This window comes from Adiantum capillus-veneris, chromosome 13, assembly GCF_014529385.1.
Source record: "Adiantum capillus-veneris isolate H3 chromosome 13, ASM1452938v2, whole genome shotgun sequence".
NCBI classification, from domain to species: domain Eukaryota; kingdom Viridiplantae; phylum Streptophyta; class Polypodiopsida; order Polypodiales; family Pteridaceae; genus Adiantum; species Adiantum capillus-veneris.
The window spans coordinates 132184664-132256752 of record NC_140943.1 but is presented as its reverse complement, the minus strand read 5'-3'; the positions used below and the strand labels follow the sequence as shown (position 1 = coordinate 132256752).

General features: G+C 41.1%; 1 protein-coding gene across 1 annotated transcript; it reads right to left on the bottom strand.

The window, feature by feature from the left end:
- Window positions 1-21787: 21787 nt before the first annotated feature.
- On the bottom strand, window positions 21788-29599 carry LOC147444890 (uncharacterized). Its single transcript, XM_086527960.1, has 4 exons — window positions 29374-29599; window positions 28012-28283; window positions 27459-27691; window positions 21788-22340 (listed from the first exon to the last, which is right to left on the bottom strand). Exons 1-4 carry the CDS (start codon window positions 29516-29518, stop codon window positions 22016-22018), a joined length of 975 nt encoding a protein of 324 aa, XP_086384086.1. The 5' UTR covers window positions 29519-29599; the 3' UTR covers window positions 21788-22015.
- Window positions 29600-72089: the final 42490 nt, after the last annotated feature.

Sequence of the window (72089 nt, the reverse complement as noted above, 5' to 3'; positions counted from 1 at the left end):
CTCTCTCTATGTCATTTTTCTGCGTAGTCACCCTCTCTCTGATTGTTTTTTCGCATACGAGTGCATGTATGGATCAACCAAATACATACAAAGTTTTCCCATGATTATTTCATCAAGTTGAACATGCTGATTTATGCACATGATGCGTTTATGATCATGTGCGTGCATAAAAAGCGCTTTTTGTTTCACGTCATAGAGACTGTAGGAACACTGTTTTGGTCATAAATCACAAACCGCTATGAATCAGCCCAAACCCTTTATGCCAGAGATAAAACACATCATTTACGACATTTTCTCTCTTAGGTGTCATGTGAAAAACACACACGAGCTAAGAGATATGGTCAAAAAACAGCTTGCTGCCCACTAGACAACCACAATTTTTGACTCTATGCTCCTTGGAGAACCACTATATAGATTCACCGGATGGGAAAACCCACTTAACCAATTGAAGATCTTGATGAATCTTGATGATAAATGAATTTAGGTATTCGTTATCACTTCGAGAATGTTAGTTATTAATCGCTCTATGACTGGTTTTACCTACACGTGTAGGGGTGCTACCCAGAGGGGATACCATATAACGTCGTGAGTTGACCAAGCTGTTTTTATATGTTTTATGGTTTGTTTTGGTGAGTTTCTTTCAATTATTAGATGGCCATAAACTTATGTGGGAGTATATAGTTAAACATTCCGAACTGCATAGGCAGATATGAATAAAATGGCTTTCTTTTGGGGTTACCGTTTGTTGTATGAGTACTATATGGGTGAAGTGATGTGATAGAGTGATAGTATATATTATGGAGCTGATATTGATGCATTGTTTTGAGGTAAAATACTTTCAATTACATGTTTTGCAGACTGCTGAAAATGCCAAAAATTTGTTTTTTACACCTATATGAAGTTATGGTTTATGGTCGACTTGAAGGTCGGAGCTGTTTTGCATCATGTTTATGGTGATGGAATGTTATCATAGACTGTATGGGAACTTATGGATTGATGTGGATGCATCATATGCATGGTCATGATTGCTTTCCACCTTCCTAGGTCAAAACTAGCTCTATGTGCTAGGGAGGTGAAGTGCAGATGTGATGCATCAAATTTACATGCTTGGATGTGGTCAAAATTGCATTTTTATAACATGGTTAGTTGCTGGTCGAACTCTTTTTATGCATGAAATAATCACTTCTTAAGGGTCACATGTGTGTAGACTCCTATTGATTGTAGGGGATGTATCAAACTCCAAGTATGGGAGTTGGTTCAATGTGATTATGATTCATGTTCAAGGGCTGAGATTCCCTTATGGATTATGGTTGATATTCTATGGTGTAAGCTGGTGTGGCTCATGGTTTTTTTTTTGGATTTGGTTATGCTACCAAAATTTTTACAGCCATGTTATGTTCTAAAGTGGTTATGCAAGGTTGGTTGTGCCTCACCCAAGTTGGGTGGAGTACTCACCCATGTGATGTGATTGGATTATGGTTTATAGTCCTGAAATTGGATCATGAAGTGATTTGGATGGTTTATGGAAGATGTGTAAGGGTAGAGACCCTGTACAGCCTAATTGCTTGGGAAAGATTGTTTGTGCATTTGGGAAGTGCTATTGTGATTGGGCTCATGTGTTATGTTTCTCATCGCAGCGTCGCTACAAGACTAGGATCACCTATATGGCTTAGCCTTAGACTAAAGTTTCGTTGACCTGGGGCTTTGCTGGATTGGGGGTGTTGCCTAGGTCTTCTTCTTTTTGTTAGGCTCATCTACACGGTTAGTGCATGTAATTAGGCTCATCTACACGGTTAGTGCGTCGGGGATTGAATGACCTACATGGCTAATACGTCGGAGATTTTGCCTTGGCTTTGTCTAAACACCTGGTGTAGGGTATTGAAGAGACAAGCGCCTAAACTGGTATGGTTGGTGTTGATACCCTACCACCTACTGGTACTTGGAATCCTTTCAGAGCTCGGGTTCATGGAGGGAGGTGAAGCGACCTCAGCCTATGTCTGGCTCAGGTAGGTTGGAGGTGTTCTAGCTCGCTCTTGGCGAAGTGAAATTCTCTCTATCCGTAGTAGAGCGAAAGTGGATGGGTGGACTGGTCGATCCCTACACAGGGTTCGGTGCTCTGCTAGTTGTTTTGTCATAAACTTTTTGATGTTATGGTATACCCAGATTTTGTCATTGCATTAATATATGGTTGCATGTTCCATTTAGATGGGCATTTAAAGATTCTCTATTGTCATCTTCTCTTGTCTCTGTGCACTCTATTTCACCCTCCACTATATTCTCTCTCTCTCTCTCTCTCTCTCTCTCTCTCTCTCTCTCTCTCTCTCTCTCTCTCTCTCTCTCTCTCTCTCTCTCGTCCCGCAACGCGGTGTACACATATATTCACCCTCCACAATGTTATATTTTTCTTGAGTACGCTTTCATTGATAACACCCATTCCGGGGTAGCACTAGTCGCTAGGTACCTCTGGATGCAGTCCGGCTCATGGCCTAAACTTCATGCTTGGTTGGGTGCTGAGAAATCCTCCTCTATACAAATGCTTCCGTAACTCTGATGTATATTGAAAATTGTGTAAAAAGTATAAATTGTATATTTTGTGCATAGACTCCTGAGGAAGGGTATCTCTCACCTGGTATCAGAGCCAATGCTTAAGGTTATGGGGATAGCTTAAAGCGTGATACTAGTCGGGTTAGTTATGCATCATGCACGCATTCATGCATGTTGTTTGAGAAAAGATATTGTATTCAGGATGCATCTATAAGTGACATTGGTTGGTGCTACTTGTTTGACTTGTCTTCTTAAGTGAAAGTGTTTAGTTTGATTTATGGTTGAAGTGTTCAAACAACGTCGTTGTAATTTCTTTGAATGTTTGTTTTTGTAGTAACAAATGGCTCCCAGAGTGATGTCTGAATGCTTTAGCCAGGGGAATGAGGTTTTGGCCATAGTGTTCAACAATATGGCAACACGATTGTCCAAGGATGAATGGAACTCTTTTACTTAGAACTCGGGACCAAAGTCTTTGCCATACCAGGAAGCACAACTTGTTGGAAGAGTATTGACCGTAGTTACCTTACCCGTCACCAAGAACCCTTCCGTCAATTCTTCATCTATATTGACGACAGTCCAAGAGATTGGTTTGCCAACCTCGGACTATTTCAAATCAGAATATGGTTAGCCCTAGAAGACATGTTCTATTACTTGGCGATGTGTTCCCAAATGTTAAGACTTGCCAAGTCGCTAAGGAGTTTGAAGCTTTTGCAGCTATCATAGGAAAAGAAAAGTTGGAAGATAACTACAAACCAGGTTGTCGCGTAGGAGGTCTGAGAGAATACCCTGTTATGAGAGTTAAAATAACATTTAGAGAATTAGCTCCAAGACATCCATAATATTGTAATAAAATCATAAAAAACAACTTTTTTTATGAATAAAAGAAGCGTAGACTTAGTTTTGGTTCACATGTGTACTAAGTTTTCTCTCTCTCATTGTCTTGTTTAGATGGATCTTCTTAATTGTCTAGATGAACTCTCAAGTGACTTTGCGCAAAGAATCTTTTTCAATTATGCGGTTGGATTCAGTCTCCATTGGAGAATTGAAGTGGTTCGAGTTACTAGAGATTACCTTGTACCCAACACTTACGTAGCATGGGAGTTATATGTTGAAGCTCAGCCTGAACATCGAACAAAAGTGCCTGATAGGTTTATGACCAACCCAGAGCTTTGGGTGAAGGAAAATATTCAAGAAGGCAATGTTCAAGTGCAAGAATATGCTCTTTACCTTAACTTATGCTCTCTTTTGGACATACCGACTCGTTAACTCATACTTAATAAGAAGGCATTTTTGTTAAACCAAAGATACGGTTTTTGTGAGAAGTTCATAATTAGAGCGTGGAAGAAGTCAAATGGCGGCAACCAATTCTATTATGTACCCCACGATTGGTTTAATAGAGTCTATGGACCTATCCTCAGATACAACCCTCACAATGTTACCATTACCTTTGATGACTACGAGAAACCAAGGTACATTGGTGACTTTGCCCGAGCACAACCAATAGCAGTAAACTCGAGTAGGTACTTCTATAGAAATGATGTAAACGAACGACATGCTCATGTAAACTATTATACTGAATTATCACCTAAGGATGTATCACGGGGGGGAGAATGGTACGAAAAGAAAGATGTGACTTTTACTGCACAAGTTGAAGTGCTAAAATTTAATACCCGAGATGTGAATAAATATAGGGGTAGAAACTCACTTGTAGGAACCAAGAATTGGTTCATTGGACCCTTTCATATTTCTGTATCTCCCTGGAAACCCTATGTATCTTTTGGTCTTCTGCGATTATCAAAAATTGATTCTTGATATAACACATATTGTTTTGAAGGTATAATAATTGAGTTTAAATCTTGGTTTTACCATTCTAACTAACTTGAGTGATGGGGTGTGTGTGTGTAGATGATTGACATCTTTCCTTGAAGGATATGGGCGGATAAACTCTCTCACCTTACTATGGAGGAGCATTTCCAAACTGGAGTGAAAGTACAAAGACTTGTCACTATCACGCATAACAGAGAAGAGAAGAAAAGGTTAATATCTACGGATTTCGTTGTACCAAATACCTTCAGAGCTTGGTATCATTATGCTACAAGGAACCCCACGTTTACACCATCTCAACATAAACTGTCATAATAATCAATATCTAATTCTCCTAAATGATTTTCTCATGTTAAACTGATCATTTAATATGGGGAAGTGCCAGGGGAGAGAAAGCTAGAATATTGTTTAAGCTAGCAGACCGGCCACAATAGGGATCCAAATGAGGGAAAATAGGGATCCAAAGGGGGTCCATGTGCAAAAGAGCCATGTGCAACAATGGGCTAAAAAGACCCTAAAGTTCAGCCCATTAAGACTTCCAAAATGCTAAGGTTCCAAAATTCAGAGGTTGTGTCCAAAGGTCAACCCTAGGGGAAATTGGATGCTTTGTGTGTGACCAAAAAGTCTTTTCAAATCCCTACATAGGAGGGGGCGAGCCTTGGGAGTAGGGGATGAGAGAGAAAGTCACACACACACACACAGGCTCCCTTTACACAAAGGGAATGAGGGACACATGTCAGCTCCCTAGGCCAGATGCCCATAAGGTGTACCCAATTCCTATTGGATGGCCTTGGAGGTGGACCAATGAGAATTAGGCTAGAGTAAATCTAGTTTAATTAATTTAAAAACACTTAATAAAAGAACTAATGAGAATTAAGTCCTATAGAAGACTATTGGAGAGTCTCCCAAGGGGTCCAATGAGCATTCAACAGCCCAATGGCTTGCCTGATTCCTATTGGCCAGGAGGCAAAGGGGTCCAATGAGAGTTTAGTTTAATTATTAAATTACCTAAAGCTCTCACAAAAGGGGAAAGGGGGACACATGTCAGAAGGCTATCACTTATGTTGCTTAATTGTGATAGGCTAGCCTTGGGGAGGTCCAATGGGAGGATAGCAAGAGCTATTAGCAAGAGGGCTCGGCCAAGAGAGAGAGGGGGCTGATTTTTGCAAGGCATTTATCACACACACACTCACACACAGTCTATGTGTGAAGGAAAGAAGACTATCTCTTCCCAAGTTTTAATGGAGATCTCATCACCTACTCCAAGCTTGTGAGATAGAAGCCTACATCGACATACTCTTGGCATGTGGATGCAAATCCAACCAAGAGCCAAGCTTCAATGAATGCTCATCTCCTCTACCAAGCTAATTACTAAGCTAAGCTATGCTAATATGAGTGATTATGTGAGGAGATGTACATCTTTCTCGTAAGATACTCCTTCCTCTGAATCTACTCTCATACCCTGCTAGCTCTCACCATCTTCGAAGGTGTGTGAGCTCTTGGGTCTGAGACTGGGGATAATTGATGTTGTGTTTGTTAAGTGTTTTGCTTAGTGCATGAAGCTTTCATCTTCATTGCACTAGCTAGTCTTGAAGGAACACAAAGAATTGTATTGTACAATGTCTCTCTTGATGGGAGAAACCATAATACAAAGCCTTTTGGAGGGGGGACTGGCTCCATGTAAATCCGGTCCTCAATTGTTGTCAATAGCTTAATTTCTCTCTCTTTTCAAAGTATTGTTGATGCTATCTAACTAGGTGTTATGCTTTTTGTTGCTCTCTCTCCACCCAAGCACTCTTGTAATTCTCATTAGGAATCTATTCTAATGAAATGCCCACTCTGTTCATGCTAATTTCCGCTACACACAAGTTACTAACTCACTACGTGATAAAGTAATGTATGAATCTCATGCTCCACCTTATGTGGGGCATAGAGGGATTCAATCTACCATAAAGGGAATTGAAACATATTTCTATTGGCCTACCATGAAAGTGAACATACAAAAGTATGTTTCTAAATGTGTGGTATGCCAAAAGACAAAATTTGATAGAGGGAAGCAACTTGGATTGCTTCAACCCTTGCCAATCCCTAATTCACCATGGGAGAGCATATCCATGGATTTTATCTTTGGATTGCCTAAGTCTATCTGGGGGAATACGGGAGTATGGACGATAGTAGACAGGTTCAGTAAACAAGCTCATTTTATACCTGTCAAAAAGACTATCCAAGCCCATCAAATGGCTTGCCAATGTCCATAGTGTCGGATAGAGATCCTAGAATGACGAGTAATTTTTGGAAGGGTCTCTTTGAGAATTTAGGAGCAAGGCTAAACTTCTCTTCGGCCTATCATCCACAAACGGATGGCCAAAGTGAAATAGCTAACCTAACCATTCTCGATCTACTAAAAGCCTATGTAACGGAAGTAGATCAAAGATCCCAATGGGAGAAGTACTTACACTTAGTGGAGTATGCTTACAATAACACTGTACATACTTCCACGGGAAAAGCACCTTTTGAAGTAATTGAGGGGAGATCAAAAAGTCCCTTGCTACTTAAGGTACATGGGAAGATCTTCGCTGCAGATGAGTATAGCCGAGACCTACAAGAATCTTTGCAAAAGATTAAGGATGCTATCTCTATCTCACAGCAAAGGCAAAAGGCTGCTGCTGACAAGCACAAAAGAGCCCAAGCCTTTAAAGAAAATAATTGGGTCTTATTAAAGTTTCCCAAGGCTCGATTAAGACACACTACGGGCAAGAATCCTACGGGCCACCAAAAGTACTATGCTAAACTAGCAAAAAGGTACTATGGTCCCTTCCAGATTCTTAGGCCAATCAATGAGATGGCCTATCAACTCAAGTTGCCCAATCATTCGCTCATACACAATGCTTTCCATGTGAGCCTATTAAAGCCTTACAAAGGAGAGCCACCTCAAGAACCAACTATTGAAGACCCACCGAAGATCGAGGACCAAGAGGAGGTGCTGCAACCCGAGTCCATTCTCTGACATGAAGACAAGGTACTAAGAGGCGGTGAGACTATCCGACGATATCTTATTAAGTTTAATAATTATCCTTTTGAAGATGCTAGATGGATGCAAGGCATACAATTAAAGGATAACCTAAACCTTGTCAATGCTTACAATGCTTCCCAAGAGTAAGCAAATGTTAAAAATGAGCAAAGTTTTTTGTCTTATAAGACTCTCTTTTTCTTTATTGTGCACAAAAATAAAGTAGTATGCATGCTTAGATCAAGTTTGCGGAGACGACGTCTCCCAAACACCAAGTAGAGCTTGTCACTCTACTATGGAAGAGTTATAGGACTAATGTGCAGACATGCTTGCGGCAGCCTTAGGCTCTCAAGCGCCAATTGGACTAGTCATCCATTGTGGAATGATGTCGTAGGGTAACATAGGGATCCTCTACCCGCTAAGAAAAGGACTCATGAATATGATTTATCTTCTCTACACCATAGTCGAGGACGACTATGATTTCAAGAGAGAGGTAATGTCATAATAATCAATATCGAATTCTCCTAAATGATTTGCTCATGTTAAACTGATCATTTAATATGGGGAAGTGCCAGGGGAGAAAAAGCTAGAATATTGTTTAAGCTAGCAGACCGGCCACAATAGGGATCCAAATGAGGGAAAATAGGGATCCAAAGGGGGGGCCATGTGCAAAAGAGCCATGCGCAACAATGGGCTAAAAAGACCCTAAAGTTCAGCCCATTAAGACTTCCAAAATGCTAAGGTTCCAAAATTCAGAGGTTGTGTCCAAAGGTCAACCCTAGGGGAAATTGGATGCTTTGTGTGTGACCAAAAAGTCTTTTCAAATCCCTACATAGGAGGGGGCGAGCCTTGGGAGTAGGGGATGAGAGAGAAAGTCACACACACACACACAGGCTCCCTTTACACAAAGGGAATGAGGGACACATGTCAGCTCCCTAGGCCAGATGCCCATAAGGTGTACCCAATTCCTATTGGATGGCCTTGGAGGTGGACCAATGAGAATTAGGCTAGAGTAAATCTAGTTTAATTAATTTAAAAACACTTAATAAAAGAACTAATGAGAATTAAGTCCTATAGAAGACTATTGGAGAGTCTCCCAAGGGGTCCAATGAGCATTCAACAGCCCAATGGCTTGCCTGATTCCTATTGGCCAGGAGGCAAAGGGGTCCAATCAGAGTTTAGTTTAATTATTAAATTACCTAAAGCTCTCACAAAAGGGGAAAGGGGGACACATGTCAGAAGGCTATCACTTATGTTGCTTAATTGTGATAGGCTAGCCTTGGGGAGGTCCAATGGGAGGATAGCAAGAGCTATTAGCAAGAGGGCTCGGCCAAGAGAGAGAGGGGGCTGATTTTTGCAAGGCATTTATCACACACACACTCACACACACAGTCTATGTGTGAAGGAAAGAAGACTATCTCTTCCCAAGTTTTAATGGAGATCTCATCACCTACTCCAAGCTTGTGAGATAGAAGCCTACATCGACATACTCTTGGCATGTGGATGCAAATCCAGCCAAGAGCCAAGCTTCAATGCATGCTCATCTCCTCTACCAAGCTAATTACTAAGCTAAGCTATGCTAATATGAGTGATTATGTGAGGAGATGTACATCTTTCTCGTAAGATACTCCTTCTTCCTCTCAATCTACTCTCATACCCTGCTAGCTCTCACCATCTTCGAAGGTGTGTGAGGTCTTGGGTCTGAGACCGGGGATAATTGATGTTGTGTTTGTTAAGTGTTTTGCTTAGTGCATGAAGCTTTCATCTTCATTGCACTAGCTAGTCTTGAAGGAACACAAAGAATTGTATTGTACAATGTCTCTCTTGATGGGAGAAACCATAATACAAAGCCTTTTGGAGGGGGGACTGGCTCCATGTAAATCCGGTCCTCAATTGTTGTCAATAGCTTAATTTCTCTCTCTTTTGAAAGTATTGTTGATGCTATCTAACTAGGTGTTATGCTTTTTGTTGCTCTCTCTCCACCCAAGCACTCTTGTAATTCTCATTAGGAATCTATTCTAATGAAATGCCCACTCTGTTCATGCTAATTTCCGCTACACACAAGTTACTAACTCACTACGTGATAAAGTAATGTATGAATCTCATGCTCCACCTTATGTGGGGCATAGAGGGATTCAATCTACCTTAAAGGGAATTGAAACATATTTCTATTGGCCTACCATGAAAGTGAACATACAAAAGTATGTTTCTAAATGTGTGGTATGCCAAAAGACAAAATTTGATAGAGGGAAGCAACTTGGATTGCTTCAACCCTTGCCAATCCCTAATTCACCATGGGAGAGCATATCCATGGATTTTATCTTTGGATTGCCTAAGTCTATCTGGGGGAATACGGGAGTATGGACGATAGTAGACAGTTTCAATAAACAAGCTCATTTTATACCTGTCAAAAAGACTATCCAAGCCCATCAGATGGCTTGCCAATGTCCATAGTGTCGGATAGAGATCCTAGAATGACGAGTAATTTCTGGAAGGGTCTCTTTGAGAATTTAGGAACAAGGCTAAACTTCTCTTCGGCCTATCATCCACAAACGGATGGCCAAAGTGAAATAGCTAACCTAACCATTCTCGATCTACTAAAAGCCTATGTAACGGAAGTAGATCAAAGATCCCAATGGGAGAAGTACTTACACTTAGTGGAGTATGCTTACAATAACACTGTACATACTTCCACGGGAAAAGCACCTTTTGAAGTAATTGAGGGGAGATCAAAAAGTCCCTTGCTACTTAAGGTACATGGGAAGATCTTCGCTGCAGATGAGTATAGCCGAGACCTACAAGAATCTTTGCAAAAGATTAAGGATGCTATCTCTATCTCACAGCAAAGGCAAAAGGCTGCTACTGACAAGCACAAAAGAGCCCAAGCCTTTAAAGAAAATAATTGGGTCTTATTAAGGTTTCCCAAGGCTCGATTAAGACACACTACGGGCAAGAATCCTACGGGCCACCAAAAGTACTATGCTAAACTAACAAAAAGGTACTATGGTCCCTTCCAGATTCTTAGGCCAATCAATGAGATGGCCTATCAACTCAAGTTGCCCAATCATTCGCTCATACACAATGCTTTCCATGTGAGCCTATTAAAGCCTTACAAAGGAGAGCCACCTCAAGAACCAACTATTGAAGACCCACCGAAGATCGAGGACCAAGAGGAGGTGCTGCAACCCGAGTCCATTCTCTGACATGAAGACAAGGTACTAAGAGGCGGTGAGACTATCCGACGATATCTTATTAAGTTTAATAATTATCCTTTTGAAGATGCTAGATGGATGCAAGGCATACAATTAAAGGATAACCTAAACCTTGTCAATGCTTACAATGCTTCCCAAGAGTAAGCAAATGTTAAAAATGAGCAAAGTTTTTTGTCTTATAAGACTCTCTTTTTCTTTATTGTGCACAAAAATAAAGTAGTATGCATGCTTAGATCAAGTTTGCGGAGACGACGTCTCCCAAACACCAAGTAGAGCTTGTCACTCTACTATGGAAGAGTTATAGGACTAATGTGCAGACATGCTTGCGGCAGCCTTAGGCTCTCAAGCGCCAATTGGACTAGTCATCCATTGTGGAATGATGTCGTAGGGTAACATAGGGATCCTCTACCCGCTAAGAAAAGGACTCATGAATATGATTTATCTTCTCTACACCATAGTCGAGGACGACTATGATTTCAAGAGAGAGGTAATGTCATAATAATCAATATCGAATTCTCCTAAATGATTTGCTCATGTTAAACTGATCATTTAATATGGGGAAGTGCCAGGGGAGAAAAAGCTAGAATATTGTTTAAGCTAGCAGACCGGCCACAATAGGGATCCAAATGAGGGAAAATAGGGATCCAAAGGGGGTCCATGTGCAAAAGAGCCATGTGCAACAATGGGCTAAAAAGACCCTAAAGTTCAGCCCATTAAGACTTCCAAAATGCTAAGGTTCCAAAATTCAGAGGTTGTGTCCAAAGGTCAACCCTAGGGGAAATTGGATGCTTTGTGTGTGACCAAAAAGTCTTTTCAAATCCCTACATAGGAGGGGGCGAGCCTTGGGAGTAGGGGATGAGAGAGAAAGTCACACACACACACACAGGCTCCCTTTACACAAAGGGAATGAGGGACACATGTCAGCTCCCTAGGCCAGATGCCCATAAGGTGTACCCAATTCCTATTGGATGGCCTTGGAGGTGGACCAATGAGAATTAGGCTAGAGTAAATCTAGTTTAATTAATTTAAAAACACTTAATAAAAGAACTAATGAGAATTAAGTCCTATAGAAGACTATTGGAGAGTCTCCCAAGGGGTCCAATGAGCATTCAACAGCCCAATGGCTTGCCTGATTCCTATTGGCCAGGAGGCAAAGGGGTCCAATGAGAGTTTAGTTTAATTATTAAATTACCTAAAGCTCTCACAAAAGGGGAAAGGGGGACACATGTCAGAAGGCTATCACTTATGTTGCTTAATTGTGATAGGCTAGCCTTGGGGAGGTCCAATGGGAGGATAGCAAGAGCTATTAGCAAGAGGGCTCGGCCAAGAGAGAGAGGGGGCTGATTTTTGCAAGGCATTTATCACACACACACTCACACACACACACATACTCACACACACAGTCTATGTGTGAAGGAAAGAAGACTATATCTTCCCAAGCTTTAATGGAGATCTCATCACCTACTCCAAGCTTGTGAGATAGAAGCCTACATCGACATACTCTTGGCATGTGGATGCAAATCCAACCAAGAGCCAAGCTTCAATGCATGCTCATCTCCTCTACCAAGCTAATTACTAAGCTAAGCTATGCTATTATGAGTGATTATGTGAGGAGATGTACATATTTCTCATAAGATACTCCTTCTTCCTCTCAATCTACTCTCATACCCTGCTAGCTCTCACCATCTTCGAAGGTGTGTGAGGTCTTGGGTCTGAGACCGGGGATAATTGATGTTGTGTTTGTTAAGTGTTTTGCTTAGTGCATGAAGCTTTCATCTTCATTGCACTAGCTAGTCTTGAAGGAACACAAAGAATTGTATTGTACAATGTCTCTCTTGATGGGAGAAACCATAATACAAAGCCTTTTGGAGGGGGGACCGGCTCCATGTAAATCCGGTCCTCAATTGTTGTCAATAGCTTAATTTCTCTCTCTTTTGAAAGTATTGCTGATGCTATCTAACTAGGTGTTATGCTTTTTGTTGCTCTCTCTCCACCCAAGCACTCTTGTAATTCTCATTAGGAATCTATTCTAATGAAATGCCCACTATGTTCATGCTAATTTCCGCTACACACAAGTTATTAGACCTTGGATGATATGGTACAGTAAGTTACCATGCCTCCTAGAGGAAATTCAGCTGCTGCTAACGCAAATGCAGCTATTGTTTCTCAACACACCATCATTGATAGAGACATCAATGCTATGATTTGCAACTCTCCCCTAAAGATTTTAGCAGGGAAGACAAAGATGTAGGCAAAGTTCTTGAAGATTGGATTGAGCGCATGGATGACTACTTTGACTTGGCTCATTCGTCTACAGTGAACAAAGCTATCATTGCTAAGTTCAAACTAGAGAAAACAGCCAAGCATTGGTGGAGAGACCATTGCACAAAAAACAATGTTGATCCTAATGGTGTAAATTGGGATTATCTTAAGACCCAGCTTAAGAAGAACTATCAAAACAAGGTCTATCATTCACATCGTATGAATGAGTTTCTTAAGAGGGACGAGAGATCTCGAATCATACTAGCAACATTTCTCAACCCTTGTCAAGTATGCTCCAGCAGGGATGACTCAAGAGGTGAAGGTAGCTCGATTCGTGTCAGGGTTACATAATCCTATGAAGACTAGACTCCATAGTCTTTGTCTTACCAATTTTGCAGATGTCCTTGATGCAGGAAAACCCATTGAAATAGAATTATCTACTATCGGAAAGAGGAAACCAGATTCTGTCCCTATTTGTGAAATCAAAAGACCCCATCCCGAGGAGGAACAAAGATCTAGAAATCCACATCAAATAAGAAAGAACTTATTACGTATGAAAGCTAGACAGGATCATTTGTGCTACACTTGTCTTGATCCTGGTCATCAATCCAAAGATTTTCCATTTAACAGTTCAAGCTTCACAGGATTGGTGAACACCACCAAAGGAACGAGAAAGGAGTGAGTCTCCCGCCACCTCGGCGGAGATGGCTCCACGAAGACAGCGGGCTAAACGCTCTCCATCACCACCAAAACAGAGAAGACCATCACACTCTTCTCCACACCATACTTCAAAGAGGGATGACAAAAAGCAAGACAAGAAAAAGGTGATAAAGAGGACACCCTCTTTTCCATCTTCTTCATCCCCTTCCTCTTATGAAAGTAATGGTGAAGACAAAGAAGATCAAGGCAAGCAAAAGGAGAGAAAGAGGTCACTCTCTTCTCCATCTTCCTCAAATTCTTCATCTTCTGAAGAAAGTGATGGTGCAACCTTTGAACCATCAAAAAGAAGAGGCCATAGGAAATCCTATGTCGCATGGAAGAGATCGTCCAAGCTCAAGAAGTTCAAGGAGGAAGAAAGAGCATCTCTTTACTTACCTATGATGACACCTTTAAAGCTACGAAAAACGTCTTGGCGTTTATCCAACAATTCGATGCGGCGTTTGGAGATGAGGGCTTCACGGAGTCCTCTAAGCTACACCATGTAGCTATGCACTTTCAAAAGTCCGCCAGACAATGGTGATCTAGCCTACGGGCCAACGGTGAAGCTTCACAAACATGGAAAGCTTTAAGAGATTCCATTATGAAGCAGTTTTTGGCCACCGATGCCAAAGACAAAGTACTCACCAAATGGCGAAGCTTGAAGCTCTCTCCTTACGAATCCATTCACAAATATGTAGACAAGTTTTGGGACCTACAACTCAAAGCCACTGTCTTCAAAAAGTTGGATTTTGGAGAGCAAAAGCAACAATTTTGTGCGGGGTATGTCAACTCCCAAAGGTCACGCACCATATCGGCAGCTATACACCATACTATGGTGGCTTCTCGAATCAATTTCCAAACAGGGGCTAAGAGAAATTCTAAGCCCACGGAAAACAAGGGTTCCAATGAGCCTAAGGGGAAGGAGAATGTCCAAAAGTCTCCTAAGGGCAACTCCAACAAAGCTAAAGAGAAGGGAGTTTACAAAGGCAAAAAAAAATCTCTCCTGAAGAGCTTGAGCGTCATCGTAAGGATAACCGTTGTTTCAAGTGCGGCGAGCAAGGGCATGCATACCACGCTTGTCCCCAAAAGAACACCCTCCATGAGCCTCCTACAGCTACCTTGGTCGAAATCTAAGAGGAGGAATCTCACCACAAAGGATCTCCTCTATGCCATGCTTGGGGAAAGGTAAGAGAACATGATGCTTTTATTCTCTTTGACCCTAGTTCTACTCAAAATTTCATATCCACAGAGTTGGCCACCAAGCTAGGCATACAAGCTTACGAGATGGGAGATGTCCTTCCCGCAGATGGTGCTTTCAAGGGGCAAGAAGCTTCAATCACTCCCTTAATCGGGAAATTGAGGCTCCATGTCCAAAGCTATGTGGACAAAGAGAACTTCTTTATCTCTCCTCTCAAGCACGAGGATGTAATCCTAGGGGCACCATGGTTTAATTGCATGGCTGCCAATGTTAAATTCTCTGAAAGAAAAATCTACTTTAGGTTCAGGGAAAAAGATATGTATATAGATGCCAAGCAAATTGGTAACACCATACTCATTGTACATACACAAGCTTTCAATAAGTCAATAAAGAGCTCTATTTCCGTGTACATGATTTTTGTTAAAGATTCTCAAAATGAACCTAATGTTTTAGCAAAAGAAAATAAACACACTCATAAGGAATTAGAGTTATCCAATTTTCTCAAGGGGTTTCAAGATGTCTTTATTGACGACATCCCTTGTGAGCTACCTCTTAAACGAGGCAATGATGACCATGCAATCAAACTTCTTCCAGGAAGTTCACCGCCCACTCCTCCTTATAGAGTTTCTCAAGCTCAACAAGAGGAGATAATGCGGCAAGTGCATGAGTTAGTCGAGAAGGGCATGGTTAGGCCTAGCTCATATCCATTTTGTTCTCCTATGCTACCAGTGCAAAAGAAAGATGGCACATATCGTATGTGTGTCGACTATAGAGCACTAAATAGGATCACTATCAAGAATAGGTTTCCCATTGCATGGGTAGAAGACCTATTACAAGCTACAAGGGTCCACCTACTTCAATAGCATTGACCTAAAAAGTGGCTATCATCAAATAAGGATAGTTGATCAAGACATTGTAAAGACCGCATTTCGCACCACATTTGGTCTTTACAAATATATTGTCATGCCACGTGGCTTGACCAATGCAGCAACCACATTCAACCGCTTGATGGAGAATCTATTCAGGCCTCACCGAACCTTTATGGGAGTGTTCTTTGATGATATCATCATCTACTCTAATTCATTAGATGAACACAAGAAACACCTCCAAGTAATATTTCAAGTTCTAAGAGAGAATAAACTTTATGTTACTCGAAACAAAAGTGAATTTTTCTTACAAGAGATTCACTAGTTAGGTCACATTATCTCTCAAGATGGCATCCAAATGGACCCATTAAAATTAGAGGTAATAAAAGGATGGCCTAAACCAAGGAATCTTCATGAACTAAGAAGCTTTATAGATATGTGTGCATACTATAGACGCTTCATAGAAAAGTTCTCACTAATATAGCAGGACCATTACATGACCTAACAAAAAAAATTGTTATGGTCTGCCAAGAAGAACAATGCTTTTGAAAAGCTTAAAGAAAAGCTTATCTCTCAACCTGTGCTTACACTATCGGATCTCTCAAAGCCATTTGAGGTCCAATGTGATGCTTGTGGTGATTGCCTTGGAGCTATTTTGCTCCAAGAAGGGCACGCTATAGGCTATGAAATTCGAAGGCTTGACCCTATTGACCAAGCTCTAGGCATATATGAAAAGGAACTCCTAGCAGTTCTACATGCCTTAGACTCATGGAAACACTATTTATTGGGGACTCCTTTCATTCTGCAAAAACGGATCACCAAAGTCTTAAGTACTTCATGACGCAAACCAAGCTCTCCGACAAACAAATGAGGTGGTAAAATTTCCTTTCGCAATTTCATGTTCATATTGCTCACATTGCTGGCAAGCATAATCAACTAGCCGATGCACTCTCAAGACGGCTGAGAGTGCATGTGGTTTCCATAGAAACTCACAATGATCTTCTTCTATGGTAGATAAGTATGCTATTGATCCCGATTTTAGAGATGTGATTTCAGCCCTTGCACTAGGGAAGAAAGAGGAACCATTTACTTTACAAGATGGTTATCTTCTCTATGGCAGTAGACTATGCATTACTAACTCACTCCGTGAGAAAGTAATGTATGAATCTCATGCTCCTCCTTATGCGGAGCATAGAGGGATTCAGTCTACCCTAAAGGGGATTGAAACATATTTCTATTGGCCTACCATGAGAGCAAACATAAAAGAGTATGTTTCTAAATGTGTGGTATGCCAAAAGACGAAGTTTGATAGAGGGAAGCAACCTAGATTGCTTCAACCTTTGCCAATCCCTAATTCACCGTGGGAGAGCATATCCATGGATTTTATCTTTGGATTGCCTAAGTCTATCCCTGGAAATACGAGAATATGGACGATAGTAGACAGGTTCAGTAAACAAGCTCATTTTATACATGTCAAAAAGACTATCAAAGCCCATCAAATGGCAACCCTCTTCATAACACAAATCTTCAAGTACCATGGCTTACCAATGTCCATAGTGTCGGATAGAGATCCTAGAATAACTAGTAATGTTTGGAAGGATCTCATTGAGAATTTAGGAGCAAGGCTAAATTTCTCTTCGCCTATCATCCGCAAACGGATGGCCAAAGTCAAATAGCTACCCTAACAATTCTCGATCTACTAAAAGCCTATGTAACGGAAGTAGATCAAAGATCCCAATGAGAGAAGTATTTACCCTTATTGGAGTATGCCTACAATAACACTGTACATACTTCCATGGGAAAAGAGCCTTTTGAGGTAATTGAGGGAAGATAAAAAAGTCCCCTGCTACTTAAGGTACACGGGAAGATCTTCACTACAGATGAGTATAGCCGAGACCTACAAGAATATTTCCCAAAGATTAATGATGATATCTCTATCTCAAAGAAAAGGCAAAAGGTTGCTGCTGACAAGCACATAAGAGCCCAAGCCTTTAAGGAAAATGATTGGGTCTTATTAAAATTTCCCAAGGCTTGATTAAGACACACGCCGGGCAAGAATCCTACGGGCCACCAAAAGTACTATGCTAAACTAGCAAAAAGGTACTATGGTCCCTTCCAAATTCTTAGGCCAATCAATGAGATGGCCTATCAACTCAAGTTGCCCAGTCACTGGGTCATACACAATGCTCTTCATGTGAGCCTATTAAAGCCTTACAAAGGAGAGCCACCTCAAGAACCTACTATTGAAGACCCACCGGAGATCGAGGAACAAGAAGAGGTACTGCAGCTTGAGTCCATTCTCCGACATGAAGACAAGGTACTAAGAGGCGGTAAGACTATCCGCCGACGATATCTTATTAAGTTTAAAAATTATCCTTTTGAAGATGCTAGAGGGATTAAAGGAATACAATTAAAGGATAACCTAAACCTTGTCAATGCTTACAATGCTTCCCAAGAGTAAGCAAATGTACAAATGTTAAAAATGAACAAAGTTTTTGTCTTATAAGTCTCTCTTTTTCTTTATTGTGCACAAAAATAAAGTAGTATGCATGCTTAGATCAAGTTTGCGGAGACGACGTCTCCCAAACACCAAGTAGAGCTTGTCACTCTACTATGGAAGAGTTATAGGACTAATGTGCAGACATGCTTGCGGCAGCCTTAGGCTCTCAAGCGCCAATTGGACTAGTCATCCATTGTGGAATGATGTCGTAGGGTAACATAGGGATCCTCTACCCGCTAAGAAAAGGACTCATGAATATGATTTATCTTCTCTACACCATAGTCGAGGACGACTATGATTTCAAGAGAGAGGTAATGTCATAATAATCAATATCGAATTCTCCTAAATGATTTGCTCATGTTAAACTGATCATTTAATATGGGGAAGTGCCAGGGGAGAAAAAGCTAGAATATTGTTTAAGCTAGCAGACCGGCCACAATAGGGATCCAAATGAGGGAAAATAGGGATCCAAAGGGGGGGCCATGTGCAAAAGAGCCATGCGCAACAATGGGCTAAAAAGACCCTAAAGTTCAGCCCATTAAGACTTCCAAAATGCTAAGGTTCCAAAATTCAGAGGTTGTGTCCAAAGGTCAACCCTAGGGGAAATTGGATGCTTTGTGTGTGACCAAAAAGTCTTTTCAAATCCCTACATAGGAGGGGGCGAGCCTTGGGAGTAGGGGATGAGAGAGAAAGTAGAGCTTGTCACTCTACTATGGAAGAATGATAGGACTAATGTGAAGACATGCTTGCGGCAGCTTAGGCTCTCAAGTGCCAAATGGACTAGTCATCCATTCTAGAACGATGTCGTAGGGTAACATAGGGATCCTCTAGCCGCTAGCAAAAGGACTAATGAATATGGCTTATCTTCTCTACCCCATAGTCGAGGACGACTATGATTTCAAGAGAGAGGTAATGTCATAATAACTAATATCTAATTCTCCTAAATGATTTTCTCATGTTAAACTCATCATTTAATATGGGGAAGTGCCAGGGGAGAAAAGTTAGAATATTGGTTAAGGTGGCAGACCGGCCACAATAGGGATCCAAAGGAGGGAAAATAGAGATCCAAAGGGGGGGCCATCTGCAAAAGAGCTATGTGAAACAATGGGCTCCAAAGACCTTAGGGTTCAGCCCATTAAGAGTTTCAAAATGCTAAGGTTCCAAAATTCAAAGGTTGTGTCGAAAGGTCAAAAGCCTAGGGAAATTGGATGCTTTATGTATGACCCAAAAGTCTTCTCAAGGCCTACAAAGGAGGGGGCGAGCCCAAGAAGTAGGGGATGAGAGAGAAACTCACACATACACACACAAGCTTCCTTTGTACACAAGGAGAAAGAGGGACACATGTCAGCTTCCTAGGCCAGATGCCCACAAGGTGTACTCAAATCCTATTGGATGGCCATGGAGGTGAACCAATGAGAATTAGGCTAGAGTAAATGTAGTTTAATTAATTTAAAAACACTTAATAAAAGAACCAATAGGAATTAAGCTCTCTAGAAGACTATTGGACAGTCTCCCAAGGGGTCCAATGAGCATTCAACAACCCAATGGCTTGCCTAATTCCTATTGGCCAAGAGGCAAAGGGGTCCAATGAGAGTTTATTTGAATTAATTAATTACCTAAAGCTCTTACAAAAGGGAAAAGGGGGACACATGTCAGAAGGCTATCATTTATGTTGCTTAATTTCCATTGGCTTAGCCTGAGGAGGTCCAATAGGGTTGTAGCATGAGCAATTAGCAAGGGGGGTCGACCGAGAGAGGGGGGGCTGATTTTCTCAAGGCATTATTCTCTTACACACTCACACAATCTCATGTGTGGAGCAAGAAGATTCTCTCTCTCTTCTCAAGCTTTAATGGAAAGCTTACCACCTACTCCAAGCTTGTGAGAAGGGAGGCCTACACCAATAACTCTTGGCTTTGTGATGCAAATCCAACCAAGATACAAGCTTCAATGCATGCTCATCTCCTCTACCATGCTAATTACTAAGCTAAGCTATGCTAATATGAGTGATTATGTGAGGAGATGTACATCTTTCTCGTAAGACGACTACTTCTTCCTCTCAATCTACTCTCATACCCCGCTAGCTCTCACCATCTTCGAAGGTGTGTGAGGTCTTGGGTCTGAGACCGTGAGGGAATTGATGTCGTGTTTTATAAGTGTTTTGCTTAGTGCTTGAAGCTTCCATCTTTATTGCGCTAGCCAATATTGAAGGAACACAAAGAATTGTATTGTAAAACGTCTCTCTTCATAGGAGAAACCATAATACAAAGCCTTTTGGAGGGGGGACTAGCTCCATGTAAATCCGGTCCTCAACTGTTGTTCATAGCTTATTTCTCTCTCTTTTGAAGTATTGTTCATGCTATCTAACTAGGTGTTATGTTGTTTGTTGCTCTTTCCACCCAAGCACTCTTGTTATTCTCATTAGGAATCTATTCTAATGAAATGCTCACTATGTTTATGTTATTTTCCGCTACACACAAGTTACTAGACCATTAAATGTTACACAATGTGTCTCTATATAGGCATATACAAAGAGATAGCATTTTGACACATGAGCATAAGATGTGGATGTGTATACACAAACACAAGTGGATAATCTTTACACATGGGTTGTAAGACGTTATTCATATGGGTTATTGACACATGACTTTTCTAAGTGGAAGAGATTGTTCACAAAAGAGATGCAATAAAAGCCCACGTCTGAACAATGGAAAGGTGGAGTTAACATTGTGGAGGATTAAGCAATGTGTCATTGTACACTTAGAACTGTGCCACTTGTATAACTATTGAAGCAATCTCCTAGTTTTATGCTAAGCACATGTAGTGCTATATATAAATGATTGTAAGCTTTCTCATTTGTTAGAGAATCTTTACCTAATTCAAGTTTAGTTTTGATCATCTCTCTCTCTCTCATTGTCTTGAATAAAGTGACTAATTATGAAGTTTAAGTGTTGTTTTAGTTCACCTTAGTATGTAAGTTGTCATTGAGTTGCAAACCAAATTCCAACACGTTGACCACCCAATACCCTTTGATTTTCTTCTACAAAAACTTTTGACACACATTTGAATCATAAAAATGAGTTCCCATGATAAAATTCATATAAGTGGAGCTTCAAGTAATGCACTCATTGCGTGCACTGCATACTAGCACTTATGATGGGCAATTGTATAGACATGTTGTCCATGTGGACCAAAAGGATAACGTAAGCACAAAACACAAAAAATAAAAAGCCTTTCAAAACATCTTAAGTGTATAAGTGAAGGGTGAGTTTAGAAAATGAAAAGACCTATGAAGGTGGAAAGTCAAAAGACTTTTTGTGTCCATATAAAGAGGTGATCTACTCCATGTTGGTCCATTTGTGTTTTCTCTCCTTTATTTTTCCTTTAGTGTTTTCTTCTCTTTAAAGTGTCCTTGCACTATGTATGTAGCTAATGAATATTTTTCTTTTGAAACCATTAGGAATACCTTATATCGTGTGCTTTAATAGTTTATTACCAATCAATAATAAAATCTTTTAAAGTAATAAATGACATTTTGAATTCTGGTTTGGCCGAAAAGGATAGTCATCACTAAGACCATGCCCTTTGGATAGTCAAAAAAGCATGTGATAAATACGAGCTCTTTGATTTTTAAGCTACACTGTAGAGGCAACCAAATACATGCATTAGAGGAGTAAGTGAGCAATCACAAATGAGAAATCTATAAATTGAGATACCTATCCACAAAAAAAATAAAGTGGATGAACTAGCTTACCTTTACATGATTTAGCTTATAGACCATTTATTTGGTTAGCAATAACAACAATATAGTAATAACAAATGGTGTGAAGGATTTTTGTTTTGAAGAATTCACCTCATATACACAATGATTGTGTGGAGGATTTCTATTTTGAAGAATTCACCTCAGAGTCTAGATTTGTTATGACTTCTTCTTGCAAAGAGTGCAGTCATTGTCGATCTATGCGTGCAATCATTGAAGTAAAACCCTGAAAAATGGCCTTGGCCTAGCAACTTGTGGAGTCTCACAAAATGAAGCTTCCTTTCCATTATTTCTTGCAGGAGTAGAGGTATAGCTGTATCTTGGTCTCCTTGCCAGATGTGAATCATGCCCTGGTAAGAGTGTTTGATTAGTTCCTTGGCTTCAAAGCCCCAGGGAGTTGTAAGAAGTTGAAAATCTTTTGCAAGGCCATAACCATTTGTCCAACCCCCTACGGACATTGATCGATCTCTGCATATTTCAAGCATATGAAGGAAAATCCCCGAAAAAAAACCTTAATCAAACATATTCAAGTAGCATGAAAAGGATGTCAAAGTATGCAACTGTAAACACCAAGCTCAAACTCCATTTTGTATGCAAATGATCTACAATGTGAGGCTAAAATTGCTTTTGGTGGTACTTTGATGGCATAGTTTCAATTGGAGGACATGTGTGAATGGTAAGGGTGATGCGAGTACTAAAGTCAGCAGATGCAAGCCTCAACACTAAATAACACCTATATTTAAGAGGGGGAGGCAATGGGATCAAAGGCGGAGAAGCTCACACACGAAACCAGAGGAGATCGCAGCCGTAACAGTCAAATAAAAAACTAAACCTAGACGGGCACTAAACTTGGACAACATGGGAAATGCATATCACCTCACAATATAAGGCCATAAAAACGACTAGGCATACATGATGCATGCATGGGTGAGGTGGTTAGCCTATGCGACCCTCAACCTGGACTACAAGGCCACCGGTTCAAAACCCAACAACGTGCTTCGTTTTTCCCGCTGGCCGAGTTTACTGCGCCTCGTTTTTTGTGCGGCCGTGTTGAGTGCGCCTTGAGATCCTGCCCCTCAACCCGGATCGTCGATCCCATTACTCCACCCCGCATTTAATATGGGTGTCACTTAGTGCCAAGGAGATGCAAGCTCTTACATCTTACATTAGTATTGCTAATCCAAAAAAGAAGTATAAAATAATTAAATAAACTAGAGTGCTTCGTTAGCCGCATTTGTATTGAATCGAAGTGAAGGTTGTCACCTTAAGGTAATAGGATTTGTGGAAAACAAAGCACAATCTCTCTCTCTCTCTCTCTCTCTTCTCTTCAGCACATCCAATAATTATTGCACTCCAGGTAACAACATTTATCACTGGCAACCGTTGCAATAGCATGTGAGCATCCTCTAGACTCCTGCAACTTGGGTACATATTTATAAATGTGGTACATATATGGAAATCACATTCATGCCCTTTGTCGGTTACGTGTTCATGAATCGACTCCATGTTTTAAAGCAACAAGGTTGGTACAAGCCTTGGTCAGAGAAATGAATGTAACCCTATCTGACACTATTCCTCTCTGCACCATCCCTTCAAATAGTTGAAGAGCCTCCTCACCTTGTCTATTATGTGCATAACCGGAAATCAAGGCACTCCATGACACATGATCTTTGTAAGGCAGTCTATGAAATATTGCACGAGCCATCTCCATGTTGCCACACTTGCCGTACATGTTTCCAAGAGCTGTTGAGCAGCAATCCATGCAATGAGCACACTGAGAAAGACAATTGTGCTTTCTCAACCGCAACACATGTGGCATATACATCGACCAAGGCAGTGCCAAGCAGGACATCTTTCTTCAACAGCCCTGCTCTTGTTGCACGCATCCCGCAATCAATGCATTCCTAGAGGTGACATTGCGAACAAGAAGCTCCTCAAGCACTTTTTGTGCTTTCTCAAGCGCACCACAATAGGCAGTGCCAAGCACGACATCCTCTTTCAATAGCCTCTAACTAACAATATAATGGAGAATATTTGTGCCCATATCGGCATCTTGTGTAGAGCCACATGCCTTCAAGATACATTCGTAAGTAATTGCATCTAGAGAGAGCCCCTCGCTTCGCTTCAACAATACCTTTTTGGCCGTGCTCTTGTTGCACACATCTCTCAAGAGGCGACATTTCCGGCCAGGAAGCTGCTCAAGTTCTTTTTGTGCTTTCTTAAGCACTTCACATTTGGCTTACATATCAACCAAGGCAGTGCCAAGCATGGCATCCTTTTTCAACAATCTCTGACTAACAATTTAATTGCGAATTTTTGTGCTCATATCAGTATCTTGTGTAGAGTCACGTGCCTTCAAGATACATACGTCGGTGATTGCATGTGGAAAGAGGCCCTCGTTTTGCATATATATCGACCAAGACAATGCAAAGCACGCTGCACAAGGAAAATCTTCGTATTAGTGTATTCCAAGAGTCCACACTCCAAAACGAAGCTCCTCGAGCTCTTGCATAGAGCAAGATGCCTTCAAGATGTAAGCATATCCTTCAAGAAGAAAGTATAGGTGACCAAATCTGGAGAGATACACTTGCTTTGCGTCTGCTGAAAGCATCCTAGAGCATGACATGCTTCCCCAAGAGCCCCGGACGAGGTATGGCCTCATTTATTCTCTCAACCATGTCAACGGCTTGTAGAAGGTCACATTCAAACTGAATTTGGAGAGATGCATTGCTGAAAACAACCTAGAGCTTTCTGTCGTGCGTATCCTGCAATGAGTGTATTCCAAGAGATGACATTCCGGCCGAAAAGCTCCTCAACCACTTTTTGTGCTTTCTCAAGCGCACCACATTTGGAAGGCAACACCAAGCACAACATCTTTTTTCAACAGCCGCTGACCAACAATACAATTGTGAATTTTTGTGCCCATATCAGCTTCTTGCGTACGTGATTGCATCTGGATAGAGGCTGCTGAAAACAAAATAGAGCTTTTTGGCCTTGCCCTTGTGGAGAAAATCATGAAATCAGTGCATTCCAAGAGTCCACACTCAGGACACGAATCTCCTCGAGCACTTGTGTAGAGCCACATGCCTTCAAGATAAAAGTATAAGTGACTGAATTGGAGCGATATACTTGCTTTGCATCCGCTGAAAACAACCTAGAGAATTTTGGCCATGCTCCTGTTGTACACATCCCGCAATCAGAGCATTCCAAGATGCCACATTCTGGACAGAAAGTTGCTCAACCACTTTTTGTGCTTTTTGAAGCACACCAACCACATTAGGCAGTGCCAAGCATGACATTCTTTTTCAACAGCCTCTGAGTAACAATACAATGGTGAATCTTTGTGCCTATATCAGTGCCATCTTGCACAGAAAGCAACATGTCTTCAAGATACATGTGTAGCTAATTGCATCTGGAGCGAGTCCCTCGCTTCGCTTCAACAAGAGATTTTTGGCCCTGCCCTTGTTGCATGCATCCCGCAATCAGTGCATTCCAAGAGGCGACATTCTGACGAAGAAGCTGCTCAAGCACTTTTTTGTGCTTTCTCATGCAGCTCACATTTGGCATACATATCGACCAAGGCAGTGCCAAGCACGACATCCTTTTGCAACAGCTTCTAACAAACAATATAATGGTGGAACTTTGTGCCCATATCAGCATCTTGCGTAGAGCCACATACCTTCAAGATGCATGCATAACTAATTGCATCCGGGGAGAGCTCCTCGTTTTTTTTCAACGAGAACTTTCTAGCCCTACTCTTGTTGCGCACATCCCGCAATCAGTGCATTTCAAGAGGCAACATTCCGTCCAAAAAGTTGCTCAAGCACTCTTTGTGCTTTCTCAAGCGCACCAGATTTGGCATCAACCAGTGCCAAGCAGAACATCATTTTTCAACAGCCTGCTCTTGTTGTGCACATCTTGCAATCAGTGCATTCCCAGAGGTAACATTACGGACAGGAAGCTCCTCAAGCACGTCTTTTTGTGCTTTCTCAAGCGCACCATAGTAGACAGTGTCAAACATGACATCCTTTTTCAACAGCCTCTAACTAACAACATAATGGTGAGTCTTTGTGCCCATATCAGCATCTCTCGTAGAGCCACATGCGTTCAAGATGCATGCATAGCCGATCGCATCTGGAGAGAGCCCCTCGCTTCACTTCAACAAGATCTTTCTGGCCTTGCTATTGTTGTGCACATCCCGTAATCAGTGCATTCCAAGAGGCGACATTCCAGCCAGGAAGCTGCTCAAGTTCTATTTGTGCTTTCTTAAGCACTCCACATTTGGCTTACATATCGACCAAGGGAGTACCAAGCATGATATCGTTTGGGTGGAGTGAGAAAGCGACGAGGTGAGAGAGAGAGAGAGAGAGAGAGAGAGAGAGAGAGAGAGAGAGAGAGAGAGAGAGAGAGAGAGAGAGAGAGAGAAAACGCACTAGGAAAGTCGCTATTTTCAACAATCACCAAGGCCACGTGGATTACTGAGAGGCCAGGGATTTCAAATTGGCTACTACGCTAACGAAGTAAAAATAAATACTAACTTATCTACATAATTTGTATGCATGTGTATAGTGCATTCAAACCTTCTATAGGTTAATCGAATGTGACTTATAAGGAGAGCATGACAAAGAGACGAGCGTGCACACGTGCGGGCACGTGTGCGTGTTTGTGTGTGTCCGTGTCCCATGTGCCCCCTTTACACTATATCACATAGACAACTTCAAATGGGATCTATGGCGGGGGGCGGATTCGGGCCGTCCGACCTCACATTTGTAAATTCGGGGATCTTTGACAATTCAGGGCAAAAAGTAGATTTTGGTAGGCGTGTACATCCGGGGTCGCTTCGCGCCCACGTCATGAACCCACTACCTCTTCGCAACAAGAAAGTGCTCTAACCACTACGTTTGCATGCATTCATTGAAATATAGGGGATTTGGGTGTGTCATTTGTAAATGCAGGTGGATTTGTGAATTCAAGGCAAATTTATGGATTTCAAGCCGCCTCCGCACCACCAAATCTGACAGCCAACCATCAATGTGCCCCTCATTTTTTCCCTCCACCCTTGATCTCATTTGAAGCTGCCTATGTGATATAGGGATGAGGCATGTGTCTTGAGTGAGCCCTACATACCCACCAAATGTTATGGTTAACAATGAGTATTTTAAGTATGTTTGTAGTACAAGACGAGCATTTACTATCATGTATTTTTTTGAATATACGATCTATAATGGGAGAAGGGAATCCGGCTCCCTCTCCCTGACATGTGGCGTGTTCACCTTGCCGGCCAGCTCCGGTTGTGTGCTCTACACTGTGCAAACCAACGCTCACTGCACTTATAGAGAGCCAGCGGCCATACTGGTCATAGTAGAAATCAAGAAAGACTCTCCTGATTTTCACATGATGATTAGGGATGAGAATGAAGATGTAGAGAAATGCACTCACAATTGTGAGTATAGCTTATAATAGGGAAAGATCCAAAGAAATGTACTCACATAAACAAATTGCATAATAGTTGACACAATCATGGATATATATCAATGCTTGCCAATGAAAAGGAGTTCAGTCAAGAGAAGGTGCGTTTGTGCTTACTTGAGGAAAAACTCCAAAATATGAGGGTCGCTTAGAGCCTTAGTATCAGATGGAGAGAGCGTTCTTAGGAAGGCATTTGGTATCCATTCTTTCTCAAGTAGCCTTTTGCAAAATTCGCCCACATGTTGCCTAAACTCAGCAAAAGGCGCCCTCTTGGCCTCAAAGTACAACTCTCGGAGTGCCCTCCAGGAAAACCCTGCTTTGATAGCTTGCACTTCTTCTGATGTAAAAATCTGTAGAAAAAATGTGTGCGTGTGTGTGTGTGTGTGTGAGAGAGAGAGAGAGAGAGAGAGCTTTTGCACAAAAATGGATTATATTTGGTTTGTAGAATGCACAAGTAGCCTTGATTTATGTGTGTGCATGTTTGTGTGTTCTCTCTCTCTAAATTTTAATTTTGAAGGTGAGAAAACCTACAATACGTAGAAAATTTTAGAGAAATTTAGTATAAAAACCTTAAATATAGTTAGTTTATCTCTATTATTTCTCACATGCGGAGTTCTCAAGTTTTTCTCATCAATTAGGCAACATTAGGGAAATGGTTGAGCACTCACACCTTCCATTCAAAGTTTGCAGGAGGTGCCCAAAGGGCAATGCCAGCGAGACGATGGGGGATGTATCGAGCTGCGGCCCAACAATAGATGCAACCAAGAGAATAGCCAAGAAGCCAGATTTGAGGACCCATGCAAAGTTGGTCCACCACAAAGACAATGTCATATGTGAAATTCTCTAGAGTTTGAGATGGGTTTGGATCACTCGCCCCATAGCCAGGCCTATCAATTGCCACTAGTCTCACTCCAAACTCCAATAACACTGCCCTTGATACACCTACACAATGTCATGAATACTTGTGAGAAATGCAAAGAAGTTAGCACCCAATCAAAGTGACGACCAAGAGCATAGTGAGAAAGAAGCGTAGCTCAGTTGGATGAGCCTTTGTGATGTAACCCCAAGGTTGAGGGTTTGAGGCTCATGGGCTGCGTTCGATGGGTGTTACCAGCTTCTCCATTGGGGGAGTTGTTCCCACTTATGGCCCCTTTGTGGGTGTGATGTTTATAGCAAGTCCGTTTGTGAATACACAAGCATGTATAAAGTTCTCCCGACTAACGAGAGACTTGAGAGTCGTTAATATTTCGACTCCTAACATCAATGCCCAACTAAAGCCTTGTAAGAAGAAACTCAACAACTTTTTCACAAATTTACCTTTTAAATCAATTTTAAATTTAACCATTAGTCTGATTCTCTTTTGATAGAATAGGATCCTATGTGACTTGGCAAAAGATGGGTAGCACCGCTTTCCTCCAAGAGAAAAGACTTTGCGAGGAAGGGGAAAGACTTGGTTTCCTGTCCTTGATAATCCAGTTAGTCCATCAAAATGGAATGCCAAGTCAATCTTACAGGTCAATCTTGGTATTACCTAATTGGACTTTTCATGAGGAATCTCATCCAATTTTCAGATTTCAGTTTTGACCAAATCTGCAAAATCCCCGCCAAAATGATGCTTTTTTTCTTGAGTGCCTCTAAACTGGCGCATTTTTCTTGATGTCCAAAAATGCAGTATCTGGTGCATTCACAGACAATGCAATCATCAATGGCTTAACTCACAATGCAATCATCATCGATTTTTTCAACAACAACCTTGAGATGTGACCATGGCTCTGTTTTTCCATCTCCTCTTTTGTGTGAGCATACCTAGGAGCATCAATACAAGCTTATCTTATCCTCATTCTTGGAGTTTCTTAAAAAGGATGAGAATGTCTTTGAGAGCATCACATAACCCTTGCTTCACCTTCATTTGGCCTACTACTTGCTTATCTATCAGTCTTGATGTTTGTAAAGAATTCTCTCTCTCTCTCTCTCTCTCTCTCTCTCTCTCTCTCTCTCTCTCTCTCTCTCTCTCTGTGTGGGAGCTAGCTACCTGGCATGGCGAACAAACGAGAAGAGAAAGCTCCATGAAGCACCAGCAGAGAGCGCGTGGCGGTATCCTGCGTGCAACCCATTTCTTGGTAGGCAATGCGCCTCCCGTCCTCCAGCCACACAAATGCCACCGTCTCCTGCGCCATCCCCCAGAGAGAGAGAGAGAGAGAGAGAGAGAGAGGGAGAGGTTATGTGGACTCGTGGAGCTTCTTTCACATTCACCCCGCATTCTCTCCTCTTCAATTCAGTCTACCGTTCACACTGCTTGTGTTTTGTGGTACTTTTCTACCCCTCTAACACTATATCACACGGGCGTGGCAACTCAACTCGGAGTACATTCGCAGAGACAAAGTTTCATAAAAACAAGGTGAATCCTTCATTCCACCTACCCTTGTTTTCTCACTCAATGAAAGGGAGACTCTACGTGTGATATAGCTCCCCCAACACACGTATTGTCATCTCCTTGCCCCTCTCAGTGGGCACCACAATTTCATTCCATGCAGTATTTGCACCTTCTACCATAATCAGCAACAGATCACAGTATTTGCACCTTCTACCATAATCGGTAACAGATCACATGTTACAAATATTTAATGAAAGCAGCATGCATAGCACCTTTCAAGAGGAAGGTGCGAATGGAAGCAACTTGAGAGATAGAATAGGAAGGTCTAAAATGGCCTATCATTGCAAGTAACACACACACACACACACAACTCAATGCCATTTGATGATCACTCAAAGGAGTGTGAATGAGAAAATGAAATTTGTGACTTTGTGAGGTAAACTTAGTGGGTTTTCACTTTAATTGCGCAAAAAATCATCTTTCAAATTAAGCAACATGAGATGGTCATTGTGGGTGCATATTTTCTTATCAAAGTACTAACTTTCCCTCCTTTAGATGACAATATGTTGGCAGAGCTTTAGGATCCAAAGGCTGGGAAAGAAGAAGAAGCACGAGCAGACAAAGCAGATAATAAATGAGAGGGAGATTGGAAAAACAAAAGAGAGTCGTATTAACCAAAGCTTACCTTATGGTATCTGGCCACCACTATTTGCATGCAACTTCTACCACCTCAATTGATGCATGGTTTAAGGGTTTGATCCTATGTCATGGCTACACTTGATTATCCAACAATACCCACCTATCAAGTGTTATCCACATTTTGCTTTAATGACTTCATATTCACTTTCGACAAGTTGTGGGTAAGTTGTAGATGTTTCAAGTTGTCCTTAAAGTGATGCCTCTACATTCTTGAACTTTATCCTTCTATGAAGGCTTTGCTAAATGTGAGCTTTCACTATAGAAGTGGATCAAATGTGTATAGATGGGTGATTATGTTGGGCAATGAAGGGGGTCTTAACTCTTCATAGAGTCACAATCTAAGCCTTTTACAAAAATGAGATGCATTAATAATTGCATTAATCAATCTAGACATGTTGTTGATGGTTGCGCTCTAGATTCATGTATGCATGTAGGCTCCATGAGATTCAAAGATTTGTGTTCCTCCCCTAGTTGAAAAACTCATAGGTCCTCTTCATGTAGGTTGTCATCAATGCTTGACCTTGGGTTTGATGAGGTTCGTGTCCATGAGTACAAGAAATCACCAACTTTGAACATACATAGCACTGGTAAATCTTGAATCTCATACCTTCGTTCTAGATTCAATATGTCAGGTGTAATGGAAATGGCCTATGAACTTTGAGAATAGCAGAATTAAGAGAATTAGAGTGAGCATTTTTGTGAGATTACTTTGAGAACATGGGGGGTGAACTTAATTGATGGTAGCAACATAAACATAGTACTTAATTAACTTGGCAAGAACAATAATTTTGCAAGAGAGAGAGTATTAGAGAACATGACAATAGTTGAGGACCGGATTTACTTGGAGCCGGTCCCCCCTCCAAAAGGCCTTCATATTATAGAATCTCCCATCAAGGGAGACTTGGTACAATATAATTTTTGTGTTCCTTGTGACCTTAGTGATGCTATGAAGATGGAAAGCTTCATAGATCACAAGCATAACATAAACCTTGCAAAAAGCATTAACTATCCTAAGCTTCAGTCCCAACGCCTCAAACACCTTCGAAGGTGGAGAGAGCTAGAGGGGAGTGAGGGTAGGGGAGAGGAAGAATAATCATTCATAGAAATAGTTCCTTACTTATCGTCACTCTTCTTGCTTAGCATAGCATAATAGCATAGTAATGAAAGATAAAGAAGATGGCAAGCTTAAGCATTGAAGCATGGCTCTTGGTTGGATTTGCATTCCATAGCCAAGAGTGTTGGTGTAGGCTCTCCACTTCTTAACAAGCTTGGAGAAGGAGATGGAGCTCTTGCACTTTGCACATCCCATAATGAGTGTGTGTGTGTGTGTGTGTGTGTGGGAGAGTATAAACCCCCCCCCCCCCCACTCCTCTCAAGTTTGGTCCACCTCTCTCTCTCTCTCTCTCTCTCTCTCATATTATTTAATTATATCATTTGGACATGTATCCTCTTTTTCCTCTTTGAGAGAAAGAGCTTAATTATTTATTTTTATGCATCTAAATTCTCATTAGACCCCTTTAAAGCCTATCCAATATGATTCAAGTACATCATGAGCCTGGCCACATGTGGAGGATTTTGACATGTGTCTTTTATGCTTCTTAAGTGATTTGATTTTAATTCAACACTTCAAGCACTTAGTCAATTAAGCATGGAAACCATTTATGCCTGTAACATTTAATGGCCTAGTAACTTGTGTGTAGCGGAAAATAGCATGAACATAGTGAGCATATAGCATGAACAATAATTCAAAAGAGAGAGAAATTAAGCAATTGACAACAGTTGAGGACCGGATTTGCATGGAGCCAGTCCCCCCTCCAAAAGGCTTTGTATTATGGTTTCTCCTATCAAGAGAGACATTTTACAATACAATTCTTTGTGTTCCTTCAATACTAGCTAGTGCAATGAAGATGGAAACTTCATGCACTAAGAAACACTTATCAAACACAACATCAATTCCCTCACGGTCTCAGACCCAAGACTTCACACACCTTTGAAGATGGTGAGAGCTAGCAGGGTATGAGAGTAGTTTGAGAGGAAGAAGAAGTATTCTTACCAGAAAGATGTACATCTCCTCACATAATCACTCATATTAGCATAGCTTAGCTTAGTAATTAGCATGGTAGAGGAGATGAGCATGCATTGAAGCTTGGCTCTTGGTTGGATTTGCATCACAAAGCCAAGAGTTGTTGGTGTAGGCCTCCCTTCTAACAAGCTTGGAGTAGGTGGTAAGATTTCCATTAAAGCTTGAGAAGGAGAGAGAGTCTTCTTTGCTTCACACATGAGATTGTGTGAGTGTGTGTGTGATAATGCCTTGCAAAAATCAGCCCCCTCTCTCTCTTGGTCAACCCCCCTTGCTAAATGCTCATGCTACAGCCCTATTGGACCTCCCCAGGCCTAGCCAATGAAAATTAAGCAGCATAAGTGATAGCCTTCTGACATGTGTCCCCCTTTCCCCTTTTGTGAGAGCTTTAGGTAATTATTTAATTCAACTAAACTCTCATTGGACCCCTTTGCCTCTTGGCTAATAGGAATTAGGCAAGCCATTGGGCTGCTGAATGCTCATTGGACCCCTTGGGAGACTGTCCAATAGTCTTCTAGAGAGCTTAATTCTTATTGGTTCTTTTATTAAGTGTTTTTAAACTAATTAAACTAGATTTACTCTAGCTTAATTCTCATTGGTCCACCTCCAAGGCCATCCAATAGAAACTGAGTACACCTTGTGGGCATCTGGGCTAGGGAGCTGACATGTGTCCCTCATTCCCTTTGTGTAAAGGGAACTTGTGTGTGTGTGTGTGTGTGTGTGTGTGTGTGTGTGTGTGTGTGTGTGAATTTCTCTCTCATCTCCTACTTCTAGGGCTTGCCCCCTCCTATGTAGGGATGGTTGAAGACTTTTGGGACACACACAAAGCATCCAATTTCCCTAGGCTTTTGACCTTTGGACAAAACCTTTGAATTTTGGAACCTTAGCATTTTGGAAGTCTTAATGGACTGAACCTTAGGGTCTTTTAAGCCCATTGGTGCACATTTCTCTTTTGAAGATGACCCTCGTTTTTGGATCCTTATTTTCCCTCCTTTGGATCCCTAATGTGGCCGGTCTGCCAGCTTAACCAATATTCTAGCTTTTTCTCCCGTGGCACTTACCCATATTAAATGATTAGTTTAACATGAGAAAATCATTTAGGAGAATTAGATATTGATTATTATGACATTACCTCTCTCTTGAAATCATAGTCGTCCTCGACTATGGGGTAGCGAAGATAAAGCATATTCATTAGTCCTTTTTCCTAACAGGTAGAGGATCCCTATGTTACCCTACGACATTGTTCCAGAATGGACGACTAGTCCATTTGGCGCTTGAGAGCCTAAGCTGCCGCAAGCATGTCTGCACATTAGTCCTATCAATCTTCCATAGTAGAGTGACAAGCTCTACTTGGTGTTCGGGAGACGTTGTCTCTGCAAACTTGATCTAAGCATGCATACTACTTCACATTTGTGCACAATAAAGAAAAAGAGAGTCTTATAAGACAAAAACTTTGTTCATTTTTAACATTTGTACATTTGCTTACTGTTGGGAAGCATTGAAAAGGTTTAGGTTATCCTTTAATTGTATGCTTTGCATCCATTTAGCATCTTCAAAAGGACAATTCTTAAACTTAATAAGATATCGTCGGATAGTCTTACCGCCTCTTAGTACCTTGTCTTCATGTCGGAGAATGGACTCGGGCTGCAGCACCTCTTCTTGGTCCTCGATCTCCGGTGGGTCTTCATTAGTTGGTTCTTGAGGTGGCTCTCCTTTGTAAGGCTTTAGTAGGCTTACATGAAAAGGTTTAAGTTATCCTTTAATTGTATGCCTTGCATCCATTTAGGTGGCTCTCCTTTGTAAGGCTTTAGTAGGCTTACATGAAAAGGTTTAGGTTATCCTTTAATTGTATGCCTTGCATCCATTTAGCATCTTCAAAAGGATAATTCTTAAACTTAATAAGATATCGTCGGATAGTCTTACCGCCTCTTAGTACCTCGTCTTCATGTCGGAGAATGGACTCGGACTGCAGCACCTCTTCTTGGTCCTCGATCTCCGGTGGGTCTTCATTAGTTGGTTCTTGAGGTGGCTCTCCTTTGTAAGGCTTTAGTAGGCTTACATGGAAAGCATTGTGTATGAGCCAATGGTTGGGCAACTTGAGTTGATAGGCCATCTCATTGACTGGCCTAAGAATCTGGAAGGGACAATAGTACCTTTTTGCTAACTTAGCATAGTACTTTTGGTGTCCCGTAGGATTCTTGCCCGTTGTGTGCCTTAATCGAGCCTTGGGAAATTTGAGTAAGACCCAATTATTTTCTTTAAAGGCTTGGGCTCTTCTGTGCTTGTCAGCAACAACCTTTTGCCTTTGCTGGGAGATAGATATAGCATCCTCAATCTTTTGGAAAGATTCTTGTAGGTCTCTGCTATACTCATCTGCAGCGAAGATCTTCCCGTGTACCTTAAGTAGCAAGGGACTTTTTGATCTTCCCTCTATTACCTCAAAAGGTGCTTTTTTCGTGGAAGTATGTACAATGTTATTGTAAGTATACTTCATTAAGGGTAAGTACTTCTCCCATTGGGATCTTTGATCTACTTTCGTTACATATGCTTTTAGTAGATTGAGAATTGTTAGGTTAGCTATTTCACTTTGGCCATCCGTTTGCAGGTGATAGGCCAAAGAGAAGTTAAGCCTTGTTCCTAAATTCTCAAAGAGACCCTTCCAGAAATTACTAGTCATTTTAGGATCTCTATCCGACACTATGGACATTGGCAAGCCATGGTACTTGAAGATTTGTGAAATGAAGAGGGTTGCCATTTGATGGGCTTTGATAGTCTTTTTGCCAGGTATAAAATGAGCTTGTTTACTGAACTTGTCTACTATTGTCCATATTCCCGTATTCCCATGGATAGGCTTAGGCAATCCAAAGATAAAATCCATGGATATGCTCTCCCATGGTGAATTAGGGATTGGCAAAGGTTGAAGACATCCAGGTTGCTTCCCTCTATCAAACTTCATCTTTTGGCATACCACACATTTAGAAACATACTCTTGTATGTTTGCTTTCACTTTGGCCAAGCCATATTCATCCTTTGTGTCTGTGTCTAGTGTACTACCCTTCACCAAGCCTCTTCAAGGCAGCTTATAGCAAAAAGATGGTAGGCCAATAGAAATATGTTTCAATCCCTTTTAGGTTAGACTCAATCCCTGTATGCCCTGCATAAGGAGGAGCATGAGATTCATACATCACTTTCTCACATAGTGAGTTAGTAACACATAGTCTATTGCCATAGAGAAGATAACCATCTTGTAAAGTAAATGGTTCCTCTTTCTTCCCTAGTGCAAGGGCTGAAATCACATCTCTAAAATCGGAATCAATAGCATACTCATCTATCATAGAAGATAGATCATTGTGAGTTGCTATGGAAACCGCATTCACTCTCGGACGTCTTGAGAGTGCATCGGCTACTTGATTATGCTTGCCAGCAATGTGAGCAATATGAAAATGAAATTGCGAAAGGAAATTTGCCCACCTCATTTGTTTGTCGGAGAGCTTGGTTTGCGTCATGAAGTACTTAAGGCTTTGGTGATCCGTCTGCAAAATGAAGGGAGTCCCCAACAAATAGTGCTTCCACGAATCTAAGGCATGTAGAACTGCGAGGAGTTCCTTTTCATATATGCCTAGAGCTTGCTCAATGGAGTCAAGCCTTCGACTTTCATAGCCTATGCGTGCCCTTCTTGAAGCAAAAAAACTCCAAGGCAATCACCACAAGCATCACATTGGACCTCAAATGACTTTGAGAGATCCGGTAGTGTAAGCACAGGTTGAGAGATAAGATTTTCTTTAAGCTTTTCGAAAGCATTGTTCTCCTTGGCAGACCATATGTACCTAACGTTTTTCTTTGTTAGGTCATGTAACGGTCCTGCTATCAGTGAGAAATTTTCTATGAAGAGTCTATAGTATGCACACATACCTATAAAGCTTCTTAATTCATGAATATTCCTTGGTTTAGGCCATCCTTTTATACCTCTTACTTTGATGGTTCCATTTGGATGCCATCTTGAGAGATAATGTGACCTAAATACTGAATCTCTTGTAAGAAAAATTCACTTCTCTTTCGATTAACATAAAGTTTATTCTCTCTTAAAACTTGAAATATTACCTGGAGGTGTTGCTTGTGTTCGTCTAATGAATTAGAGTAGATGATGGTATCATCAAAGAACACTCTAGTAAAGGTTTGGTGAAGCCTGAATAGCTTCTTCATCAAGTGACTGGTGCATTGGTCAAGCCAAAAGGCATGACAATGTATTTGTAAAGACCAAACGTAGTGCGAAATATGGTCTTTACAATGTCTTGATCAACTATCCTTATTTGATGATAGCCACTTTTTAGGTCAATCCTACTGAAGTAGGCGGACCCTTGTAGCTTGTCAAATAGGTCTTCTACCCATGCAATGGGAAACCTATTCTTGATAGTGATCCTATTTAGTGCTCTATAGTCAACACACATACGATATGTGCCGTCTTTCCTTTGCACTAATAGCACAGGAGAACAAAATGAAGATGAGTTAGGCCTAACCATGCCCTTCTCAACTAGCTCATGCACTTGCCGCATAATCTCCTCTTGTTGAGCTTGAGAAATTCTATAAGAACGTTTGTTAGGCAGTGAACATCCCGGAAGAAGTTCAATTGCATGGTCATCATTACCTCGTTTAGGAGGTAGCTCACAAGGGATGTCGTCAATAAAAAAATCTTGAAACCCTTGAGAAAATTGGATAACTCTAATTCCTTTTGATTGTGTATATTTTCTTTTGCTAAAACATTAGGTTCATTTTGAGAATCTTTAACAAAAATCATGTACACGGAAATAGTGCTCTTTATTGACTTGTTGAAAGCTTGTGTATGTACAATGGGTATAGTGTTACCCATTTCCTTAGCATCTATATACATATCTTTTTCCCTGAACTTAAAGGAGATTCTCCTTTCAGGGAATTTAACATTGACAGCCATGCGATCAAACCATGGTGCCCCTAGGATTACATCCTCATGCTTGAGAGGAGAGATAAAGAAGTCCTCTTTGTCCACATAGATTTGGACATGGAGCCTCAATTTCGCGATTAAGAGAGTGACTGAAGCTTCTTGCCCCTTCAAAGCACCGTCTGCGGGTAGGACATCTCCCATCGCGTAGGCTTGTATGCCTGGCTTGGTGGCCAACTCTATAGATATAAAATTGTGAGTAGAACCAGGGTCGAAGAGAATAAAAGCATCATATTCTCTTACCTTTCCCCAAGCATGGCATAGAGGAGATCCTTTGTGATGAGTTTCCTCCTCTTGGATTTCGACCAAGGTACCTCTAGGAGGGTCATGGAGGGTGTTCTTTTGGGGACAAGCGCGGTACGCATGCCCTTGCTTGCCGCACTTGAAACAACGGTTATCCTTGCGATAACACTCAAGCTCTTCAGGAGAGAGTTTATTTTTTCCTTTATAAACTCCCTTCTCTTTAGCTTTGTTGGAGTTGCCCTTAGGAGATTTTTGGACATTTTCCTTCCCCTTAGGCTCATTGGAACCCTTGTTTTCCGTGGGCTTAGAATTTCTTTTAGCCCCCGTTTGGAAATTGATTCTCATGGCCTTTGGGAGTTGACATACTCCGCCATTTCTTCAGTGAAGCACACACAAAATTTTTGCTTTTTCTCTCGAAAATCCAATTTCTTGAAGACAGCGGCTTTGAGTTGTAAATCCCAAAACTTGTCTACATATTTGTGAATGGATTCGTAGGGAGAGAGCTTCAAGATTCGCCATTCGGTGAGTACTTTGTCTTTGGCATCGGTGCCCAAAAACTACTTCTTAATGGAAGCTCTTAAAGCTTTCCATGTTCGTGGAGGTTCACCGTTGGCCCTAGGCTAGACCACCATTGTCTGGTGGACGTTTGAAAGTGCATACCTACATGGTGTAGCTTCGAGGACTCCGTGAAGCCCTCATCTTCAAACGCCGCATCGAACTGTTGGATAAAGGCCAAGACTTTGTCTGTAGTACCAAAAGTGCCATCGTAGGTAAGGAAAGAGATTCTCTTCCCTCCCTCTTTGAACTTCTTGAGCTTGGACGACCTTTTCCACGCGGCATAGGATTTCCTATGGCCTCTTCTGTTTGATGGTTCAAAGGTTGCACCATCACTTTCTTCAGAAGATGAAGAATTTGAGGAAGATGGAGAAGAGGGTGACCTCTTTTTTGCCTTTTTCTTGCCTTAGCTGCCACAAGTATGTCTGCTCTTTAGTCTATATCATATTTCCAAAGTACAGTGACAAGTTCTACTTGGTGTTTGGGAGATGTCGTCACCACAAACATGATCCTAAGTATGCATAGTTCTTAAATTTTGTGCACAACAAAAGAAAGATAATGAGTCTTATAAGACAAAAACATTGTTCATTAAAATGCATTTTCATTTTCTTACTCTTGTGTAGCATTGTAAGCATTGACAAGGTTCATATTATCCTTAAGCTAGGTTCCTTGCATCCCTCTAGCATCTTTAAAAGGATACTTCTTAAACTTAACAAGATATCATTGGATAACGTCACCCTTTCTTAGTACCCTTGTCTTTGTGTGTCGAAGAATCGATTCTGGCTATAACACTTCTTCTTGATCTTCGATCTCTGGCAGGTCCTTCATTATTGGTTCTTTTTGTGGCTCTCCTTTGTAAGGCTGGAGTAGACTCACATGGTTAGCATTGTGAATGAGCCAATGTTTGGGCAACTAACTAATAAGCCATCTCATTGATTGGCTTAAGAATTTTTAAAAGAAAGGACCATAGTATCTTTTTGCTAGTTTAGCATAATACTCTTGGTGGCTCGTAGGATTCTTGCCCATAGTATGCCTTAGACGAGCGTTGAGAAACTTTAGCAAGACCCAATCACTTTTCTTAAAGGCTAAGCCTCTTCTGTGCTTATTAGTAGCAACCCTTTTTGCCTTTTCTCTGAGATGGATATAACCTCTTTAATCTTTGGAAAATCTTCTTGTGAGTCTCGGCTATATTCATCAGCAGCAAAGATCTTCCTGCGTACTTTAAGTAGTAAGGGACTTTTGGATCTTCCCTTTTTAACCTTGAGGAGTGCTTTCCCCATATAAGTATGTACAATGTCATTGTATGCATACTCTATAAGAGGTAGGTACTTATCTCATTGAGAACATTGATCTAGTTTACTTTGGTCATCCGTTTGTGGATGATAGGCCGGAAGAGAAATTTAATCTACTTCCTCGATTCTCAAAGAGACCCTTCTAGAAATTACTAGTCTTTGTAGGATCTTTGTCCGGCACTATGGATGTTGGCAAGCCATGATACTTGAAAATTTGAGATCTAAAGAGGGTTGCGGTTTGATGTGCCTTAATAGTCTTTTTGACAGGCATAGAGTGTGTTTTCTTGCTAAGCCTGTTGACTGAAACAATCCAAGTTGCCTCCCTCGATCAAATTTTAATTTTTGGTGTACCACGCATTTTGAAACATACTCTTGTATGTTTACTTTTCATGGTAGGCCAACAAAAATACATTTCTACTCCTCAAAGAGTAGATTATGGAATCCCCCTTTGCCCCGCATAAGGCGAAGCATGGGATTCATACATGACTTTCTTATTGTATGGGTGAGTAACGCATAGCCTATTGCCGTTTGGAAGATAACCATCCTTCAAGGTGAATGGTTCTTTTTTTTCTTTCCTAATGCAAGGCTATAATTACCTACTTAAAGTCTCAATCAGTAGCATACTCATCTATCATAAAAGATAGATCATTGTGAGTTGCTATAGACACCACATTTACCCTTGACCATTGTGAAAGTGCATCAACCACTTGATTGTGCTTGTCAGCAATGTGAGCAATATGAAATTTAAATCGCGAAAGAAAATTTTTCCACCTCATTTGTTTGTCAAAAAGCTTGGTTTGCGTCATGAAGTTATTGAGGCTTTGTGATCCATTCGTAGGATGAATGGAGTCCCCAATAAATAGTGCTTCCATGTGTTTAGGGCATGTAGAAAAGCTAAAAGATCTTTCTCATAAATGCCCAGGACCCGTTCATCTGTATTGAGCCTTCGGATCTCATATGCTATGGCATACCCTTCTTGAAGCAAGACTGCTCCAAGGCAATCACCACAAGCATCACCTTGGACCTCAAATGGCTTTGAGAGATCCGAAAGCATGATGATTGGTTGAGAGGTAAGCTTCTCTTTGAGCTTGTCAAAAGCATTTTGCTCCTTAGCAGTCCATGAATACTTAATGTCCTTCTTTGTTAAGTCATGTAATGATCCTACTATTTGAGAAAATCTTGCTATGAAGAGTCTATAGTATGCACACATACCAATAAAGCTTCTTAACTCATGTAGATTCCTTGGATTAGGCGATGCTTTTATTACCTCCAACTTTGATGGATCCATATGGATACCATCTTGAGAGATAATGTGACCTAAGTATTGAATTTCTTGTAGAAAAAAATCACTTTTCTTTTGATTAATGAAAAGCTTATTCTCTCTCACAACTTGAAAGATTACCTGGAGGTGTCACTTGCACTCCTCAAGAGAATTTGAGTGGCCTGAAGATTTTTGTCCATCGTGAGTTGAATGCGGCTGGAGCGTTTGTCAAGCCAAAACTTGTAACTTGTCAAATAGATCTTCTACCCGCGGCACGGAAATTTTTAATTATTTTATAGTGATCCTATTTAGTGCTCTATAGTCGACACACATGTGATATGTACCATCATTCTTTTGCACTAAAAGTACTGGTGAACAGAATGGAGAGGAGCTAGGCCTCACCATCCCTTTCTCCACCAATTCATGCACTTGCCCCATGATCTCCTCTTGTGGATCTTGTGAAACTCAATAAGGAGGTTTATTAGGTGGCGAGATTCCTAGTAGAAGCTCTATTGCATAGTCATCATCCCCTCGTTTTGGAGGTAGCTCACTGGGGATGTCATCAATAAAAACATCTTGGAATCCATTTAGGAAATTAGACAACTCTAATTCTTCTTGATTTCCTTTATTGCTTCTTGTGAAAATGTTAGAATCATTTACATATTCTCTAACAAAAATCATATACACAAAAATAGATCTTTTCATTGACTTATCAAAAGCAAGCATATTTTCCAGGGATATGGTGTTCCCCGACCCATTAGCATCTATATACATGCTCTTTTTCCTGTAGGTGAAGTAGATTCTCCTTTTAGGGAACTTCATGTTGGCAGCCATGCTCTGTGTAGAAGCTCTATTACATGGTCATCATCCCCTCGTTTTGGAGGTAGCTCACTGGGGATGTCATCAACGAAAACATATTGGAATCCATTTAGGAAATTAGACAACTCTAATTCCTCTTGATTCCCTTTATTGCTTCTTGTGAAAACGTTAGAATCATTTACTGATTCTCTAACAAAAATCATATACGCAAAAATAGAGCTTTTCATTGACTTATCAAAAGCAAGCGTATTTACCAGGGATATAGTGTTCCCCGACTCATTAGCATCTATGTACATGCTCTTTTCTCTGTAGGTGAAGTAGATTCTCCTTTCAGGGAACTTCATGTTGGCAGCTATGTTGTTGAACCATGGTGCCCCTAGGATAACATCCTCATGTTGGAGAGAAGAGATAAAAAGATCTTCTTTGTCGACGTAGATTTGGACATGAAGCCTCAACTTCCCAATCAAGAGAGTAACGGAGGCTTGCTTTTCCTTGAAAACTCCATCGGCAATTACAATATCTCCCATCTCAAAAGCTTGAATGCCCAACTTGGTGTCCAACTCCGTTGACATAAAATTGTGAGTAGAGCCAGGGTCAAACAAGATGAAGGCATCATGCTTCCTTACTTCTCCCCAAGCATAGGAGAGGGATGAGCTTATGCAATGAGTATCCTCTTTTGGAGCTTCAACCATGGAAGCTCTAGGAGTGTCATGACATTTCTTTTGGGGTAAAAATGATAACCATGTCCTTGCTCCCCCCACACTTAAAACACTTATGGTCTTGACGAAAGGCCTCTAATTATTCCGGAGAGAGCTTATTTTTACCTTTGTAAGCTCCTTTCTCCTTGGCCTTGTTGTTGTTGGTGTTGCCTTGGGAAGAGTTTTGAGCATTGCTCTTCCCTTTAGCTTCATTTTGATTCTTGTTTTCCATCGGCTTGAAATTTCTTCTCACCCCTTGTTGGAAATTGATCCTTGAAGCAACCATAGTGTGGTGGATGACTTCGGTGATAGTGCTAGGCCGTTGTGAGTTGACATACTCGGTCATTTCTTCAGGTAATACCACACAAAATTTTTGCTTTTGTTTGGTAAAGTCTATCATTTGAAAGGCTGTAGCTTTGAGATGTAAATCCCAAAAATTGTCTACATATTTGTGGATAGACTCATTGAAGAGTAGCTTCAAACTTTTCCATTCGGTGAGCACTTTGTCCTTGGAGTCGCTTGCAAGGAATTGCTTCATTATGGAAACTTGTAGAGTTTTCCATGTCTTTGGGGATTTGTCGTTTCCATGAAGGCTAGCCCACCATTGAAGAGAAGATTTCTAAAAGCGCATAGCTACATGGTGTAGCTTGGAGAACTCCATGAAGCCCTCGTCTCCAAAGGACACATCAAATTGTTGGATGAAGGCCAATACTTTGTCGGTGGCATCAAAGGTGCCATCATAGGTAAGAAAAGAGATACTCTTTCCTCCCTCTTTGAATTTCTTGAGCTTTTGGGACCTTCGCTATGCTGGGTAAGTTTTACGATGTCCTCTCCTCTTTTATTCTCTAGGAGAATAACTATTTCTTTCATCGGAAGAGCAGGAAGGTGAAGAAGAAGGAGAAGAGGGTGACCTCTTTCTTGCTTTTTTTCTTCCTTTGTTTCTTCTCTTCCCTTTCGGAGTGACGAGGAGAAGGCCTATGGGTCGACCATTTCCTCTTGGGAGGAGTTGGCGACCATCTAGACCGCCGTCTTCATGGAGCCACATCTTTAGAGGAACTTAGGGATTCGCTTCTTTCTCGTTCTTTGGATTCCTCCTCTCTTATGGGAGAGAGTCTTCTTTTGGGAGTCTCATAAATAGACCTCCTAAGCTCTCTTTCTCCTCTTGGAGAGGAAGGGAAATCCCATAAGCACGAAGTTGTTGAGTAACTTCACCTTGTAAAGTAGGGTTGCCTATAGCTTGATGGAACCTAGCAACAAGATAATTGATAAACATGGGGGCATCATCATTAGCACCTTCATGTGCAAAATCAAAGTTATCAATGTTCATTCTACTCTCTTAGTTATTGTCAGCCATGCTAATTATACCTATGTGTTTACTTAGTGTATCCTTTGGCAATTCAAAACCTTAGTTTCTACTCCTCTTAGCCTTTTAAAATAAGCACTTAAGTATCTACACCGACGGCTTGAATTGGTTAATTATAGAGAGTAGTGGAGTGGGTCTAACATAGAAGAATTGCCAAGGGATAGCTTCTTTTGAGCTTCTTATGGCTCAATAATGGTAAAGCCGTAGGCAAGTCTAAAAAGATCCCATTATTAAGACCAAAGCTGTCGAGGTGTGCATCATATCCCACATAGTGGGCTCAACAAAACCGATAATAGATCCCAGTCCCACTTACCCTAATATAATTAAAAAAATCAACCATTAATAGGATACTTAAGGACCTCTCTTCTTAAGCAAAAAAAGAGAAACCAAGCGCTCTGATACCAATGTAATGGAAATGGCCTATGAACTTTGAGAATAGCGGAATTAAGAGAATTAAAGTGAGCATTTTTGTGAGATTACTTTGAGAACACGGGGGGTGAACTTAATTGATGGTAGCAACATAAACATAGTACTTAATTAACTTGGCAAGAACAATACTTTTGCAAGAGAGAGAGAGAGAGAGAGAGAGAGAGAGAGAGAGAGAGAGAGAGAGAGAGAGAGAGAGTATTAGAGAACAATACTTTTGCAAGAGAGAGAGAGAGTATTAGAGAACATGACAATAGTTGAGGACCGGATTTACTTGGAGCCGGTCCCCCCTCCAAAAGGCGTTTGTATTATAAATTCTCCCATCAAGAGAGACTTGGTATAATACAATCTTTGTGTTGCTTGTGACCTTAGTGATGGTATGAAGATGGAAAGATTCATACCTCACAAGCATAACATAAACTTTTCCAAAAGCATTAACTATCGTAAGCCTCAGTCCCAAGGCCTCAAACACCTTTGAAGGTGGAGACAGCTAGTAGGGAATGACGGTAGGGAAGAGGAAGAAGAATCATTCATAGGAGAAAGAAATAGTTCCTCACTTATCGTCACTCTTCTTGCTTAGCATAGCATAATATCATAGTAATGAAGATGAAGAAGATGGCAAGCTTAAGCATTCAGCATGGCTCTTGGTTGGATTTGTATTCCATAGCCAAGAGTGTTGGTGTAGGCTCTCCACTTCTCAACGAGCTTGGAGAAGGAGATGGAGCTTTTGCACTTTGCACTTTCCATAATGAGTGTGTGTGTGTGTGTGTGCGTGTGGGGGGGGGGGGGGGGAGAGAGTATACCCTCCCCCCCTCTCAAGCTTGGTCCATCTCTCTCTCTCTCTCTCTCTCTCTCTCTCTCTCTCTCTCTCTCTCTCTCTCTCTCTCGTATTATTGAATTATATCATTTGGACATGTGTCCTATTTTTTCTCTTTGAGAGAAAGAACTTAATTATTTATTTTTATGCATCTAAATTCTCATTGGAACCCTTTAAAGCCTATCCAATAGGATTCAAGCACATCATGAGCCTGGCCACTTGTGGAGGATTTGGACATGTGTCTGTTATGCTTCTTAAGTGATTTGGTTTGAATTGAACACTTCATGCACTTAGTCAATTAAGCATGAAAACCATTTATGCCTCTTGAGAGTTTATTTTTGAATTGAATACTTCAATAACCTTAGTCATTTAAGCATGAGAATCACCTCAAGCTTGGGCAAGGTTCCCACCACAAACACTTTAAGCACTTTAGTTAGCAATCCAACAAGCACCTCATGCTTGGGTATGATTCCCACCGCAAGGTCAACCCTAGCTTGCCTAAGGTCAAACGACTTTTTAACACTAAATTTTAAAGGTCTTTAATGAAGCTAACCCTAAGGTCTTTTAAGATCCATTAGATGCACATTTCACTTTGATAGACTACCTCCTTTTGGACCCTTGCTGAGGTAAATCTAGATGCACTTATTGCACATTGCTCTTTGGTAGACTATCTCCTTTTGGACCCCTATTGAGATGCAACCATTTCTCCTTTTGGTCCCATGTTGAGATAGGTCTAGAGGCACATATCTATATCCTAACTCTTGTTCCCCTTTTATCTTCCATATTAAATGATCAGTGTAATATGAGAAAATCATTCGGTAAAGTTAGATATTATATTTTATGACATGAGGCTTGGTGGTTGAAAATAAATCGGGTGTTCTTTAACTTGAACTCCATCATCAAAAAGCTTTCTCAAAATATAACAATTTGAAGAAATTCAAATTTAAAAAATTATTAATGACTATTAAACATTTCTGTATACCTTTGTCCACATAAAATCTTTGTAGCTTTGTAGATTTGTCCACATAAAATCTTATCGATATTGCTCTTTAAAGTAATCATACTCTATGGAATTTTAGATTTGGCTTACCACTCTTTTAGTCAATGTACAATATTTAAAAGTTTCACAATTTTGTAACAAATTCTTTGAAAGGGAATGAAATGATGTGAGAAGCTCATGCCATGATGTCAAAAGATTATGTGGTTGTGTGATTGCCGTCTCGATCAAGCCCAAAAGCTAAAACTCAATTTATACTTTGAACTTAAAATAAAACCCATGGTTTTCTTCACAGGCAGTGAGCAGAATGAGCACCATCATGTTTTTGGCTCATAGAGAGATGTCAAAGACAATTTTGAGGGTGTTACAACGTTACATATCCCACCTCATGCGAAGGCGAACTCATTGGTGCCAATCGTGAGTTGTTTAAGATGAAAAATCTTGATGGGTTACCTCTCAATGGGACATCTTTCCCACATGCTTCATCAATGCCGAGAGTTTTGAGCTACGGCTGGCTAGGGATATCAAGACCTTGATACGATGTTTCATAGATTCAAGATCTTAAGGATGGGGAAGAAGAAGAAGCACGAGAAGAGGAGTTAGAGAATGAGAATGAGAAGAAGAAGCAAAATAAGAGGAGGTTGTTGAGCTACGGCTAGCTAGGACTATGTCTGCATAGATTGAAGATCTTAAGGATGAAGATGAAGAAGGTTGTTGAGCTATGGTTGTCTAGGGCTATCAAGACTTTGATATTATGTTGGCACATATTCAAGATCTTAAGGATGGGGAAGAAGAAGCATGAGAAGAGGTGTCAAAGAATGAGAATATGCATAAGGGAGATTGGAAAAAATAAAAGAGAGTTGTGTTAATCAAATCTTACATGTTTGGAGACTTATAAAGTCTAGCCACCACTATCTACATGTAATCTTCACCACTCAAATTGATGCATGGTTGAAGGGTTTTCTCTTGCATCATGGCTTCGGTTGATTATCCAACCCAACATATGTGGAGCACATCATACAAATGTGACTTGATATGAAGTAATGCCCTTCTATTGCATCCGATGAAATTCTAAGGGACTATATTTGGAGAGAAACCCTTGCTCCACACTCCTGCAAAATGGCCTAGTGTCCCCTATCCTTGTTGATCATATTGTGCAAAGAATGTTGTCCAAGAGAACTTTTTAGATAGGATCTTGTCAAAAACTTCCTTTGTTTTTGAATGTACACCATGTTTGATTTATATAGTAACCATGGCATTGCCAAGCATGCCATTTTCTTCCAAGAGATTTTGACTATAATACGAGATGCCTTGACATGCAAGCATAGATGATTTCATCTAGAGAGAAGCCCTTGCTTTTGTTGGGAGACCGGGAGAATGGAAGCTTGAACTATCCAATTTTTCCTCACACACATAACCGTCAACCTCTCACCATCTCTCCCAAAACCCAAGTACACACAATTAGACAAGGACACCACACACACACACACACACACACACACACACACACTTTGATCACTTATTTTTCTTAAAAAATTCCCTCGACTAAATTATACCTAAGAAATTCTCAGTTTTTTCATAATATATATTTTTCCATGCCGCTCCTTTCTCACTCCCCTCTTACCTAGCTTACTAGGCTTTGAGTCTTGCTTTAGGTATGGCTTTCAAAATACTGCTAAAGCCTTGCCAATGTGGGAATGAGCTTCCAGTAGATATTCATACTAATTCAATGCCCACTTGGTGGGAACTTACCTTAGGTAGATAATTTTACTTGCTATGAAACCATCTTGTGGGAACTCTTCTTACCACCTACCGCTTTAATATCAAGGTACTAACTGTGATTATTCTTCTTCCCCCAGCGCTGCATCAGTGTCAAACCCCTCTCCACCCGCTGCTTGCAATAATCTCTGTACCCAAGTGTGATGCGCTTTTCTCTTCTAATTCTTCAAAGCCCTTGAGATATAACATTCCTTTCTCCTTCTCTCAAGTTTGCTCCTCTGAGGCTATTGGTAAACATTCAAGCCAACTGGTTATTATTCATGGCCTACTGTACCCTTATGGGATTCCTACTTTGTATATTTCTTGGTTCATGGATATACTTGTAGACTCATGAGATACGGACCAGTAATCAATGATGGAGTTGGTGGCACCCAACTAGATTCTATTCTACGTGTGCTTCTATTTAATTGGTGAGGGACACCCTTTCTCCCTCACTTAGCCTTACAATACTATAGTTGATTAACATTTGGCACCACAATCGGACATTACAGTGTTCTTTTTGGATCATTTTGTAGAAAATATCGAGGCAAAATCATAATGAATTTCTACCAACTTACATAGTGTGTGACTTGCCTCATGGGTATAATACAGAAGAAAAACACTACAAAGTTGTTTTGAGAATCACTATTTGACTTAACAAAAGGTTCTTTAATACCATGTCTAAAAAAAGGATTCTAGTATGTGGTGCATAAATAATATAAAAACAATCCATTGGCTCTTAATAACATGAATAAGTGGTGTTTGTAAGTATATAGAGTGGCATATAAAGTGTTGTGACAAACAAAATTTATTTAACCTAGGAAAAACATCATTCAATATGAGTGGGTAGGATGAAGACATGCAAAGAACAGGGGACAGTGATGTGTCCATTTAAACTGTAAAAAAGAATTTATATATAAAAAATGGTTTTTTCTTGCATATTTAACTTTCCTCTATTTGTATCTTTCTCAAAAAAATCCATTTGACATTGTTTGGAGCATAGAAATGACCTATGATTTTTTCCAAGTTTTAAGAAATTATAATGTCCACATAACATTTCAGTGTCCAGGTACCAAACTAGTGTTAAAGAGAGAGAGAGAGGGTCGTATGTTTTTGCTTACTCAGTGTGCTTATGCCCTATTGTGAAAGTTTGAAAAAATAGATCCTTGAGAATCCTCCCTCTTAGGTTACTTCTTAACTGGATTGTTCCTTTAGAGATGATAACATGTGGCTATGATTAAATGATTCTTGTGCTTGTTTAACTTATTGTGGAACACTTTGGTCTATTTTGTTCCACACTTATCACTTAGAGTGGTAGTTATAGCCTGCATGATTGTCATAAAGGGTTGGTTTTTTTTCTTAGCTCCGTAAGAATAGCCCACATTTCACAAATGACTATCATAACCTTGGGTGAGGGATGCTCATGTGTTTTGGTTTACAATAAATGTAACATAAAACTTGAAACTACCCCATAGGTAATTCTTGGTCCTTACGGTGCTGAAATCTGCTAAAATTTAGCTTTCCTTTGACTATGCCTTAAAACACCTGAGAATTTTTGGCCCTCACGGTGCTTTGCAGTCTCTAAAGGCCCTCCCTTGCTTCCTCTATCTTGCTCTCTGTGCTACCAAGACACACCTTTGCAGTGCTTGATGCTCCACCTTCCTATGGCATCGGACCCTTCAGTTTCCAAGCCCTCAATGCTCTATAATACCACCCTTTTAACCTACATCATTACCGTTGTTCAGCTCCTACCTTTTCTCCTAGTGCAACTTCTTTCTCTTGTCCTAGCGTCTCTCCTCTCCATGCAAACTAACGCCCTGCATGCGCTGCATTAGCGCCGCTTTCTCTAGCTTTGATTTTTTAAAGCTTTAAGTTAATTATGGATACTCTAAAAAAAAATAGCTCAACCTCCTTTCCCATGTTTTGATACTAAAAGAATCTCTTGCTTAGCTCCACTTCCCACACTTTCGATCACACTTGATCATCGATGATATAAGAGCTCCAACCTGGCACAACTTTACATACTTCTCTGCATGCCTTTGACTCCTAGACTCCACCATCGGCATGAAATGATTCTAAGGTGACGAGATCTTTCTCAATATAAAAAATATTAACCTCACCAAATTGGAGCATTCATTTTGCATACATATCATATCACCTCCATATGGGATAATATCCATCAAACCCCAACACTTACAAGATCTACGGCTATCAAAGCTAAAAAACTACCATTAACCTGTTACATGTCACATTTGGCATACATTTTCCAATGGTGCATGCTGTATCCAGAATTAAGTATCTATCTGACCACTTTGCCATAGCCTTGCTAGCTTCCAAGTACTTGCTTCTGGCCTATCCTTGGGTACACAAGGTTTGGCTGCACCAACAACAAAACTATAGTCTAAAGAGAAGTCGATTGATGAAGGAACAGTTGTGAGCCAACAATGCTAGGAATGGAAGCTCTCCAATTTTTGTAGAGAGCATAGATCCAGGAGAGACTTCCACCTCTATCCAAGAAGGAGAAATCATAGATCCAGTGCCTGAAGGGCCATTGGACAATTTTAATGCAAAAGCTGAAAAGGAGTTGAAAGTCTGATAGCCCAAGAAACGACAGGCATCTGAAAGAACCCATGGAATGGGAAGAGAGGATCCTACATTCAACTAATGTAGCTCAACTCATATATCTTCAAATAATAGCTACATGGTGTTAGGTAAAGGCGGTGTGCCTCACCGTGCTTTACTCGTGTCCGTCGGCCAGTGTCTGGCTGCCCACATTTATCTCCTTATTCTTTATACATACAAACAATAAGGAGCTCTCACTCACATTCTCACATGGTACTCATACAGTGAGATTTGGGAGCTCCACCCCACATCCTGTGTCGTGCTCTCTCTCTCTCTCTCTCTCTCTCTCTCTCTCTCTCTCTCTCTCTCTCTCTCTCTCTCTCTCTCTCTCTCTCTCTCTCTCTCTCTCTCTCTCTCTCTCCCCCCCCCCCCCTTCGCACTCTCTGTGCACGTGCACTGCATCCGTGCACTCACATCTGGTATCAGAGCTATGGTGACCGCGGAGAGCACGACGGATTTGAGAGCTTCGAGGCGATAGCTCGCTCGCTCTCGGCGGTGGAGAGATTAAGAAAGCTTGGAAGCTTTGTGAGAATGAAATGGGAGCTTGTGAGCTCAGTTGAGAGTGATGTATGCTCTTGTGGAAGCTCAGAAAGGAGTGTGGAAGATTGTGTGTAAGTGAAGGTGCTGCCCTAAAACTGTGTACACAGCAGCACTATTTTCAGATTCGTTTTTCTCCTTGTAGAATGTAGATTTGAGAATTCTGTTTGCGATGCCCATCCGTTTCGACGTGGTCTACAACTTTGCATAATTGTTTTTTGCAAATTCCTCACCGTTTTGCTGATATTTAGCTCAGACTGACTGTATACAGAAATTCCAGATTTTCTGTTGTCGCATTGTGTACGAGTTTGATGCACTTTTGGAAGCACGGGAGATGCTTGAAGTTGAGTGCATAAATTCTGAGCTGAAGATGCAATTGCAGCTTGTGTTAAGCTTGTGGTTTGAGGGTTTTTTGGTAGACTTGGGCAACGAAGTACGGAGGCGTTTACACACCATCGAAGCGGTCTCTTGAGAGACGCAGTTTTTTTTGGGCAGTTACAGGTAGAGCAGATATTTGTGTACTAGATTTGCAGGTGTTTGCAATGATGTATGCAAAGTGTGGAGATTGGTGCATGCATCTGGAGTGCGGTTTGATGCGCTTTGGTTGCTCATGGTTTTGAGCGTGCAGTCAGTTTGGTTACTGGTTTTGTGGCCGTTTTACTGACAAAACTCTGGCAAAATTTTCCCAGGAGTTTTATGCGCATTGTTGGTGCGATCGAGATTGTGATTGCTTATAGCACTCAGGATTTATGTGCAGTGTTTTTCCTTTTGGGTGGTGCATTGCGAGCATGTTTTGCTCTGCTTTTTTGGTCTTGAGCTGTGTGTGCTCGGCCATTTGGAGCTTCCAGTTTTGACTCCCGGCTCTACAGGTTGAGTCTAGTACTCCCACAGGTGTTGCCATTTGCAGTTGAGGACATCTTCTGTAGTGTTTTGGCTTGCATACCGGTTTCGACACAACAGGTGTCTTGAGCTTTTGCTTTGTGTATGCTTTTGTGGGATAGTGGTTGGAGATTACTCGCCATAGTTTGTGATCGAGCTTGGCTCTCACATTGACAAGTTTTGTCAGTTTGGACACAGTTTGGTGTTCTTGTACCCACTCTCGTAGGAGTGAGGATTTGTGTATGCTATGGTTATCTGGCACATTGGTCATTCATTGACACATTTTGGCAGCAGTTTTTCACTCACATATGTATGTCATTTGTAGCGCCGTTGAGTGATACTCTGGCTAGAGCGGTTTGGCTCTGTGTATGACTTTGTGAGGTGATTCCGGACGAGTACATTCCCGGATTGGCCATTTGGGCATTTGTTGTTGTCTCCATTGCGATTTACTGTTGAGTTTTTGCTCCAGTTTACAGAGGAGACTCTGTCGAAATTTTGCCAGATATGTATGCCTATTATAGAGGCTAGTGCGCTTGACCTCTTGGTCACCTTCTTTGCTTGAGACAGTGGTTTTCTCTCGGGTGGGAGAGTTTTGTTATCCCGAGCATTGTTTGCCATAGTGTTTGGTAGTTTGGATTGCGACGTGTATTCCGCATCCATCTCTTTTGCCCGCAGATTGTGGTTCTCGTGGGAGACCTTGTGTGTATTTTGTGTGTCGAGCTATTCCACACTTGCTTTTTTGGTTCTGTCTCAATTGTGTGGTTGCCGATAGTTTTTTGGATTGGTTTTACTGCTCTTTGGTTGTACAGGTTGCCAGACATGGCAGTACGCACGTCAGAGTTTGAGCTCTTTGTTACGAGATTTGATGGGTCAAATTTCACTTGGTGGAGCTCTCATATGCTTGATGCATTGACTTGTTTGGGCCAGGCATTGCCACTGCAGGGCAAGGATGCGAGGCCAGAGTCCATGTCTGACAGTGCGTGGGAGGACTTGGATGCACTAGCGCGGTCGACGATTATGTTAAGCCTAGTAGAGTCAATCTATTGCATAGTTATGCATGCATGTACAACTAGAGATTTATGGCAGTTGTTGTGTCAGAGATATGGCACCTCACAATCTAGAGATGCGCCTAGAGTGAGATGCAAGTCTTAGAGACGGAGACTGCACACTTGTTGGCATTGTGGACACACAGGACACATTCAGAGGCGTTGTTTTCACAGGATGCGACAGCGCAAACGTCAGTACAGGTTGGATGCTTCAGCTTTGACTACATTAGAGGCAAATGTTGTGTATGAGGCTACACACGACGGTGAGGTCGTTCTTGCTTCCATGTTTACTCCTGAGGTTCTCATGTCATGCGATGGCACATTACCTTCGCAGTGGATGCTAGATACTGATGCTTCATTTCACGTCTCGCCGAGACGCGAGTACTTTTGCTCGTATGCTAGCGGTTTGCTTGGACATGTGCGCTTGACTGATGGTTCAGTCCATGACATTGTTGGTGCAGGATATGTTCAGATGTCATTGCCGAGTGGAGCAATGCTAGTGCTGAGGCATGTTCGCCATGTGCCGAGTTTGACTCGGAGTTTGGTCTCAAAGAGTCGGTTGAGAGACAGTGGGTGCCATGTTGTGCTAGATCAGCACAGTTTTAGTTTGCATCGTGGACAGCTTGTTTTAGCTAGAGGTGCTAGTGTTGATAGCACATATCCGATGCATGTTAGTCACGTGAGAGATGGCATTATCTCTGTGACATTGTTGCAGCCATGTAGACAGCAGAGACGGGTTTCCTTTGCTAGTGCGTTGCATGCTGCCTTGCCTTTGTGTCAGCAGAGCAATGAGACAGTTGTGTGTGTGCCTACTGAGGTTAGGCAATTAGAGCAGGCAGGCTCTTGTGAGACACAGCAGGTTGTGCATCTGTCTTGTGGTGACGTTCACACAGACAGTGGTATCTCTGGGGATGCACACCTTGGTCAATCATCCGTTGGGATGACATCGGTTGAGCCAGAGACCGATGCATTGTTCTATGATACATCTGATATGTTTGAGGGTGACAATGTCCTTCAAACAGCTGTGTGTGATTGCAGTGGTGCTGATTTTTCGGTTTTGCAGTCATTCTCAGCGACCATGCCTTTGCCAGAGGATGCTGACATGGTGATGCATAGTCAGGTGGTTCTTGATGAGGATGCATATGGCACTGAGGTTGCTGATAGGGATAGGTTGGCACACATAGTGCATGTTTCGTAGGCTTTCGGGTCTCTCATGTATGACCTTTTAGTCTGGAGACCTAATCTTGCTTATGCGGCTGGTGCATTTGCAGTGGGAGTTGTCAGTCGTGCGATGACTGACACTGGCATTGTGCATTGTGGAGCCATGCAGGTTGTCACTCGATACCTGCATCAGGAGTTTCATCGTAGCTCTAGCTGTAGTGGTATGCATGTTGCATCTACACTAGAGCGGTTACAGAGTGAGCCAGTGGGCATAGGTTGAGAGCCGTCTTCTCTCACCTCTTGTATATACTAGTTGTAGGCTAGTCTTCTCGCCACTTATCGGCACACAGCCTTTAGTGGGAGAATGTTAGGTAAAGGCGGTGTGACTCACCGTGCTTTACTCGTGTCCGCCGGCCAGTGTCTGGCTGCCCACATTTATCTCCTTATTCTTTATACATACAAAGAATAAGGAGCTCTCACTCACATTCTCACATGGTACTCATACAGTGAGATTTGGGAGCTCCACCCCACATCCTGTGTCGTGCTCTCTCTCTCTCTCTCTCTCTCTCTCTCTCTCTCTCTCTCTCTCTCTCTCTCTCTCTCTCTCTCTCTCTCTCTCTCTCTCTCTCTCTCTCTCTCTCTCTCTCTCTCTCTCTCCCCTTCGCACTCTCTGCGCACGCGCACTGCATCCGCGCAGGTAAAGGCGGTGTGCCTCACTGTGCTTTACTCGTGTCCGCCGGCCAGTGTCTGGCTGCCCACATTTATCTCCTTATTCTTTATACATACAAAGACTAAGGAGCTCTCACTCACATTCTCACATGGTACTCATACAGTGAGATTTGGGAGCTCCACCCCACATCCTGTGTCGTGCTCTCTCTCTCTCTCTCTCTCTCTCTCTCTCTCCCCTTCACACTCTCTGCGCACGCGCACTGCATCCGCGCACTCACACATGGCATAAGCAATCTCTACCCTATCCTCTAGTCCAGTATGAAGTGCTCAAGGTGAAAGAGAGACTAGTCAAGGACTAGGCTGCTGATGCTATGGATCCACACCCATCTTGGAGAAATACCTGGCTCGAGAGGCATCCCATGTATACCATTTTGTATCCTTAGGATCCATCAGAAAGATCAAACTTTTTGCCCTATGCCTAGAGTCAAAAGATGGGGAAGCCATCAACAGATTCTCAAGAAACATCCTATTTGGATCAACTACCCCATGCTTACTCCACCCAAAGGTCAACCAAATGAAGATTATATGCTAAAGACGCTGAGTGATGCAATGGAAATCTTCAAGTGGATCATAGATTTGGCGTGCATAATGTTTATCAAGATTGCCAAAATGATCCTTGCATGTATCCAGACATTTCATCATGCAGAACAAAGTGATGCACCATGGATGTCATTCTTGGAGGGCAACCAAGGGCTATGCTACGACCTATCCAGCTAGCCCAATGATGAGATTCTCTATGGACTCTTTGCAAGAGTCATGTTTTTGTCATCTTATTATATGCAGACTTTTGAAGAATCATTGTACAGTGACTCTTTATATTACTCTCCCACATTTTTGGTCCCATGGTGGAAAACATACGAGTGTGATTTGAGGCATAAACAACTATGGAGCTCAGCCACCCCATTTTATAATAGAGGTAGATAAGAAGCTGTGCAAGACGTACTACAAAGCCCTTGAAGCTATAAAGAAACGACAAAAAGCACAAAAGTCAGACCATTATCCAGTTCCTTGAATCTATGTTGAGGACGACCCAGATTAGGAGGGGGGGAATTTTAGTAACCTAGCTAACAAAGAGGCTCTAAAAACCAGCCCATGATGTATTATTTTATTTTTTCTCAATATGGACAATTATAGCTGCAAGCCCTTGTATTTTATTAATTTTCAAAGCAAGTATTGAGTTTGTTCTAGCGGGGCTATAAGCTTCCAGATTATAACAACTAATCTTTAGGCTGAGACAGAGTTGGCACATCTCTTTATTTTTGACCTAGAACCTTATGTTAAGGTATAAAAGCCAACTTTTGTATTATTTTTGGAGGTTCACTTTGAATAATGAAGCTACGTGCAATTACAGAGAGTACATTGTGTATTCTCCTCTTTCTTTTGAAGCTCATAACTCTCTTGCAGATGGTCTGTTTGGAGTGTCGTTACTTCCATTGCGTTCACATGTGAAAGCTCTACACGTCATTGTAAGTTTCTCGCCATGAATCTATGATTTTATTGTGTCTAACCTCCTTCTAAATCCACTCATAACTCACATTTTACATATCAAAACTGCATTTTGTACATAGGAGGGGTGTTGGGGCATCATTGCTAAGCTAGTAGGTGTATTCGAGATTGAAAGTAGTTAGGTCAAATCTACGCTGTTGATATTAATTGCGATTTTGGCTAGAGGTCAAAAGGGATATTTGAGGGCTTGAGCATGTGTCTTTAGATGTTGCCTATTCTATCTATAAGTTTGGTTACGTTTGGACATTATTTGCTTGGTGAACTGATGAGATTTCCTTGCGGAGTCATGACTACTTTTTGTTGCTTAACATGCGTTGAGTGTTGTTTAGAGTAAGTAGGGATTGAATTTGATTGACAATCTCTTGTAGCCCCCATGCACTAGTTAGATCAGCTCCGTCCCATAGTATAACGTTTATGTTCGTGGTTCTCGCTATCTCTACAATAAGATAGTTTGGCTTGGCAAGCAAAGGGTCCAACAACAAAGTCAAAATTACTCTTTAAATATTGAAAATCAAGTTGTTGATTGCCACAAACCGTCGCTCAGATACCACTGTTGAGCTATCCAATTTTTCTTCATACACATAACCATCAACCTCTCACCATCTCTCTCAAAACCTAAGTAAACACAATTAGACAAGGTCCCCCCCACCCGACACAAACACACACACACACACACACACACACAATATACTAGATAGTAAAATCATGCAAGAGAAAGAGACGTAGACATAATTTTTGCACACACAGCTTAGCATAAGAGTCAAAGAGGAGAATCTTACATAGGAATGGCCTAAAATTGTAGCCCTCAAACTCCATGGTCCCTTTTGTGGAGTTGAGTATTTAATTTTATTATGAAACCTATTTCAGTGCCAAGTATTTGAGGCCCCTCTTTACACTTTAGTCTATGAGTGGTGGCTGACACTTCTTGCATGACCCTCTTTAGGGTGAGTTTTCACTACATATATACCATATTGGAAAAAATAACTAAAACATTGTGCAAATGTAAATGGCAAAGAGATATTATTTGGCATCTTCTCCTTAGTTCCCTGAATTTTAATCCACACAACATTGATCTCAATATTAGAAAAAAAAAAAGACAACAACATAATTACCCATTACATGCTAGCTATCTCAAACCATCATGATCAAGAAGTTTTGTGCTCTTGCTGCCACTTGCGTGTGTTGGCCATTCTAGGCAGATATCGGTGATTAACGGCTTATGTTGTACTAGCGCTAAATGGACCCAACACACATACATAGAGTAAGGCTACTATTCAATAGCTCCTGCTACACCCATTTCAATGGCTCCAACCACTATCTTGGATGCAACGTACAATGGTGATTGGCACGGTAATATGGACTTGCAACCCACCTCAACACACACACACACACACACACACACACACACACACACACACACACACATCTATAAGGCTATTGCGAAGCATGGCTCTGTTTGCATGACAAGATAGACTTGAAACCGTGCTTTGTCGGCTCTACAAGCACAATCACATAAAATAAGACTACTGAAACCATGATTTATCAGCTTACACACACACACACACACACACACACACACAGAGTAAGACTACTAGCTCATCCAAAATGTTTGTGCTACTTGACAACAACTGAAGCGGATATAACGTGCAATTGCACTAATTATTGACCAATGCAAGAAGCTTTATCTAATGCATGAGAGAGAGAGAGAGAGAGAGAGAGAGAGAGAGAGAGAGAGAGAGAGAGAGAGAGAGAGAGATCATTGATGCGTAGTGAGAGAGAAAGTGTCCATTTTTTATGAGCCTCGGCTCATAGATTGGCTTGAGAGAGAGGGGGTGGTCATGGAGGGAGCTCAGAGAAAGCCGCCATGGGACTTTGCATGCATGTCCAAGCTGTACATGTATGTATGTCCATGCATAGAGGTAGAAAATTGCTAGCACAAATGAGGGACATACATGCATTTTACTTATTTTTAGGTATTTTGCTCTTTCTTAACAAATGAAAATGTGTGCGACCCTTCAAAAAATACACTACTATGCTAAAGAAATATTTAAATGTTGGAAATTTGAAAGACAGATACACCTCCAAAATGCATGGAGACTCTATCCATATCCCTAAAAGAAACTCTAGCCATGGTAGGGGGTAGATGTGGTTATAGTGGACCAGGATTCATATATATATGTATGTATATATATGTATACATATCTAATATATATATATATATCTGTATATATATATGTGTGTATATATGTATATACAGATATATATATATATAGATAGATAGATAGATAGATAGATAGAGAGAGAGAGAGAGAGAGAGAGAGAGAGAGAGAGAGAGAGAGAGAGAGAGAGAGAGAGAGAGAGAGCCATTTAATGCCTATAGGTTTGTAGTTGATGTTCTCTTGCCATCATTAGAGGGTCAAAGGGTGCAACATGGCAAGGTTAGTAGCCAAATCAGAGTGAAAGGGAGAGCATTGGGATGCACAAGACCGATAGTAGCTGCAGGAGAATAGATGGAGGCCATCTAACAAGCTTCTATATAACAACTTAAGGGTGGAATCTCTCTCTCTCTCTCTCTCTCTCTCTCTCTCTCTCTCTCTCTCTCTCTCTCGCAGTGAGCATATTGATGCTAAGGTTACGCCCTTGACCTGTAGACACTAAGCCTATGGAAACTCCAAGGTCTCTCTCTCTCTCTCTCTCTCTCTCTCTTTGTGTGTGTGTGTGTGTGTTTTTTTGACATTGTAGTTTCTTACGTATGGTTGTGGTGTTCTTTGTAGTTTGTCATTTTACAGAAGAGAAGGCTACAATTTGTGCAATTTGACTACAGATGTGAGGTAGTCAATAGGCAAGCATGTTGGTGCAAGTGTGAAGGCACAAGAGGTGAAGAGTGTATGGCGTTGTGGCTTGAGGAGGTGGGTGCTTGGCGGCTCTACTCCAAGTTGACTACAATGGAGTGCATGTAGTAGGTGGACTCTGTCGCGATAGAGATGAGGCCGATTGAAGGTCAATGTGAATTGGGGATAGATGAAGCACAAGGCCATAGTGCACATGGGAGTGCATAATGATGAGGATCCATGGACTGCGAGGGTGCAAATCCTTGGGAGGTGGAGGGAGAAATGTGGCCATGTGGGACCTTTCTTGCCAAAATTTCACCTTGATCTATTGCACCACGCATGGAGTCCATCCCATTACCCTCATCCATCAAACTATGTCACCATTCCACTATCCTTATCCATCGGGTCTACCATGCATACTCCCCAACAACCCTCCCCCTATGTGCCACTGATGTTCTTGTGGTCTCCACAGGCTTTGGGCTCCTTTTTGTTTCTTTTTTATGGCTACTAACATATAACGGTGAAGACAACGTATGCTCATGCCGCTTGGGAAAGGTAGGATAGGAGAAATTCCAATCATGAGAAAAAGGTTTCTCCTAGCTGCAAGGCTAGAAGGGTGCTACCCCTCCTCTCTATATGGCACGCCACATAATAGAGGGGATCGAGGGCGGCCGTTAGATTAAGGCAGCAGGTAAATTTGGGTGGCAGCAGCAGGGGATTCAAGGCGCATTTATTGCTCTGTGGGGGAATAAAGGAGGGGGAGAAATTTGGGCTGCGAGCTGGAAAGGGACATTGAGCTGTGTAGAGAAAGCAAACCAGCATTACCTGGCTCTCTGTAGTCTCCGTTCGCGCACACACTGCATTTCTTCTCTCTCGCCATAGCTCTACGCAGTTAACGACAGACATTTCCACTTCTTCAGGCATAGGGAAACAACACATAGGCAGAGCAAGTGCAGCAAAAGCCCGAATTTACAAATCCTTAATCCCCTATTTCCCCCTGCGGCCCTGGTGCATACTGTGCGAGAGAATAAGGCATTTACTTCGCTTCCATTTCTTGCCTCATTCAAGCCCGATCAAGCTTCACTAAGGCTTAAGGTTGAGCATGGCAAAGAGGCTCATTTAAAAACCAAGGTCACGTGTTGAGAGGAGAGGAGTGCCCCATGAGAGGGAGCCGGTGGACCGTGGATTGCATTGAAGCCGTCGTCAATCTCAAATTTAAGCGAAGGCCAATTTAGGGTGGATTGCATTGAAGGAGTCATCAAGTCAACCTTACGTGTGCTTGTTAAAAAAACTTCAAATTGCAAGAGGATCACACCCCGCAAAGCTCTGCGACGGCTTCAATTGAGCATGTGCTTACAAAACGCCTCAGTATCCGCAAATATTGGAGCTATGAAGATGGCATCAAAGGGGACGTCAAATTGTTCTTGTAAAGCAAATTGAAGCCTCATGAAGAGGAGAGGCGAGTCTTCCTCTTCGCATTCACAACGAGATGTTGATGCACACGAAACGAAGATCATGGTATGATTGACACACCTCTTCTTCAATCTACATTTTTGACCGGAGGAATTTTGTGAAATATGATGTGATTAAATTGACCCTTTTTTGGTTTTGTGTATATATTGGATAGAGAGAGAGAGAGAGAGAGAGAGAGAGAGAGAGAGAGAGAGAGAGAGTAGGAGATGAGAATGCTTATTAATGTCTAAGCAAAGCAACTCTTCATTGAGGAGTTTAGGGAAAGGGATGGGGCACTTGTCCTCTATTGTTGAGTGGACGAAACCTGTCCAAAGTGGAATAGAGCATGGAAAAAACACGTTGACCTTATCCACCATATGAAAGGGCATCAGGGTCTTGTCGTCGATGTTCCTCGTAGAGCCGTAGGGAGACCATAGGGTAGTCAAAAGCCCGAATTGGCTAATGGATCACGGTCCCATAGGCAAGCAAAACGCAGTTTCAAAGCATCGAGACTCGCATAAAACTTTCTCGAAAGAAGCATTTAAAATATCTTAATGCAAATGGTGAGAAGAGATGGCGCTTAAGCTCTTCCTTCCAAAAGATGGCATACGAAGAATGGTTTGCAAACCATGTACAAGAGGAAATGACAAAGTGGGAGAATGACATGCCAACTTGAGTTGCAAAGATGAAAACAAATGTTGCAAAAGGATACAAGAGGATGGTAAGAGATGCTCTCATTCTTTGCTTCAATGTTTTCATATATGTATCTTATGTATCAAATTCTAAGTTTTAGATTGTTTGCATGCTTAAATGTCTCTCTAGTCAAGAAAATACAAGAATAACAAACATGAGGAAGAAGAAGAAAAGAAGAAGGATTTAGAACATGAGGAGAATGCTCTCTCACCTACTAAGAGTATGGAGAGTGAAGATGAATATGTTACCATATACATTTCGTAGTGATGTGTGTGAACACACTAGGACCGTTGGGGCATTTTTTTTCTCTTTAGAAGGTTTTTTTCCTCGTGCATTGTATATATGCCCATCACTCTAGGGCTACCTATCTTTCCATTGCACACTAAGTAATATACTCTCAGTTGTGTGCCTTGAGCTTCCTCATCTTCTCCAAGCTGTGTGCATTTCTCTGCAACCCTAATTCCAACAATTGGTATCAAAGCAGGTTGCATCCTCCCGGGCTTAGTCGCCAGTAGCTCTAGCACACGCATGCTCACTTTCTCCAATTTTTGTGAGCTTTGGCGAGCATTCGTAGGTCGACAAAAACTTCGGGCTCAGATTTTTGATTCAGGCTCATTTCGGCCTCCGTTTCCACTACAGCCAGGTCTGTGCAGACAATTTCATCATTTTGTGCATAATTTTTGTCAGTGTCAAATACTGTATAACAGGTCTCATACAGTCTACTGTGGGTTGTGCTATATAGCTTTGTGCTGGTCACACTCAGTTTCTTCTCATTTTGGGTAGTTTTCACATCAGGTGCAGACATTTTCCATGGCTGACAACAACACAGATGTGTTCAAGATGTTTGCTGCTGAGGACAGGACAATTACCCTATGCGGGCTTACATGATGCAACATGTTCTTGTGTCAAAGGGCATCTAAAATATTGTGGAAGGCATTGATGTACGTCCTGGTTTTGAGGATGTAGGCGATGTTGAGGATGTTGTAGGTCTTGCTGCAAGGATTGCTGCTATTAGAGTTGTTTTGCCTACGGCAGAACAAGATCGTTGGGATGTAAAGGATGTGCAGGTTCATGTGTTGATTGCGTTGTCTGTGAAGCGCACCATTACTCCTCACATTCGTTCAACAAAATCTCCAAAACAGGCTTGGGATATTCTAGCAGGTCTTTATGCAAGCCGCAATGAGGCTAAAATTGCTTTGCTGCGTAAAGAGCTGGAATCGAAGATTATGCATGAGGAAGATGATATGGAGACTTTCCTTGCTGGTGTCAAGGATATCAATGAGCAACTTATTTCTGCAGAGGTGCAGTCATTTTAGACAGTTCCCTTGTGCAGACTGTTCTTGATGCCTTACCAGATTCTTACTAGACTTTTGCTAGTACTTGGAGACTTATGACCCAAGAAAATCCTGAAGTTGTCAAGTTTGATGCATTCGGCACATTGCTGTTACAAGAGTCACTTTCCAAAAAAAACAGGACTAGGCAGCGTACAGTTGAACAGGCTTTTATTGCTTCTCAAAGAAAGGGCGGTAACAGCAATGCAGCCACTTCTTATGGTTCTGCTGTGAGTGGCAAAAAATCCGTTCCTAATGCTTTTGCTGACAGCAATTCGTCTGAAAATTCTGGTGACAAGGGCAAAAAGAAGATGCATTGCCATTATTGTAAAGCTAATGATCACTTGATCAAGCAGTGTCCTAAGTTGAAGGCCAAAGAGGTGAAGAAGAAAGAGGGTGGTTCCATTGCAAATGTTGGTGTCACTACAAATGTAGCCATTGTTGAGTCTTCTTAGAAAAGAGATTGTGATGCTGATGTGCAGAGTGCACTTACAATCCTACTGACCATGATGCATGCATGTCAGTTGCTACAGATTCACATGTTTGGTATTCAACAGTGGTGCTACAAAGCACATTACCTCACATCGTGAATTGTTCACCTCTCTCGAGTGCCAACAATGCCTCTTATCCAGTTTAGAGAGCTAGAAAGATTGTGCTTACTGCTACAAATGGTAGTTCCTTCACACTTGGTTATGCATTTTATGTACCTGGGATCAAGAAGAATCTTTTGTCTCTATTTGCACTTGCTGGACTTGGAGTTGTAGTCAAACTTGTGGATGACAGATGTACAATTCATGATCTCAATTTTGGTGATGAAATTGTTGCATCTGGCCTTTTGTGCTGTTAGTTGTATAAGCTCACTTTGTATGATAATTGTGGAAAAAATTTTGCAAATGCAGTTGCAGATTCAAGGGTTGATTCAGATGCAAAACTGTGGCATGTACGTTTTGGGCATCTGAATTTTGCCAGTTTGCTGCGTTTGCAGAAATTTGATATGGTTGCTTCTTTGCCGCCTCTTGAAGCACTTATCAAACATGTTTGCGAAGGCTGTATTTTGGGTAAAATGCAGCTTCTAAGCTTCCAAAGGATGGTTCAGTTAGGGCCACATACAGGTTGCAGATTGTGCATAGTGATGTTTGTGAGCCCATGCGAACTCCGTCCTTGGGCAATTACATGTACTTTGTGACTTTCATTGATGATTACTCCAGGCATGCATGGGTATTTCTGCTTAAAGCAAAGTCCAAAGTTTCTATGTGCTTCAAACAATTTCTGGCTATGGCTGAAAATGTATCAAAATGTACTATGGGCACCCTCCGTTCCGAATGAGGGGGGGAGTATATGTCTCATGAATTTAATGAATTTCTAGCTAGTCGTGGGATAAAACACCAATATACAGTGCCTTATACCTCAGCAAAATGGTGTTGCTGAGAGGAAAAACAGGTCACTTACGAAAATGGCATGATGTATGGTCAAAAGTCAAGCTTTGCCGCATTTTTTTTGGCTTGACGCCATCATGTGTGCCACTTATGTACTTAATAGGTGTCCTACGAAAGCTTTGCACTCTATTACTTCATATGAAGCATGGCATGATAGAAATCCTTCTATTGAGCACATGCGTGTTTTTGGCTGTTTGGCATATGCTTTGGTGCCACAAACACAGCACATAAAATTGGATGATAAGGCTGTCAAATATATTTTTGTTGGTTATAGTGCTGAAAGCAAAGGTTATAGATTGTATCATCCGCAAACAAAGCGTATTTTGGTTTCACGGGATGTAGTGTTTGTGGAAGATTATGTTCAGCCCTTGCTCTCATGTACTAGAGATAGTAATGTAAGCTCACAAGACATTTATGACACTTTGTTGCCTCTTTTCAGTGGTGGAAGTTCGAACATAAATTCCAATGAGGAAAATGTACAGCCTATGGGGTTTCCAAAAATGTTACAGATCAGCCTATCACTGATGCAGATGTGCATGATGTACTTGATGAGGAAAGGGCTGAAAAGGAGCAGGCTAGAGGTATGCCAAAATGGATGGTGCATACATTACATGAGAGTAAATTGGATGCACCTTTGTCTAGTCGTACTCATTCAAGCTCTGGACATGCATCTTATGCATCAGCTTGTTATGCTATGTCTGTGTCTAGCTTACATGATGTTGAGGAACCTCTATCTTTTGATGAGGCACAAATTCAAAAAATTGGATGGTTGCCATGCAATCAGAATATGATGCACTTATAGAAAATGACACACGGACTTTATGTGATTTTCCTCCTTGCAAAAAGGCCATTGGTACAAAGTGGGTTTACAAGTTGAAATGCAAGCCGGATGGTGATTTTGATCTTCATAAGGCTCGACTTGTTGCAAAAGGCTACGCGCAACAAAAAGGCATAAATTATGAAGAAATTTTTCCTCCCACTTGTCATATGACTGCTGTGCGTTTTCTATGTGCATTGGAAACTCATTTTGGTTGGGATGTACATCAATCAAAAATTGTTACGGCTTTCTTGAATGGTGACATATATTGAGGAAGTTTATGTAACACAGCCTCACGGTTTTGTCATGAAAGGACAAGAGGACAAAGTGTGCAGATGTAAGAAGACTTTGTATGGGTTGAAGCAATCTCCTCGTGCTTGGTACGAGAAAGCTGACACTCATTTGGTCAAATGAGGCTTTCGTAACAGTTCAACAAAAAGCACATTGTATGTAAAGCGTGAGGGTGATGTAATTCTCATTGTGGTTCTTTATGTAGATGATATGATGATCACTGGAGCAAATAAGAGACATATTGCTGAGTTTAAGGCTGATTTGAATGCTACTTTCAAGATGAAAGATTTGGGGTTGTTGCATCATTACTTGGGTATACAATTTAAGCAGTGTGATGGTGGTATTGCCTTGTGTCAGAAAAGTTACATAGAGACAATTGCTATGTAAGTTTGGACTTGAGGATTGCAAACCTATTGCCACTCCCATGGAAACAGGTTTGAAATTGAGTCTTTATGACGCTAGTGATCCTACTGATGTCACTCTTTACCAAACTACTATTGGATGCCTCATTTATGTATGCAATACAAGGCTAGATATTGAGTTTGCAGTCTCACAGGTCAGCAGATTTATGCATAGCCCAGGGTCTAAGCATTGGAAGGCTGTCAAGAGGATTTTCCACTACCTTAGTGGAACTTTACATCTTGTCTTGTTTTATCCCAAGCAGGGATTTCATTAACGTGATCACAAACATGTGAACATTTAATAACATTGAGTGATCACGTTTCAAAATACATGATCACGTTAAATGTTCACGTGACTTCCCTTTAACCTATAGAAATCATCCAATTTGGTAAGCTCGCTATAATTTTTTCTTTTCTTAATGGGCTCAGTTTAGGGTTCACATAGTTTCCTAGTAAGCTCGTCATGAAAAACACATACCTCGGTGGGGTTTTGGTGGGTTGCCACATCACCACTTATCATCTTTTTTGTGATCATGTTAATTTTGATTATGTGAATGTGATTATAAACATTGTATCACGTGAATATTCACGTGATCACGTGAATATTAAATCCCTGATCCCAAGGGGGGATCATTATCGCCAGACTTACATGCTTTTTCAAACTCAGATTGGGCTGGTTGTTTTGACATGCGAGTGTCCACAAGTGGTATTTGTTTCATGCTTGGTAGTTCATGTATATCATGGTTGAGCAAGAAGAAACCTACTGTGGCCACTTCTAGTTGTGAGGCTGAGTACAGGGCCGTCTTCACAGCTACGGTTGAGTGTGTATGGCTCAGATGCCTTATGGCTGATTTGGGTTTTGGATAGGACACTGCCAACACTATCTACACTGACAGTCAGAGCCCAATGGCAGTTGCAAGGAACCCAGTTTTTCATGCTCGCACAAAGCACATTGAGGTGCATTACCACTATGTCAGGGAGAGGCTCTCAGCAAGAGAGATTAGCTTGGCTTATGTGCCAACACAAGACAACCTTGCAGATCTTTCCACAAAGGCATTGTCTCATGAGAAGCTCAAAGCTTTGGGCTTACTCCCCTTTGTGGACTGATCATGTCCTCAGAGCATGGCACTTCCCTTTACTCCTGTGCCAGATCTCGTTCACCGCATCACTCCAGGGGGGATTTGTTACCATATACATGTGGTAGTGATGCGTGTGAACACACTAGGACCACCGGGGCATTTTCTTTCTCTTTAGGAGGTTTTCCCCCCCGTGCATTGTATATATGCCCATCACTCTAGGGCTATCTATCTTTCCATTTCACACTAAGTAATACACTGTCAGTTGTGTGCCTTGAGCTTCCTCATCTTCTCCAAGCTGTGTGCATTTCTTTGCAACCCTAATTCCAACAGAATATACATCACAAATGGAGGATGAGGAATATCGCCTAACCATATCTCCGGTAATTTTCTAAGTACTGGTTGTTTTATTACTTTGTACCCATAAATTTTCACGGTTTTATTTTCATTTTTTAACTTTTTTGTTTTGTTTTCTTTCTATTCCATTAAAAAAAATGAGGTGATCATGTCGCCAATGAAAAATGGTAAAGGCAAAATCCAAACACATATAGACATTTCTTCTCCAAGTGGGAGTACTTAGGAGCATGACCTCTTGATGGGATCAAACATGCCACGGTATGCCCTCTTCCATATAATGGCTCATTTCCTTTTTGACATAGTATGTAATGAGTGACCTATGCTTAATAGATCTTCTAAGGGTATCCCCATCCAATTGTGCTCATCAAGATATGGATTTGAGATAACATATGATGCTAAACTTGCAAGTGAAATTACAAGCAAGAGGGCAAGTTTACGTGCGCTCAATTTCTTTGTCATGTAAGTGTTCCTTGTTAGAGCTTATTTTTTATTGAATGGTTTAGGGATATGTAGCATAATAAGGCCATAACCTTGTAGGTGGATGGAGCATATTTTTGAAGAGGAGGCTGTCAATCATGTTTGGTTCATTGATAGCTTGTGGTTGTATTTTGTTCAAACCTTGCCTAGTGAGAGGGCAATGCGAAACTACTATGGCAGAGTTGACCTTTCCAACCGCATGTTCACTTTTTTTCCGATTGTGGATGAGTATGGAGATGCTAGTAAAGTATGATTTATTCATATGTGTTTACCTCAACTTTTGCATATATTGTGCTTATGTTTTTTAGCAAAGGTCATTGGACGCTTGCTGTATTTTTCAATTGCCATGTACGGCATGTGTCTCGCTTACAAAATGTCAAGAGTGCAATTTTGTTCTTTGACTCTCTTGCCTTGCGAGAAATTGATCGGTATATTATCCCCTTGAAGAGGTATGTGTAGTTCTCCTCTACACTGTTGTGGTGTCAATGTGATATTTATTTAAGATAATGATATTTTGTGCTTTCAAGGTTTTACAGTATTTTGGAGCTTATACATCCCATCCAGTTCTCAAAAAAGAGCTTTTAGAGTTGGAAAACTGTCATGTTAGAACAATGGAGGTATAGGCATATTGTGTATGCTAAAAAAAAATGATGATTTGACTTCTATACAAGTTTTGTAAGTGGTGTTTTTTTCTTTTTGTTTAGATGCTAAGGCAAGCAAATACTAATGATTGTGGATACTACATTATGCTTGTCATGAAGTTATTGATCAAAGGTGGTGTGAATAATCACACACCAAAAAAGTAGGTAAGTATATCGTGAGCTTGTGCTTTTTGTGATACTTATTACTAGAATGGGATATGATTCTAAAATGTGTCAATCACTTTAAAAAATTTGCAGCTCACATCAAGATGGTTCTCTCATGCGGCCGTGGAGACGCTAAAGCTGGAGCTTAGTGCTTGGACACATTGTGATGCTTTGTAGATCACCTAGCTATTAGCAAGTGTGGAGACGCTAAAGCTGGAGCTTAGTGCTTGGACACATTGTGATGCTTTGTAGATCACCTAGCTATTAGCAAGCATGACAATGATCTATGTTTTTTTGCTTTAATGAACAACAATTCAAGACCATGTATTTTTTTTGAGGGATATGCATACATTTATGCGTCTTTTGGAGATATGTTTACGTATTTATGTGTCTTTTTTGTATGACTACATTCAAGGGTGCTAATGAGAAGATTTGGTTTGTTCTATGGTTTATGAGTTGGTCTGTTCATTAAGGCTTTTGTAGGTGTGGTTTAGTAGTGGTGTAAAGAATGACCAATGTTTTGGAAATATGTATACGTATTTATGCGTCTTTTTTTGTATGACTACATTCAAGGGTGCTAATGAGAAGATTTGGTTTGTTCTATGGTTTATACTTTTGTCTCTTCATTAAGGCTTTTGTGGGTGTGGTTTAGTAGTGGTGTAAAGAATGACCAATGTTGTTATATGACATGATGTACTATACAATCTTGCCATCATCAACTTTCCGTGAGGAGATTGATCTATGGTTTATTGCTTTGATGTGGTTTTAGGGTGTCGTACAACTTGCCTCAACTCACTACTTTTAAACAAAGAGAATTAGAAGAAAGCCACCTTTGGATTTTTATTAGAAAAAGAGATGAGTAATTAAACTTAGTGAGGGTAGAAGAAACTCTTGGAGAGTTTGATTACAAAAGGAAAAGGCAAAAGGGTGCAATGTAGCATACACAATTGCTTTTGGGTGCAAGGTATCAATCAAATAATTAGAGAGTTGTGAGGATCTTTTTGGTAGAAGGGTAGTACCAACATGATAAAGCAAGTCAACAGATTTTAAAAATGTTTTAGTAAGTTTTGGAGATTGATGTAAGTTTGTTGTGTTGTAATAATTACAACATAAAAGATAAGTTAACGTTCTAGTGTAAGTACTCTCTTTCTCTCTCTTTGCCCAAATCACTTTTCCTTTTGCACAACATCACTTAAACATCTCTTGAAAAGAGCTTGAGAGCAAGTAATATGATTGCTAGTAAATTTGGGCTGCAAATTTAGTAAATTCGGGCTATAGGCAACTTCAATTTGGTATGCTCTCTGGAATTTTGGTAACTTCGGACTGAACTGTGGTAAATTTGGGTGTAAACTTGAAGAACCAATAATAACCACATAACAAGAATGAGACTTATAAACTAAAATTATAGAAGTGATAAGCATCCAAGTTAAATATCTCCTTGATGTCTTGCAAGCATTCAATTGCACCCTTTTCTTGATCAAATGCATCATTAGCATCATTCTCCATTTTGTTCATCATTTCATGAGCCTTATCCACGATGGGAAAAATATCATTTAGATGTTGAAAGTACCGAGTAGCTATGAGACAAATACCATATAGTGCTTGCATTCAGTGCTCCCATACGGGCAATCGCAATAGTTGGCTTGCAAGCTAACAATATACCATTGATTTGGGATACTTGTGTTGAGTATTTTGAATTGTAGAGTCATTTCATTGACAACCACTAGACATGATTGGTCTAGCATATACCTTTGCAAAATTCGCTCTCCCTCTTGAAGCTTGCTAGTATGTTTCTGGGAACAACCTTGAAGTCCAAATCTGCTAGAGTCAGGTGCACACATTAAACTTGTGAACATGCATGTTGTTCCAGAAAAAATGGCATACATTTGCAAGAATATGATCTCTATATGACTTTAACTATACCTATTTCTTGCTTTTGCATAAAGAACCTAAGCAATGTTCCACCCATGTGATTTCCCGTCTTGGAATCACCCACGAGTGCATGTATTAGGTCCACAATAGAGCGATTGATGCGTGCTTCCAATAGAGTGTACTTGATATATTTCCATAACCGTTCTACCAAGTTTGTGGTGTCAACATTACCATGGGAAAACAACCCTCCAAATTTTGGCCATTGTGATTTCCACATACAACACTTCCCACACAACCCATTGGTGAAATAGCGCACCACATTCAAAAGGTTTGAATATCGATCAAGTAATTGTTGATATGGAGCATAAAAGTTTATCTCACTTGGACACTGCATGAGATTTGACATTTCCATGTATAGATCTCCTCGTAACTCTTTTGGAACCTTCAAGCATAAGAGAGAACATTGAAAAATAAAAAAGTTAGACATTGAACACCTTGGGAAATGTAAGGAGCCTTCACCTGTGGAATGAGATTTTCCGCCCATGCTTTCTTAGCATGAAACCAACATAGAATAACGTGACATGTAATTTGACGGAGTGGCCCTTCTACTGACATTTCCCAACAATGTGGATCTTGATCGATCACATTTGAAAATGCTTCTAGTTCCTGTTGTGACTTGTCAATGACGAGTGCAGCAGGCCGAATGCATCCCATTCTTGCAAATATTATGTTGAGTGTCACCTCCAAAGTAATAACATCATGATGTGCCCCTGCATTCGTTGTGCATAACATGAACCATAACGGGACGCCTTGTCCTAGTTGGTTGGGTAGCACTGCTGCAAATAAGGGAAGACCAAACACATTTGTCTTGAATGTGCTATCAATCGCCCATGAATTGTTGGAAGAGAATTGCATAGCCATATGTAGCATCCAATCATCTTGTAGAATTAAAATGAATGGTTTGTCCTTTGGATTTTGTGCGGTTGGATTATAAGGCTGGAAATAGACCACCTGCGTACATAGAACGTGCCAATACAATACTAGCAAGATACTGATGGAGAAGAAGCGGTAGACTTACAACCTTTTTTTGTTTTTTTAAAGCTGCAACCTCACTATACATGGTTGCCCAATCATCATTTAGGGATTCTACTTGTACACACGATCGCGATAAATAAATGCAGTGATATACACCTCAATAATGGCAAAAAAATAAGGTTGAGCCTACCTTCAATGTGTTTTTGATAGGACAACATTTGAACCTCCTTCGGAATCATAAAGAACTGAAATATGATTTGATCAAGCATGGTAGCTCTCCCCCTTTCATACCTTTCCTTAAATAGTGACATTTGTGCAACATGACGAGAGCTACTGATATCAAACAAATCCTCAGCGCAACATTTCACAATAGATGGTGTACTGGCAAATGATAGAGATCACTTCTACTACCCGAGACATAGCCATCATGATTAGGGTAGATTTGTTTAGTAACCTCATCTTTATCATCAGTGCTTTGCACTTGAGCTTTGAATGGACAACCACATTTTTGTGATGTTCTAATTCTCTTCTTCTCCGAACTATGACGCTCTGGCTTTCCAAATCTATGACAAATGTAGTCAATCACAAGAGTTGTAGAATGTTGCTTCCTTGCAGATCGCACCATAACTGGTCTTACTTTGTGCTCAATCATTAGTTGCTCTTGTTGAAAATCCAAATTGGTTTTTTACTTATTACATATGGTGGAACCATGTTAAGATCAAACTTGCATTGAGACGCCTGGTTAGTCTTCTTTTGATGGGTACATCCACAAGAGTTGACAAAATCCTTGACGTAGGATATGGGAATCCCTTAGCGACGGGCATCAATGCAACATGTGGACTTCAATGTATGAAGTGTGTTGGCAAGATCTCTATGACAAGATGAGCCATCTATGTGATGCCCACCCTCAACAATGGTCTGCCAATCCTCCACACACGCGATTCTCATGGATGGGTTGAGTTTGAAACAAATACAAAGCAAACCATTTTCTTCTTCTCTTAAGCAAAATGTCTCTTTCATTTTGCGCCACTTCTTA

Bases quoted from the DNA above. Each gene is read 5' to 3' on its own strand.
- LOC147444890 (XM_086527960.1), bottom strand. From the start codon at position 29,518: ATGGCGCAGGAGACGGTGGCATTTGTGTGGCTGGAGGACGGGAGGCGC. The intron at 28,284-29,373 runs GTAGCTAGCTCC...GACATTGTGTAG, and splicing joins TCGTTTGTTCGCCATGCCAG to GTGTATCAAGGGCAGTGTTA. The intron at 27,692-28,011 runs GTGTGAGTGCTC...TTTTTTCTACAG, and splicing joins CTGCAAACTTTGAATGGAAG to ATTTTTACATCAGAAGAAGT.